The sequence below is a fragment of the Rhopalosiphum maidis genome, chromosome 4, assembly GCF_003676215.2.
Source record: "Rhopalosiphum maidis isolate BTI-1 chromosome 4, ASM367621v3, whole genome shotgun sequence".
Taxonomy (NCBI): domain Eukaryota; kingdom Metazoa; phylum Arthropoda; class Insecta; order Hemiptera; family Aphididae; genus Rhopalosiphum; species Rhopalosiphum maidis.
Window position 1 is genome coordinate 48136245 of NC_040880.1, and position 60948 is coordinate 48197192.

Genomic DNA, 60948 nt, shown 5'->3' on the forward strand with positions numbered 1-60948 from the left:
AAAATGTGTTGGTGGCAATTTTCCGAATATGTTCATCCATGAATACCGGTGAGGTTCTATATAAACTATGGCGTTTCACCGTACTAAAAACAGTTTACGAGTTTACTACCAAACGTTATAGCGTTTGATTTTTTCACGTCTATCTCGCTACAACCTCCCGATTATCGATGGTTTAGATAGAATGATTTTAGTTTAGACGTTTGCAAGTGCGGTATATTTTTAATGTAGATAGTGCTGTAGTACGACAACATTTCAACAACAATTAGTCTTGACTAGCCTCCATCCGAACACTTCAACACATTACCTCTAAGAAACGCGTCACTTGTTTGTCGTGGATTGTATGCTGAACCGTTCGTAAAGGTAAGGTATTTATTGTTATACATATTATTGATATATCAATCACCTACGTATATGTTATTCACAACCCACAAGTGCCAAATTCCTTGTAAGAATAACGTCAATTGGATATACGCATCAAAGACAAAAATAGTACTACACTATCTATGTTGTTCAAATGTATACATATATTTAAGCTAATCGTTACACTATCAACGTGCATATTATATTCTGTATTTATGTAGGTAGGTATAGAATTAATATGCAGATAACCGTATGACACTACCTATATATTATAAAATATAGTATACAAATATATATAGAACCCTACGCGTTTACTATTTATTGTAATACATTGGGATATTTGTATTATATAGTAAAGTAGATAGATATATAAATATATACACTTACTGACGATAGGTATTATATAATGAGTGAGTAGGTACATGCCCTGCTCATGGGACCGCGGCGTGGGGCTACTGTAGCAGCTCTGTCGTCACCGAGGATTACACGCGAAACGAACCGACGGTCCGTGAACCGGCGGCATTTTGTCATCTGCCCCGAATTATTATAACATAACATTATTTTATTATACGCACATACATACATTATAAGCACATAATATAATACATATACCATTCTAAGACGCATTTATATATATAAACATATACATTATATAAACTATTAGACGTGCGTGCGCTATTATATTATCGTACAATATCGCGGTTTAAATGGCGCTGCGGTCTGTCCGTATTATTTGTTGTGTGCCACCACAGTAAATGTTTGCTTATCGAACATAAAGGACACATTGAATTTTCAATTTTTTTTTACATTTTACAAACCCCCTCATCTCCCTTTGCTGTTTTCCACGCCAACAGTCCACCACACCAGTTTTTACACGAATTATACATGCTATGCGCGCACCCGTTTTTACGCGCGTCATATACTCTGATATACATTATATATGATATAGTGTACATCTCACGAATATATTTTTATAGATAATAATAAATGTATATTTATATATGTATATATATATATATTTTGTATATTATATAGGAACTCGGCTGTTATGCGACCGCTCAGCTCTTTTGCTAAACGTCCGCCCCTCGCGTCTTTTGTTGGCTGCCTACCTATTGTATTAATTTGTGTTTAAAAAACTAAACTAAATCCCAACGGTATACTATATATATATATATATATATATATTATCATTATTATACACTTTGAGTACCTATTTAATAATATATAATATTATATAGTGTTACATATTATGTATAATATGTATTCGTCATCCATTTATATATATGATTCGTTGCGTTAACAAACTACGGTTATTTTGTTAAGTAGTATTTAATAATATAAAGATATATATACTAAGTGCCTTATATAATATCTATTGAATAAGTTGGTAAATGATTACTTTTTTATAATTTTGACAATATTCGCATATTGAAAAATATAACATTTTATTGAAAGCTGTTAATACTACGTATGAAAGTTTAACATAATATAGGTAAACTAATGTAAAAATGTATAAGTAATGTTAACTATTATATCTATATTAAATATTTAATTTCTTAATAATTGTTTAGTTTATTCTAAATAATACCTATTTTAGGTACCATATATATTTATTTTGTATCGAGGACGATTATGGTATAACTATATAAATTATGTTGAGCAGATAAATAGTTAATATATAGTTAAATTTTTCCATAGTACCTATTTAACTTATTAACATTTGGTTTATTTTTATAAATATCATAATAATTACTGTAATCAATAACTTTTTATTACATTATTTATAGTTTATAATAATAAAAACAAAATTACATATAGTTTAATTAGTGTTTAGAAAGCGTATAATAAAGATAATATAATATGCTTTCAATCTTTTATACAGCGGTTATATACGTACAAAGTACATCACTAAAGTATATACTATACATAGTATCCATACACCATAAAAACAATTTAAGACTCACATCTCACAACAAATAAAAATTAAATAGATGTGTATATTTTTTTGTTGTTCCCAATTAAGGGATTTAAAAAAAAATCATCTTTCGAATGCTTTTTAGATACGTTTCATACACCAGTAGACTACTTACTATAGAAAGAGATGTTATACGATTAAACAGAAAACAAATAATTATTAAGAATTAAAAATTATAAAGCCAAATATTTTTGAGTATAATATTATTTTATTATGATATAAAAATCAATTTTTAATGTTATGTTTTTACTCAAATTCTTATCTGCTTTATATTTATTGTTTTATTTCGTCATTATTACAACTCACAACACATATTTTATATTAAATAATCTGTTTAATTCAACATATTCTTTTTTAAATATTTTTGTATACGCTCAATAATACTAGTCAATGTCAAATAGTTTTTGTGATTTTTATTGCACATTATTTTCACACATTTTTGTTTTTAAGGGCTATAAAATTACAATATCTTTATAAAACAATTTATTGCCACATTCAGCCAATTATTCGTGAAAATTTAATTGGTACATTATACAAGTACCTATATAACACACAAAAAATAATAGTTAAACAAATCATCACGTTCGGTAAAATATTATATATTTCTTTTTTGTACATGCCTTTATTAAATTAATAAATAGTTGCTTTACACTTAAAAAATAATCATAATCCATCTATTGAAACAGGTGTCTAATTTGCTAGTAAAATTAGTAAAATTCCAAAAATAATTTTTAATCATAAAAAAACAGTGAAGTCTCATTTGCTGTATAGTAAGTTTTATTGTAACATATCATCATTGTAATATGTGTGTAATAAAAATAATTTGAATACAATGATAAATTATTGGATATTTTTGTCAGTAACAATTTCTTAAAATATTTTATCTTTCATTTATATTTTTATATTTTATTTTGATATAAACATTAGAGAAAGTTAAATTAATGTTGAAAAAAAAATTGCTTGTTTATTAGGTATTTATTATTATATTATCATAAATTATCAAATTATATCTTAATATAGCATGTTACTATTAATTACTATTAATGAAAATCATTAGATTGTATATCAACACCGATGTACCGCAAAATTGTGAGAATAAGTTCATAGTATAAAATTAGCTTAAATATTTTGAATACTGTATTGTATATACGCTGTTACGTTAATTCAGGAGTTAAATCACTATACTATGTATGTTTACATAAAAAAAATGTATTTTATTGATATAAACATACTGGACATAATTATGAACTAAAATATGTATTGTAATAATCATAGAAGTGCAATATATTAAATTTTAAATTTATTTATACTTAAGACTCTCGGGACTGTTACATAGAAATTAAACGCTCATATGCATGCATATCATTGTGATATTAAAAAATTATTAATAATAATATTATACGAGTACATATGAGAAATAAATACAAACATTTAAAACTATCTATAAGTAAAAAAAAAAAATAGCATTGTCTTCTATAATATATAATATAATAACAATTAATAGATATTTGACAAAAAAAAATAAATAATAAATAATGCAAATAATATACACTTCGAACCGGTCATTTTAAGATATTATACAGCATTATACAAATAATAAGAGCAATATACTTGTTACTACTGCTGTGTATTGTGGTATTACTGCATGCAATAGTATATAATATAATATGTGTATACTATACACAATATTAACTATATTAATATTATGTACCTATACTGTACTCCCTGTACCTATACCTACTTATACAATTATAATATATCTGCATGGTGTACATTCGTAATGTTTATACTCGTATATGTAGTTGAAGTATTCAGAAAGAACGACCTTCAAGTTGAATATGTATCATTATAATAATTATTACAGGTAGGTACTTACGTATAATCGCATTGTCTTGTGTTGATGAAAAAATGTTCAACATATTTTTATACGATGAACATGCAGTATTAAAGTATCCTATAGAGAAGAATATTTAGGTATATATAATAGAACAGTATGTGTATATTATAATACCTATTATGTTTAGGTATCACATGTATACTAGTAATGTATAAATATATATTATTATATGATATAGTGATGGTAACCTGCATATTATTGTATACCTATGGTATAGATGTCACGGTATATAATACAATATATACGCGCATGTGTAGTCGGAGACTAAAGCTGGGAGAGATACTATCTGTTTTTCTTTTTCCTTTTTTTTTTTGATAATACCCGCGCACATTATATTATTATTATAATCTCAATGGCGGCAACCGTGGCGTTGCGGTTCTCGTTGTCGCACGTAACTGACACCACGACGACGGCGTTTCAGATATATATATATATATATATATATATATTGTTATCTCTGTCCGTCACTTGCACGCTACTGCTCACCTTTGCAGTTATTTATATATATATTATTTTTATAAACATATATATAGATAGAGATACTGAGAAAGACAGATAGACAGACAGAGTGATTGCGAGTGAAAGCGATAGAGGTACATCTCTACAACTGCACCGCCGATATACCGCTGCTACTGCTGCACCGAATTGCGCTGACGTGTATTGACACGTTTCCGGTTAAGTTGTCCCGCATCAAAGGCGCCGCCCCCGCGGATTGTGCACATATTTATGTCTGCCCGAGTAGGCTATACACACCTACTTATAAGTGAATATGTATATTGGATACACATGTATAGGTACATTTCGCAAAACACGTAGTTTCATGCATTATTATCAACAAAACGATCAGTCACCGTGAAAACAAACTCTCCGCTGCGTTGTTGGTTTTATTGTATTCATAGTTTATAATAACAATTTATAGGTAGTATTTATGTTTGAAACTATAGTTTAGATAATCATAAATATCTATTTACCTATGCATTATTATAATATTTTAATAAATTTTAATAATATGTATAGTATTGATATAATAACAATACATTAAATAGTGTTGTTTGGATTTTCCGTGAATAAATACATCGTAGGCATACTTGGATATTTTATACCTATATACCTAAATATAGTATAATATATATGTTACGAGCAAAGTAGGAAATCGGGCATCGTGGACAGTACCTTTGTTTATGTTTATGCTATATATTTATTCCTTATAAATTACATTGTTATGTATACGACATACGTACCTATACGTATGTCGTATAATACCATATGTGTAAAAGAAAAAGCAATTGTGCCATATTATTATAATAATAATATATATAATATAATATAATAAGGCACTGTAATGCAGCATGTTGGGCATTTGCATACACTAGGCCTCCTGCCCCCCTCGCCGGGATCCGTTAACGAAAAAAAAAATACATCCATTTGTTGGTACCAGTCGTTGAGCGGTTTTCAGACAAATGCGTGCTGCGCTGTGTTGTGCTGCGGCGTTATAATCACAGAGTGCATGTAAGGTATTTACAGAAATCCATTACGCCACGGCCGCCATTTTTTCTTAAGCGAGTAAAAAAATAAAAATCACGATTCACGACCCGTATGTGATGATGCCGGCCAATGGAGAACGCGCCTATGTATAAGACTAGTATATAAGTTTATATAAACGCGACGGTACATATATAGGTTTGTTGTATATTATTATTATTATATGATGTTATATATTATTGTAAAATGTGTTTTCACTATACAATCCATCGCTATGTAAAGAATCCATCAGAATGAAGGTGAAGGGGTGAACAGAGAGCTGCTGCAATGTTCGATAGATGCTTGAACATATATATATATATTGAATATGAATTAATATATGTATCGTGTAAATATTGTAAATGTATATAAACATAGTTTTCGGATCATAATAATATGATATAATAATATAATAATATATATAATATAATATATAATATATATAATATATGGCTATATATAGTATTATACATTTATTTAAGATCGTACGTTATCTACTTTCATTAGACATAATAATACATGATTTGTAGATATATAGTTATAGAAGATAGTAAGATAACATATCACATAATTGTGCTATATGTATTAGGTATACATTATTATTTATACATCTATATATATTGGTTGCATAAAATATTAATTTTTTGATGTTATTTTACTTGCCTTTTAGAATACCGATGCTCTCAATAAAATATTGATCTTACATCTTATTATTTAATTCCTAATATTATTGTGTGTTGTTGTTGTATAAATTTCGTTTATAGATATACTTAATATTATAATTTATAGTTAAATTCAGTTTATTAAATCTTAAGAACTTAAAGTATGTATGTAATTTTTTTTTAAATATTATGAATGGTGATAAATATTATTATGTACAATTTGAAGATATGAAATTGTAAAAATAAATACTGAAAGTCATTATACAACTGCACTTATAAATAATTTTTAATTTTATAGGTTTCTATAGTTTTTATTATTATTATTCACGATCATATTTAGGATAATTCACTGAGCGTACTCACTTCGTTTCCCTCGCACTTTTGTCCTTTTATTAAATTTATCAAAATTCTGATTTTATTTTATTTTTTTATAAGGAACTTTTTAAATACTTAAGTTTTACACCATTTAAGGAGTGTTTTATGGTGATACAAAATTATTTTTTAAAAGAGAACTAACCTTTTTTACTTTAAATTTTTAGATTTTGAAAATGTTGATGTTTTTACCTAATAATAGTATCAAAATCAAAATTTGAACGAGCAGTTTTTGAGTTTTTAAAATCGAAAATTTATCGAATTTATCGATAAATACTAAGTTTAATAATTACTTATAATTAAAACTAGGATTTCTATACAGTAAAAAATTGTATAATATGCATTTTATTTACCAAAATATGCAAGAACAATTTTTTTTTAAATATTAGTTAATATTAATACACGCTATTATTAAATTATGTTTTTTTAAATTTTCAAATTTGAACGGCGATTAAATCGAAGATTTATATTGGCTGAAACTTCTTTCCACATCACGCAATGTTGCAGTTAGAGCACATTTAAATTATGTGATTTGTCCTGGATTTAAAATAATATTAACATCTTTTTCTTCCGTTTTATATTCACTGTTTATATTATAAACCTAATGTTAAACATTTTTAGTTTAGATTTGGTAATATATTTATGATACGTAATTCGACAAATAAACCAATAATTATAGACGTTCATATATAAATATGTGTATGAATATATATAAATAAATACTATTTAAAATTAACAATATTTTCAAAAATATATGTATATATATATATTATTATATGCAATTATATAATGCATTATATTCAAAATATATATATAAAAAAAAAAAAATAATTGTTCTATTTAATTGAGAATGGGCTAAATCGTGAACATATCTGACAGCCAATCAATTTGGACGTAAAGAAAAAACATGCAAATGCATAGAAATCCTAGCCTTACTTTTAATCCTTCAAAAATATTTTAAAAAATATGTAATATTTAATGTACCTATAGTGCTGATACCTAATTATACTTCGATAATTTTATAAAGTTATAAAATAATAATAATAATAAAATAGGTAAAATTAAGTAGTGATATTTCTATAATTTTAAAACCAATAAACTCCATTTTTTTAAATCATATTATGATTATAATAAATTACACAATGTTAAATAACTAACTCAAAAACTACTCGTTTGAATTGAAATTTATTTAGATATACACAATTTAAAAAAAATTAATCTACTGAAAAATGTATAGGAAAAAATATGATTCTTATTTGAGTAAGATAAATTACTACTGTCACAAAAGTCAGGACATAATACTTAAATTTTTAATGTAGCTTTTACTCTAGACAAAAGAACGCAATCCCAAATATATGAACAAAATACAAATTCACAATGTAAATTTTGAAATAAATAACTGTTTATGTAGTGCTGCAATTAATATAATAGAATATACAAAATAATTTGGAGTTACTATATTGACCTGCAATATCGCCAGTATTTTAAATAGACATACATGTAAAGAACATAATAATTAAACCTCAAAATTACATTATTTTTTATTTTACATTATATTAACATTAACAAGAGAAAATTCCTGAATGGTCAAGTACTGCATATGATTTTTCCATAACACTAAACTGTTTTGATGCTTAACAAATAGTAAGATATTGAGATTTGAGAGCTCATAGAAAAGCATAATTAATACAATTTTAAACAAACCCAAAACATATATTCTTCCAACTATTATAATTAACTAGGATTCGAAAATTCAAAGTTTTCACTGTATAATATAATTACTTTGAAAAAATGCATTATATTTATTTACATATTTATTGAATTTAATCAAATTTAAATTAATATTATATTATTATATTAATTAATAGATACTCGTCAAAATAATAATTTGTATATTTAAATTATTAAAATGTTAAATTAAAGCTAATATTTTACATAAATATATTTAAATTTATTAAATTCCACCTAAAATTATTAATTGTAAATCTTATAATAAATATTAAAAATCTATTGAAATATGGTTAACTCGTAATCTGAGGAGGATAGTGGTTAGGTTAACAGAGTTTATAGGTATCTATATACTCTTAACGTTTTCTGCTAATAGCTAACAAGCAAAATCATACTACAAACACAATTAATATTACTTATTATACTATAAATACAAATCAATATCAACATGAAATAAATTAATAACTTAACCAAATTACCTATAATTTATATAGCAAGTAATATGAATTTGATTGTGTGATTATTGCTATTTGTATTCTATATTATATTTATATTATTTTATTATTATATCTAGTGATTCTCAGCTCAAATATAAAAGTTTTTTTTTTTTTTATACGGTTTAGATTTATCATTGCTTTCAAATTTAATATCATAACATTCATAATAATACATCACTATACCATTGCGCTGAGGGGAACTAAGCGAAACGAGTGTTCTTAGGCTGGTCTGTATTTTCAGTCTGTTATTTTGTATTTACAGTAAGAAAACAGTTTTTAATTTTACTGTTTGAACTTTGAAGTATACGCGTATGCCTTAAGTAATAATAATAATTTAAATAAATAAAATTATAAATATCAACTAGTTTAGATGATGGCTAACTCAAAAGATGGGGTAATAAGTCACTTAGTAATAATTAATAAATATAATTATAACTATAACTGTCCTATAGAATAATTTTATTATTATAGATATTATCCAGTAAAACGAAAAACCTAATTTTTATTTAATTGAGTTTATATTTGGTAGAATATATGTACTTTCTATACGCACTGCAGAATTTAAACCAAATAATATTAATTAATGTGTTTTATTTTGTAACTTTAAGTTGAAACATATAATTTTATTTAAGTAAATTATGTATATATAATAATATTATCTTTCTGTAGTCTCTACTCTAATAGTTATTTATTTTACTCAGTTAATTGTTGTAAAGTTATATTGATTTTTTTTTTAATTAACCATTATTATTTTTATTATTTTAAATAAACAATAATAAATTTAACATAGTAAAAATATTCAAATACATATATTTAAATATTCGAACTCATTTTGAAGTAGTAATCTAGTAAACGTAGTTAATGACTTAAAGTATAATGTTTTTCGAAGTAAACATAAAAATAAGGGCAGGTAGGTCGTTTTACTATAGTTATATATGCATTAGAATCATTAGATGCATATACATAGTAAATATTTCTGACTTTATTATTGAGATAGCCACTGTAATGGTGTGTTAAATCAGAATTCAAAGATAAATCGCATTGTACCTATATTGTCCTAATTTTTCAACTTTTTAGCAGAGTATAACAATTTTTATCAATATATTTATATAAAAACAAAAGTGGCTCATCTGTCATACTTATTAATAACTCAAAGATAACCAAATTATTTTGAAAATTATAATATGTCTAAAAAAATGCTGATAATAGAAATGTATTCGAAATTTTAAAATTTGAGGTTAAAATCAATTTTGTCAAAATAAAGACAAAAGAAGATATAAGAATTTTTTCTACTATATACAAAGTGTCGTCAACCAAACTGCAGTTCAGTGATTTGAATGACGGTCTTGCAGTACTCTATATAGTAAACAGGTAACATAAAGAATCTCATATCTAGAGGTATAAATATATGTATACTGTATATCTATTATACGCATATATTATTACAATTAAGACTACTATTGAACCAGTGTTAAACCCGGTCCAATATGACTATGAATAATAACACTGATAAAGTTATAATATACCTACATATATCATATATGATATATAGAATAATATAATTATAGTCGTATATATAATATTTTCGACCTAAATATTATACTTTACCTGCTCAGGTATTATATACTTTATTAATAAAGGTTCAAGTTGTGAATGTGATGGTGATTATAGTTGTACTAGGAGCATAATGAAAACAGACTTCACGTATATTGTCAAGAATAAAGGGAAAAAAGGGTTGACCAGGTGTTTTCATTGCCGGAAGTTTCGATTGTCCACGTCACGTATTAATATTATAATGTTTATATTGGAGTTATAATATACCTATATATTATATTGTATCCTTATACTCACCAGTGTTTGCAGTGATGGTGGCGGTAGTAGTGGTGGTGGTGGCGGCGCCTCGATCTTGTCACACGTCGTCGTCGATTTTTATGTCCCCGACCAGGCAGGCACCGAATTTTGTGTCGCGTATTTTATTTACCTGATTCATGCAGACAGTTTTTACCCATTTTTGGCGCCAGTCTGGACACACGTACAATATACATATATATATATATATATAGGTATATGTGTGTGTGTTCCAATACGTGCGGACAACGATGCGTGGTGAGAGAAATACATATACTCGTAGAAAGAGAGAGCAAACGCAGGAGACGAAAAAGAAATAAAATAAGACGAAGAAGAAAACATAACACGCGTGTAACATACCTAAGCTGCAATACCCGACCAACGTGGTGTGTCGAGTTCAGTCGGTCGTAAGATACGTTACGCGATACAAGTGTAAAAAAAGAAAAATATACATTATACGCATTATATATACCTCATATTATTATTATAACTAAACAGTATACTCGTATAATTTTTAACTATACAAATTCATTCATATCAGTATGATATACTCACATCGAGCAATATAAATAAATATATAAACATAATTTATACGTGGATTACCATCGACTTTAACTACATCAAGCAACGTCAAGTTTCGATATGCCTCCGTATTACTGTACGTCAGACGATGACAGTGAGTACTTATATTATCTTATTACATAAATATATAATTACACTCGTATATTTCTATCGTATTTTAAGTTTTTACTTATACATATAATATTATACCTATCATACGATTACAATATGTATGCGCTGCAGCTATATACAAGTGTGATGTACATCATTGTACATACCAGGGGTGTATTTAGAAATTTTTTTTGGGAGGGTCTGAGGTATTTTTAATTATATTGAACTTCTACAATTTACATATGATAGGACATAATAAACACACTTAATAAATATTTCCTGGATTTCGGGAGGGGCTGAAGCCCCCTCAGCCCCCTATAAATACGTCCCTGGTACATGCAATGTTAACTCGTTATTTTAGGGAATCGTACTATATGATGCAAAAGTAACTCTTGAACCTCGTGCATTATTGACATAGGTATATTATAATATAATATTAAATTATGATCTATGCAGTATTATATAAATTAGTTTTTTTTATTTTCATATTGGTAATTTCACTGTATAGATTATAAATAAATTATTTTTAAATAAAAACAATATATATATATATATATATATATATTTATATAGGTATTTTGCATAACTATACGAATTCATAAACTTATAAATTTGGTTTTGAATGTATATAGGTATATATTGTATAACACATTATCACGAATCACGGTTTTAAATCGTCACAACGCATTTATCCTACACAAAGTCAAAGTGTCACAAAATAATAGCTGACAAGTATAAAACTATATATTATCTAATAATGTTTATTTTATCAATATTAAAATATGTTTTTTTTTTCAATTTATAATAACAATAATCATATTGCTGTATATTGAATGCCTACTTTACAGTTTATAATAATATATAGTAAACTCGCATTAAAAATTAATGAAATCATGAAATAAAAAAATGCCATTATATATTATGGACTTTAAGTAATTACATATAAAAATTGTACACCTAGTATAAACATATTATTTAATATGTAGATTCATTGTTATTACATTATATAGAATACCTATAATAGGTACTTATATATATATATATATATGCAGTATAGCTATAATACATGTAAGGGAATTTTTATTTTTATTATACGACTTGACAAACGGTGGTGAAGATGGCGGCGTCTTAGTCTTAAGCAGGCGTCCATGAGGCGCCATAATATATGCCCCTGCGAGTGACAACGTATACCATGGTCGATATGGTAGTGTATTATATTATAATATTATAACCTTGAATATCGTATACGTTTTTGATTTTTTTCTAAAAAGGGTGTGAGAGCTATATATATATATGTATACATGATATCAACTTTAGTCATAATCCATGTATTACTTAAACTCAAAATATTCTGAATTGACAAATATCTTAACAAATTCTGTGAAAATAATAAATTATATTATATAGCCTTATACCTATTATATCTACTTGTGAACTGATTTTCGCTGTATGAGTAGGTAAGTAACCAATAGCTATACCGCTACAGTTGAATATATTTTTATGTCGTATAGATATAATATTATTAGATCTAAATAATTGTATATGTTATTTTGATTATTATATGATGATAAAAATAAATGACATTTGTCAAATTTTATATACTCATAAAATTATATTTATGTATTATATTTAATTGATTTTGACTTGAACGAATATACAACTATATTATATTACACATTATAAATGTATAATTCACTTCATTTGCCTGTAACATAATACCGTACGCACGTGTGCTTAAACTATCCATTCAGTAGTAGGTAAAGCATTTTCGGGTGAACTTTTTTATAAGATAATCTTAACTGCTTATATTTTTCTTAAAATAATATTCCCTTTTCAAACACTTGCAAACAACTATAATATTATAATGAACTCATAATTGTTATAAACGAGGATTATCCTTATAAAGCGTATAGATATATACAATCTATTAAAACTTATAGTTTAAAACTTCATAGTACCAATATATACATATACCTATTCATAAATGTACCACTATTCTAGATCTATACATATAACTATATATAACATATAGATGGTGCACTAAACGTTTTCAGTTATTACATTCGCATAGTGTAGTCACTGCACTGTTGTAATATCAAACTTATGTTATGAAATAATAGATTGGTATACTTATAATCTAATAATCTATTTATATATTATATAAGATAAAGGTATATTTTATAGGGGTATATATCGTATACGTATATATATTATAGTCTGTTGAAATTATATTGAAATATGTTGATTTAAATCTCATGATTGGTTTTCAGAAATTCTCCAATCTTATCTGCTACTTGCATTTATATTAAAATCTTTTCGAACAAATTATATCCATCACTATTTGTCGTATACATTTGAATTACATGGTCTGTTTCCACTATGGTTTTTACTTTTCAAACCTTTCTATATGTATAATTATACCTAATCAAACAATTTAACAAGTATCATATTTTCATGTATCATTTAGTCCTGTAAAAAATAATTTTTAAAAGCATTTAAGTAAAAATACAGATAATGATTTTAAAATATTTAACATACTATACATTATTTGAACAATCGAAAAAAAAGTAATTTGAGTGTATATTCGCAGATACTTCAAAAAAGTATTAATTGATATTTTATTCAATATTATTTCTACTTAAAGTCTAAAAGTGTAAATTTAATAAAATGTATATTATATATCGATATAGTAGTGGGAATACATGTATATATAAATTATATATATCCTACATAATATGTATATAATAAGTAAATACCTAAATATTTTTGCCGATAATCTGCAGTTATACGTTAAATATTAAGCGAATTTCTCAGTAGTTCATCACAAGTTTTATAATACCAATAATAATTATATATATTATATACTTTATAGACATATTTTAGTACCAAATGTACTACACTTATTATATATATATATATATATTATAGCATGTATAAAATGTATAATATGACCCATGCATTATTTATTATTTTTTTAATTATAATTAATGTATTATAAATATATATTATACATAAGAAATAATAATATTGATAAGTATAGGATAATGTAAACAACAAATTTTAAAATAATTTATCAATATTTACATATTTTTTTTTATAAAATGTAATATATAATGTAAATTATTGTATTGATAAATACTAACTGCAGGTTTATTTATATTATAATAAATATATAATCATTATATAGCTATAGGCGTACCTCTATTATGAGATACAATATGAAAAAACATTCTTTGGGAAATTATATTTATTTGATTCACTTTTTATATGTGTAATGTATATGTATAGGTACCATCTATACCTATTATTCTATATATTTTTAAAAATCCGTAGATTGCAATATTTTTATTATATAATCCAATATGGAAAATACAAATAAATACTATTATGTTATATTTCTTTTCGTATCTCGCAATTTTATTGTTTATTAAAAACAATTTTTTAAACAAGTACCTAAACATGGATTTATATTTTAAAGATGGCTATAAATCTATTTATTGACACACAGTGCAGGATGTGAGTGAAAGTATAATCAGCATTTTCAAAGAACTGAACAGTTACAGTACGTACGTACGTTTTCATTACAATTAATTTATTCGCGAACTCGTTATATATTTTATATTCATGTTTAAATATTCTATTTTAAAATCCACATGATATAGCTATACGCTTTAAGCCTCGTATAAAAGTTGTAACTATTCTTTGGAAGAAGTTTATTTTTTTAAGCTCACAAATGTAAAGGTTTATACTGTTCTATGTATATATACATATTATAAATTCAAGCACACAGTAGCTGTGCAGTGTGAAAATTTACGACGTAAAACGTATATTATAATATGTACCTACTTTTATACATATTATATAAATACCTATATACGTATACATATTGTATCACGCACGCGCAAGCCATCCAAAAAAAAATATTGCGTTCATATTATGTACCAATTTCAGTATTCGTATTTAGATATTATGTACCTACTTACAAGTTTTACGAAAACCCGTTTTTTTCTTCCCTCACATATTCATACATACTCGCATATGAAACACGGTTCGTACGAACCATGAATACATTTTTTAAATCGCATACCTTGCTACTTTTATACCTCATGTCTTTTCTGTAGGTTCTGTCGTCATGAAGTTTATTATTTCAAAATTACTACCCTAAATACTGCAGATCCAGATAGAGTTATACATGTATTTTGTACCTATACAGGTATACCACTATAATCTATATATATGTATATAGTTACATACCGCGCTGAAAAAAAGTAATAACACAGAAAAGTTACTCGTGGGATTCGCTACTGTAGAATCTCTTTCTTTGATTACACTTTCAAAGGAGTATAGGTTTACTTGTTTTTCTGTCTTACACAAAGCTATTTTGAACTGCAGCACTCAAACAAACGAATATATAACAACATTCTATACATGATATATGTATACATATATATATACCTACAAAGATATCTATATCTATTCTATAGATATAAACATATATATAATATATACACATATATAGTTATGTTGTGTACTATTAAACAAATATCATACGTATAATATATACATATATATGTGTGTATGATGTGAATTGTAAAAAAATATGATCTGTATTATTATAATTATTGCAGGTATATGTACACAATATTCGAATATTTCTAAAGAAATTTTTATTTTCTATATCCCTAATCATTTTTTTTTTTTTTTTGTAATTAAACGTATCATGAAGACAAAATTATCTATATAGATATAATATTTATGCTTGATTTTATTTCATAGCTAAATAACATTGTATAAGTTTACGATTGATAATACTTTTCTATGTACAATTATAATAATATATAATGTAAACTGTTGCTCTAAAGTTATAAAAATTCGTAAATCTCATTAACATCTAGGTATAATAACTAATAAGCACACTATAACTATAATAGGTTTTACAGTTTAATTATTTATAATTGTAGATTTAAGTTTAGGTAGATATATTTTTTTTAAATGTATTAATCGTTTCACAGTTTTTTTGTTAAGATCTGTTGAAATATCCAATTATTATGGGTATAATATAATAGAAGTGCTAGTATTTGTAAAGTTTTAATAGGGAAGTGAGATTTACTTAACTGATTATTTCATAAAAAACTAATCAATAATCACATGCAAAATATATAATATATCTAATGCACATTATGATATATGTTGGTTATTGTCAATATATCAGCTATGAATAAATAGGTATTGGTAAATTATTGAAGAAAATGCATATTTAATTTCAAAATATACAAAAATATTATTTAACTATTATTTTTTTTAATCGTAAATGAATAAATACGTGTTACTATTTAATTTGGTAATATGAAACGAGCTCATTTTAATCTGTATAGGATTAATTTCTTAAGAAATCTGCATTCAATAAAATTATGTACCTACCTATATTTACATAAAAATCCACGTGTTATATGTTATTATCAAATTGAGTATATGTATACCTATACAATTATAGATAATATGATGTTATATTATTTATTATTGTAGGTATACCTATATTTTTGTTGAGTCTTTAGAAAATTAACAAAATAATAAGGGATCTAAAGTATTTTATTCTAAACAACATTTATTACGTAATATACCTACGTTGGGTATTTTTGTTATAATTTTTCACTAAGAATTATTTCGCAAAAGACAAAAACGGTAAATATAATAGGTATTATGTAGGTATATTATTTTGTCGGTAACATGAGCGCGTCGTATGCGAAATTTCATACGGGTACCAACAATACCATGGTGTACCTGATATGACAGCGACGCCGCGTACGACGGCCGACGCACAGCGACGGCGACGGTCGAATCGATAACTGCACACTGACGGACGGACGGAAGTGCGCGCGCGCATACGCACACACCACCACCACCACTGTCGTAGACCGGAGCCTGACCGGCCATTTTACAGCGTTTGTCACCAATAGTCAGCGTCGGTGGGCGCGGTCTCAGCCGGCGGCCAGACGGAGGCGGCCGGCGACACCGGTCAGTCCGACAGTACAGTGTGTAGTGCGGTGTCGCCGGGACGCGCGTCCGTCCCCGAGTCAACGCAAAATATAAATTTAAAATTAAATAAATAATTCATTGTGCCTATTAAAACGACGAACAGTTAATATTTTTTTTAACTGCGAAGACGACGCGTATATTATATTATTGTGTGTATAGTGCCCTCGCTGATTCCGTTGGCTGTAATTTTTTCCGTTTCATAATACACGTCGTTATGAAATATAGTCAAAACCATTGCAGCAGTTAATAGCTGCAGTAATCGTTACACGAATACTTAACCATAGGTATTTATTACCTATAAATATCATACAATATACTATTTTTCTGTACTGTCCGCGACCATCCGCAACATTATAATACGATCTATATAGATAGATAAAGATGTATTTTTTCACCGATAAAAAAAAAAATTAAATTCGTTTGTATAGTTTGCACACGGCCCAAGTTCGTTGCCGACGGCGGTGATTGTTTTATGGTTGAACGAGCATCCACCACCGTGAGTTCGACAACGTCAAGCGCGTGGGCGCCGGGACACGCGTGGTCCCAGTATTGCAGCCCGTCTGCTGGTTCCACGCTGGCCGCCCTGATGCCGTCCGCCCTGCACAGGGGCCCCCTGCGAATATCGCCCGTCAAGTCCGAGCCATATGACATGGCCGCTGACATACCACCGTCTATAAGTAAGTCAAAAATTCATTTCATAATATGTAAGCTATAAGTAAATACATACATATATATATTTACAAATACCCGTGCACCTATATTTATTATTTGTAATCGAATAAGTTGTATATATATATTATATACATATAGATATTGTTTATATATAATAGTTACGTATAGTATAAGTATATGCACTTTTAATTTAAATCTGGTATAAAAAGTTTAAACAGGTATAGGTACTATAAAATTTAGGTATACGGTGTGAACGATTATATTGAAATATAGGTATATTTTATATATAAACAATATTATTATTGATAACAGATTTAAGTAAAAAAATTTAAGCAAATGTAGGTAGTATATATATTATGTATATAATGTGTAAAGATATGTTACATGTAGGAATAAATGTACATATAATATATTCTATACATCTACTGCACCATGTTCGTGCTTAAAAATACAATAAGTATAGGTATCATACATTTAAATCTCAACTTCAGGTCTATATAACTAGCTACATCTATAATAGGAAGCTATACTAAAAAATAACGTAATTTTTCATCAACTGTATAATATCTAATAAGTTATTTAAATTACATGAATAAATAACATTACACGCTGATACATACTACACATATTAAAATATACTTGTTATATATATATTATAACACAAGATGTAATATTTTTCTATGAAATTTAGTGGTTTAATTAACTTTCTAAGCACACTATAACGTTAGTAAAATTTCTGAATTTAGCATAGATTTTAATTCATCATAACAAGGATACCGGAACGATATTTTTACCGTGGGGCAAAAATATAACTATTATTATTCCTATAATTATATTCCAGGAGTGATCATACAAATGAATAAGTATAATTTACGTTTTTTTTCTAAAAAAAATTAAGATATCTATGTCAAAATTAATATTTAAATTTATTGTAAGATTATATAACAAAATAAATATATTTTCAAATACTGTAGGTCAATATCGCATGACAATAAAGTAACATGAATGATACTTATATATATATAAATAAATGTGTATAATAAATACTATATTATAATATTATCATTTGGGTTTTATGATGTGTATAATAGGTACATAACTAAAAATAAATTTTAAGATATACTATTTAAAATTATTTAATATTCATTGCCTTTTTTAGGTATTTATATTAAGCTTGTACTTTTTTCTATAGTGGGTCATATAGGTTTTCCTACATAAAAGAATTTATATATACAATTAGCTTTTATTCCGCATTTTTTTAATTTTTTTACTTTTGGAGCATTTGTGGACTGAAAATTTAAATATAATATAGTATAAATTCAAAAACTAACGTTATTATTAAGGTGTTATATTTTTTACTTAATTATGTATAAATATTCATGTTTTTTTTTGTAAAAAAATTATTTTTTTACGATGATAATATAGGTACTGTCCAGAATTGCTTTTTGGTGGATTAAATATATGTTTAAAAATCTTTAATTTATTTTCTTAATATTATGGCTTTTTTTAAGTTATTAAATTGTATTTTTATTTTTCATAGAATTCGATTCTGAGCCTTATTAGTATTCCAAATTAAAACTAACTATTCTCATAAAATTTGATATTGACAACATATACATTATAGTCATTATACTGTATATAACTACTTCAATATATAGCTATAAATTATAATAATAATAATTGTAAATTGTATCTTATAGTAATCTTTAATTTGTAATAAGATTTTTTACTAAAATTTATTTTATTTATAGGTACATCTTAACTAATTTATATTTATAGTATTATTCGATAAAAACAAATAAAAAATAATATTTTACATATAATTAATATGTTTGTTTTTATTTTATAGATTATAAAATAAGTATACAAATAGGTTATAATAGATATAGTGTATTCGGATTTTATAAACTAAATAAATATAAATAAATGCATTCATTAGCTAAATTCACACTTGATTGTTGTATCAATGTTAAAGCAATGTTTTATTGCAGGAACATGTAACATCGCAATGCAAGTTGCATATACTTATTTATCTATAGAGGTAAAAAAAACATTGATGCAACGCTATAAATTCTCTTTTTTTGTTAACAAGCTCCAAAAAAATGCTCTTAGAATAATACATTTTTTTCAGCGTTATACAATATATTATAGATTATAGGTATAAGTAATAGAATTATTATTTAAAAATTATTTCATAAAAATAATGGCTTGACCAATGTTAAATTGATAAAAATTTTATCTGTATGCTCTTATAATCGACTGATTGTCGTAAAACTATATCTGGCCAGTATGATAAATCCAAATCCAAATCCAAGTTATTTTATTTTAAAACGAAATTACAACACGTTATAGTATAGAGATAGAAAATAATACATTTTTTTGTAATGAAATCTGATGCGATTTTTCATTTATATCATATTTATAAATTATTAATATCTATATATGTATTAAAAAAATACTCTTAAACAATGGAAAATTCTCCAAAAGTTTTAAAATTTGACATGTACGTGTATCATATTTATAAATGCATTAAATTTGAAGCCCTGATATTCTATAATAATAACCCACAGTATTTATGTATACATTTATTTTTATAGCGTAAAAATGTACTGAATGAACACAAACAGCAAAAATAAATTAGAAAAATTGATAAGTACTTATACCTACTTATTAAGTATAATATATATTAAGTTAAATTGGTTAATTTAAATAAAATATATTATAATATTATATACTTCTAAATTTAATATAAATTTGAATAATAATCTTATAGTTGATAATCATTATATATATCATAGTATAATTATAAATAATATTATGTAATAATCAAAACAATCATTGTTTTTGTTTTATTTATTATTATTTAATTATCATCAGTTTTATATGTTTGTATAGGTATTTGCGTTAATTTTATTACTATTTTTTTTTTTATGAGTTACCAACATTATATTATTAAAAATACCTAGAGAGTTTTACAGTATTCTGTATATACCGATTTAATCCTTAAAATATACGTTTTTAACATTTAACATTTTTCTTACCTATTGAAATTTGAGTAACACTATAAGATAGATAATGATCAACTGGATTTTATTGACTTACTCAGACCTCTAAATCTGTTCATAAAATTTATAGCGGTTTCAATAAATTAATATTATATATTTTGTGCTTGTTGCATACTCTATTACTTTATCGATTACTTTATTGGTTAGTTTTGCCTAATGTTTAAACTGTGGATAATATTTTTTATGTACCACCTAAACACTCATAGTTTTTTGAGATCAAAGTTGCATATTGAGGTTTATATACCAATTATTATAGTCATATAAGTTATAATTTTTGCGGATCATTTTATCAAATGCATGTTTTTCTTCTACTATATAATATATGCTGAAAATCTTCATTCCGATATTTTCTGATCCTTTAAATTAAAAAAAAAAAATGTATTATTTTATTTTATTTACATGTAAACACGTACTTTTTTGTTTTTGAACTGGTCTCCAAGTAAACATATATAAAATATTCGTTTTATACATATAACTATACTATACTATATAGAAAGAAAGCTATTGAAACATCTAAAACTATACTTGCGATCTTGTTTGCTAACCAATATAGTTTAATTTTTCTCTTTATTTTTTAATAAAATAGTAGTTATATTATAGGCTAAATAATATTTTTATAGAAATATTACAACTTATTTTATTTTACGTATGCTATAGAATTCACCCATCATGACTAATACAGTAATAACATATATTCAATCTTGGCAATAATTCAGAATCTTAATATAATTATTTTCTTTTATTTTGTGACTATAATAACTAAAAATAATTTTTATAACAAGTGTTGTCATTAAACAAATATTAGAACCCTAGCTGTGGCAATATGCATTGGCTACCTAGAAATAGTTTCATTGCGAATACGCAACTATGAGTGATACCTATGATGACAAATAAATAAAATATGTAAAAGTGTTTTTCTTGTACTTATATTAAATAGGTATAGTCCCGTATATAGAGTGTACAGGATATATATAAAAGCTGATAAAATGATTTAATTTAATAGGTACTACATTTGCCAGGGGTGATGATTGATATATTAAAAACTATATAAATAATTACATTTAATCCAGTTTTAAATGTTACTTTTATTAATAAATTAAACTGAAAATTAGATATGGGTACAGATATATATTGGGAGATAGCTAACTTATAGGTAGGTTTATATTTTATTTGTCTGTATCTATATGTAATATCATTAACTTTAATACTGACTGCAACATAATTTAATAAATACTATGTATATTCAATTTAATTAGTATAATCTATGAACCATCATTAAGTGGTCCATATAATATAGATTCTTTATAAAAATAAATGTAGTACCTACCTATGTATAATGTATTTAATGTATTTATTCTGTTTTGTAATAAAAAAAAACTTTAAAAATATAAATTAAATGTTAAATCTTACTATTATTTACTAAATAAATATATTTGTGTAAAAATTTAAATTGTACTAATTTTGTCTAGTGATTAATTTAATTGAAACAAAGTCCACCATACTATACACGCCATATACATAACTATAGATATTACAATTTTAAATATAATCTTATATATTAGTAATTTCCCTATTATCTAGAAATTTGTTTTACTTTAATTTTAATATTTAAACATTCAATGAAAACTATATTATTTTTCTAAAATAACAAATAAATTGTTTTACACATTATATTTTTAATTAAATTAAATATAAATAGGTAATATATGTAGATTAGTATATTTATATTACATTCTTCTTTATAACAAACCCAATCTTTATACATGCATTTGTATTCTATATATTGCATACAAATTGTTAGAGTTGTCTTAAAAATATGGGTACTAATGCACTATACTAACTATATATAGTTAAATACCATGTAAAGTAATTATTTATTACATATGTATAATTTTGATCAAAAATATATATAATATTATGTACTTATATTACCTATATTGTATATACATACATAGCTAACGTTATAGCCATATATTAGTACGCGGATCCTAAAGAAAATACAATAATTAGATTGAATGTATCGTTTAACAACAGAATAATATAAGCTTTTATGTAGTCGTTTAGCACGTATATAATGACTGACAGTTGACATTTCCGTCAAAGTCCCATTGAATGATAATAATAATAATAAAAATCGTCTCATAAGTAACTCATAAAATAAGAATAAAAAGAAAAACAAGGGGCAATAAAATAATATTACAAGTTTAACGTCATCGCATTATTTTCAATTCCTGTATATTATAGGTTGGTATATATGTATATTATATATATATAATATATGTTTATATGTATGTATATTACTCCACATTATAGGACAGTGTGGGACGAATGGTCTTGTATTCCGGTGCGTGGTGTTATTTTTTTTTTTAATACGATGAATAAAAAAGTATAAAGAAAAACTAGTTTCGGCACCGTCTTTGTAATTCTTCTGCAGGCTCCGTCGATCTCTCACTCTCTCTTATTTTCAGCTTTTCTCTCTCCCTATAGCACGGCCAACTGTCTAAGTCTCCTCTTCTTTACACATAATATATAGGTATAGATAGTGTACGTATAAAATTGTTTTTCGTTTCGCTGTTTCCCTATATATACTTATTATACATATGCACACACACACACACACACACACTCAAACACGACACTATCAACAGAACACGCTGTGTATATTAAAATTAGCGCGGCATCGATCGTTTATTGGATTAATTATGTGCGCCCGGCACACATTAAAACCATAGCAGTCGTAGCCGCCGCCGTTGCTACGCCATGCACGCTGCCGCCGTCGTAGTCTTGTCTTTTTTTTTAATGACCGTCTCATTGTTTTATCGTCTGTCGGCCGCGTGGACCGTCAACACGTTTTATATTATTATATATTCGAAAAAAAACTACACCACCACCGCTGCCGTCTAAGAAAGAGGCATTATACATAATATATACCTGTAGTATTTTTATAATATAATATACCTGAGGATAAAAAGAAAAAACCGAAATAATAAAAACCCATAAAAATAAGACTGCACCCATTTGCCGGCGGCGGCAAAGACGCCACGCATATATAGGTCCTATATATTCTTTCAATGCGTCGTCGCCCTTCTAACTTTACTGCAAACATCAATGATGATGATTCAGTTTTGAAATTTAAATGTTTAAATCACCGTATATAGAATTCACTCTCAGTTTTAAGTACTGTATAGTGTATGTATAAGTACATAATAATATGTTTACATAGTTATTTATATTTATTTATATGGCTTATACCAAATTGATTTCCAAGCTTATCTCGCACTACACGCAGAATTAATTCCCATATGGTGATAGTATAAATCACATAATCTCGCCTTTCATTCATCAGTATAATCTGAATTGGTTCTTATACTTGATTTTAAGCAATTATTCACTACATTCGAGTATACTTTGCTCAACGTACATCGGCTAATTTTATAGGAATAACTTTCGTGGGCATTATGAAGATAAATATTATAGCCCTTTTCTCTTATACATAGCAGATGATGCCTAAGATAGATTAAAATTAGAATATAAATCCGTATACCATATTAAGTATTACAATTTTATACTTACACCAAAAAGATATAAAATCCTTTAACTATATTTTTCCAATTTCCATTATAAACTAATATTTAAATAAACGTTAATTATAGCTATAAAAAAACAGATTAAAATATTTGAAAAAAAGAAAATAATATACAAAGTTTTTGATTTTAAATTATTGCAGTAATGACATAATATACCTATTTATAATTTTAATTTGGGGTAATTTTTCTCCTATGAAACGGTTTATTTATAAAAGCTGATAGTATAATTAAAGAAAAAATAGAGGGCATATTATAATATATGACCCTATATATATATACATAATATATATATAGGTATATATTATTATGTATATACATTTCTTGGTAATTTTATTTTTTTTGTTGTTAAATTATTATTCAAGCGCATATTTAATGAAACACGGTGATATGTAAAACGCATATTATGTGCGCACAGTGCATAATATATATATACGGTATAATTGTAAAAAAATTGTCGTTCTTTGCGGCGGTGCCGCGCACACGGTGGCCGCGCAGTGCCATGAATTTTCTCGTGACTGACGCCTGTTGTGTCGGCGTTAATGAGCTGTGTTAAATACATATATAGCGTGTGACGTTGGATCGCAGCTCGACACAATTATACATTTCTAATTTATCGTTTGCCCATTTATACTATCACCGGATAAATTTTACTTTCGAGTAGATCAATAATAATAGTTATTATTAAATACACCTTAGCCCTTATAGGTATATTATATATATTATATTATAAATTATCGTCCGTATATAATTTTATATAGTGTATTATATAAGCACCGATGATGGTGACTTAAAAATTCGCGTTTTGCGTTATCCGTTGTTTATTCATATAATGCGTATATTTTTATACAATAGGTACATATTCTATACGTATATAATATATAATGTATAGTAAACATTGTATACTGTATATTATATAAATATGTATACGTTGTATAATATTCCATGTGCTGCAGTTATCATTTATGCTGACAATGAGTAAGATACCGCTTCATTGTCCACATGTTGTATCTATACTTATTTGACATTACCTATATTATTATTATTATTAAGTGTAGCCGCTTCCAACCAGTTATCGCATATTTACATTATATAGATACCTAGTGCAACAATACTTTAATATATAATACGGTTTAGTTAATCGTAACATAAAACTATAATATAGACAGTACACCTATAATAATAAAGTTAGCTAAAAGTAGAAGAATATAGTAATAATTTTTTAGTTTAGTAGATTTTTAAAGAATATTGTATGATTATTACCGTATTTTCTATTATGTTAGATTGCGAAGATATATATATTGTAGATGGAAATTTATTGTGTAGAATTTAGATTTAAAAACTTAATACTATTAAGCAAAATTGATCGATCATCTTTATATTTCAATTGCGCATGTGTTATAATATAGAATTTATTTATTGTTATCTATATAGCGTATTTAACAATTGTTTCATACAAATTTAATTATATTATGATTACATTATTCAAAGTATAACCATAGTATATATAATATATTATATACCACAATTTGAATTATAATGACAAATATATCAGGTATTAATTATTATTCTTTACTTGTTTAAAAATAAATCGAATTATATGTAATTAAATATACCAGCATACAAGCTCTATAAATACTCGTATTTAAACATGAAGAAAATCTCAATAAATAATTATTTAATATATATATATATATATATATATATATATATACAAATCGGACTAAAAGGGTTGGCTGAATAGTTACCCTTGCCTGATATGATGTACACGGGGAATAGCGTGTGTAGTTGTACGCAGACTCTTGAGGGGGAGGGATTTAAGTACTACAGAACATACATCAAACGGGAACTCCCTACTCCATCGGAATAATATAATATTGATCGTAAACTAACCGTCATTTATATAGGCATATATGTAAACGTACAATAAAATATATTATAATATGTACCACGGGTTGACTTTTTGATAGTTGTTATTATAGTTATGGCTCGTACCAATGCGTTTATGCATTGCAGATATATATATACATATATATACACTTACCTATGCGTGTATAAAAAAACGTGTCCGTCGATGAATGATTCTTATCAAAAAAAAAAAAAAAATGTACAATATTAATCGATGTTATCATTGTCGACTGGTGAGTTTTTGTGCGAATATTATCTTCCCCTTTCCTCTTGCTACTCTATACCTTATCTCCACCCATCAGACATTTACCTATTTTAATTTATTTATTATTAGACATTTTATTATATTTTTTATTGCGTATTATCCTATTTTGGTCTCTTTGTTTCGCGTACCTACATAATATGCGTATATACACGTCGTACAACTGGTGATCTAAACATGTTATAAGAACGTCGAACCCGTCTCAACGGCAGTGGTGACGACGGCGGTTTGGGACGCTACGGCGACGATGTCTAATTAAGCACAGCTCTAAAGACGGGATAGTGGTAGCATCTGTGGCGGTGTCGGTGGGGGTAGGAGTGGGAATTAATTCGATCGCCGGCGCCGGCGTTATCGGAAACTGGATATTTCGTCTGTTGTCGGCGGCGGTTGCTCTCAGGAAACATTGTACATGTATGTATTCTTCCTATATTATATTATATACGTCGTCGACGACGACAATCGTTGTATATTTTTGAAATCACGTTTATATTATAATAATCATCTGCGAGCTTAAATACACATTTTTTTCTATACCCCCGATCGATGGCCGTAAGCCAAAAATCCGCGCCAATTGTCGTCTAAAAAAAAAGTAATAATAAAAATAAAAGATACACATGTATATTGTATTAGTATTTTTTATAATAATATATAGTTATAGGTACCGTCTTTTGCTTACGAAAAATTTATATTATTAGATCCATCACATACCTAACGATTTTGGTTATCTACCGTAAACGTGCACATGAAGCGCGTTTGCATTATGAATGGACAAGAGACCCGGTTTTTGTGTCGCGTGCCCGTATAATAATATAAATAAATAGTATGTATATCTGTAGATCGGGTAAAAAAATGTTTTACTCGGGTGTCGCCGTCGTCACTGCCGCGGCACTCTGCTGCTGCAGGCGCCACAAGTCCACCCACGTCCCCCCGCAATAATACTTCTACACATACACACACGCGCTTGTATATATATATATATAATATAAAGCCATCGAGGTATAATATGTATAATATATTCGAGATAGGAAACGGGTATTGCAGTCGTCTCGTCGTCGTGCGCATATACGCATATAAAACGATAATATTTTATATGCGTCAGTCTGGTTTAGGAAGTATATAGTATCGAACCTGCCCATGTATATAAATGTACCTATGTACAGGTATGTTAGCGTATATGTATATTATATATAATGTACGTCATGTAATAATAGATACTATTCAGATTCAATTCATGATTTGCCGCCCCTTTTTTATTTTGTATAACTTTTTTTCCTAATCACGATTGTCTATTTATACCTATTATATACACATACACCTTACACAATACACATATTATACATTTATATTATATACCTATACATATATAATACTATTATAATGGATATATAGTATTATTTACCCGATGACAAATTTCCACCGCGTTCACTGTTAATACAATATCGTACGCCCTGTCGTAATCACGTTATTATACTCCTTCAATATAATATAGGTTATACAACTTTATAAAGTAAATAATATATTATTTTGTAATCAAATCCTATTTCATTTGCTATAAAAAATCTAAAGGCGGTGGTATATAGAATATAGATAGTGTAAATATATTATATATAGTACCTACATATGTATACTGTTTATGTAATTGGTATACCAGGACAGTGTCCAATGATCTTGGAAACTGTTTGCATATTATCTGCATGGGACAATAACAGAATAGCTGATGACACTTCTATACATGTATCATGTAAAATATTTAATAACCTCATAAATTACATCATATTATACCTAATTTATCAGTCTCAAAATTAGCCTAATAACCTTTTCCAAACTTATTAAACATTCTGTATACAATAATAATTGTTGTTGTTTTTATTTTGTATTGAATGTATTAAAAGCATATATACATTCTTTGAATTAACTATAGATATTATATATATATATATTATATGTGGGTCGTTAACACGTCTTCGATATTTTTATTTACCGTCCTACGAATCGTATTATTTTAAATTTACATATTTAATACATAGAACATAATATTTATTCATTATAGATGCATATTACAAGTATATCAAAAATATATTAAATTCTATGTTTATAAAATATAAGTATTTATTATGTATAAACAAATTATATATACAGTTTGATTTTAATTTCCTAAAAATTATATTTTATAATATTATTATCAATTTATTTTACATATCATATAATATATAATAGGTATCTAGGTATATAATTTCCTGAACGGTTTGACGGTTCATATTGTTTTTTGTCTATCTAATATTGGTGTATATTATTTATGCGTGTATCATACCCTCTTTATATTTTTTCAGTATAAATATCATACATTTTTATAGCGTGAATAGTATTTAGCCTATGAATGTTTTGACAACTAATATTGCGTAGTCTGCATACCATTATTCTGTACTCTTAATACTTTTATTCTAAATAAAATTGAAAACTACATAATTATATACATATTTATTTTATATAATAAATTGATTTACTATAATAAATTTATAACTATATAGGTAAATATTATATCTAGTATCAATATAATATTGTATGTAAAACAAGTATATCTACATATATGGTAACTATAACTATATATAAGTGTATGCAACTTGTGCGATTCTAGTCGGCGGTCGCCAGTTGGCTATACTGTTCATTTTGTTTTATCTCCATAACAATTTAATAATATCTGTTTTACTGTATACTCTTTACAGTCCTTACGCTGTTATCTGTAGTGTTATTAATTCATACTGGCAATTAAAATTTAACTTTTTTAAGAAACAATACACCGTTAATAATGACATACCAAACGGCAAACTATGAGAAAAACATAAAATCTAACAACATAGTGTATCACCCAACATCATCAAGGCGTCAAAATGAGACGCTCCAGTTTAAAAACAATATTGGGTTTAAAAACCTATTTATAATAATTATATTTAATGTAGTACTTTCATCATATTGCTGAGTATTTCCGTCGTACAAAGTAATATGTAAGTATACTATGTATACTTATAAATTATAATTATAATTATAAATAGTAATTGAAAAAAATAAAATGTAACGAAATTTCACGTTTTGGTTTCATAATGTGGCTTAAAATATATCCGATGATGATAAACCTAACAATGAATAACTAAAAGGTTCAGTTATATATATGCTAAACAAGATTTTTTAGAGTATATTTATGTTTCTGTATGCATTTTCGTATAATATATCCGGATAATCATGACCTTTTGATATTTGTACACAGCACAAGCGTCGCTTTCAGCCTATAATAATATTTCGTATAAATAAAAATAAATATGGGTACATGGTATTATATACCATTATATAGTGAGCGAGGTAAGCGGAAACGTCAAAATTCTGACAAAATACGCGCCACCTAATCAATAACTCAGAACAAATATACCCCAAATCATTTTTTGGCTACTGCAGTAGCATGACGTTGACGATGAAAAGTTTACACATGAAATCGAACTACAAGGATATGTTTTCCATCTATTTGCGTGGCAAAATTTCGATCACAGCCAGAGGTCGTACATTTTATGTTTATTTAATATTATATATAGCTGAAAATAGATTATATAATATTATTATTTATAAATTTATAATACATACATAATTATGTACCGCAGTATCTGTGGACAAAATTCATCATTATTGCGGTAATTATAGATATCTACACGTTGTATTATAAATGTATTTTATTTTCAAACGATAAAAATTATTTTATACACATTCTACAGTCATTCATCACTATTTAAGAACCTATAATAATAATGTAGGGTAAAAGCTAAATACAAATAAGCTATTTAGACCTTACAGTACAATTAGAACTTTAAAAATTTTGTAGACAAAATTTAAAAAAACAAATTACTTTTTTATGTGTCAAAATAATTTAAGTACCTATAGTTAAATATTTTTTTATAATTAAGTGATATTATAGTTGTTAAATACAGTACCTACTATCAACTATACTATTATGGAATTAAGACAAAACACATATTATATTATTATTACATCACTTGTATAGGTATTATATACATAAATACTACCATTGGCCAAAAAACCAAACACTCCACTTGTATAATATTTATATATTCATAAAAATAATCGTGTATCTTGTAATTATATTATAATATTTAGATATATTGTATTACTGAAATATTATATTAATTGTTTAGGTACAATAAATATATTGCACGATCTCCGCAAAATACTCTTTTCGTGGTGATTTTTAAAATCTACATTCATAGAAACCCATTTTTGTTTTATTAAAATACAGTGAACTCAATTATATGCCTATAATGTAGTGACATAGCCATAATTTTGCTATTAAGATTAGGCAGGGGGTGATAATTCATTATACATAGCTATAGGAATGGCTTAATACGAATCTTCATAAGTTTAGTACTGATGCCACGGTAAATAAATAAAAGTTTAAACTTTAACAGCAACCTTTATATAAAATTAAATTTCAAAGTATATGTATACAATATCTTCACAGAATACCGAAAGTTATATAATGATACAAACGACAATAGGAATCGTTTCGTTGTTTTATAAATGTCATTAAGGTATTATTTAAGTATTAAATGTAATATGTATTAAACAAACTCCGTTTCCTTGTAGTGCACATCACGCAACTCTACAATAAGCATATAATTTCAATACACTTTTGCATACATTATATGTATATAATGTGATGTTCGGTAGTACGCAAAAAATCAATATTATGCGCATATTATGTTGGTATATATAATGTACAGAATCATATATGTAGGTATAATAGAAAATATTATACCTATATGTAACAGAAAATTATGTTGGTTTCAAGCGATTCCGATATAGAGAGGTTTTACAGTAGATATCTTATATACTCCAACTATAACTATAACTATATATAGGCTATATATTATATATATTTCATGCTCATTGTACGTGTCTAAGTATAACGTTATAGCTACATCATAGTTTATAAATACTTATCACATAACCACATATACACTGTACCTGTATAGTAATATATACATAGGTATATATGTATTTAACTTTTTTTAACCGTGCATAATTGTGTCATATATTCAATATTGTTTACTACATTTTTATCATGTGTATACACATATATAAGTATATTTATTTACATGAGGATTTAATTATATGGTAAATTAACTTACCCTAATCCAACTGGAGACTTACCATTTATTAGCTGAACCAAGGAATTAAGAAATAGGTTTAATAAATTAAGAACACGCACTTCATGTATTTAAAATACTTAAAAGAATATTTTTATTATTTGAAAATACAAAATACTATAGTAAATGTATATTACATTACTCATTGTTACACATTATACCACAGCCGGAAACATACGCAGGGAGAATGCAATTGTTGAGATCCGAACAATGTTTGGTGAAAACAGTTAGTGGATAACATATAATTTGTTTATATTAAGGACATAATACTATAATATAATCACAGATGTCTATATTATAATGACGTGTGAAACATTTATGTGACTATTTATACAATAAGATGATGTATATTAATATACATATAAGATATATATAAGATTCTAAAGATGACACTCGTCTTTTAGCCATTGCAGACCACAAATAATGGCCACTATTATAACATTAAACCATCACTAAACTTATTAAACTTATTATTACACGTTATATATTATATTATTATAGTCTCAAGGATGTATTCGATATATTAAATATCATGTACCATAATATATCTGTGTATTACCCATAATATACATTTGTTTCAGAATTTTTATATGAATACGGGTTTTGAACGGTATTTACACTTTTTTGTCGTTGTTTTTTTTTTATTATCGTACTTATTTTCACTTACCTATAGGTATTATATTACATAAATAATAATATTTACAATTTCAAATTTCGTTGAATATGTATAGTGTATACCTAGTATCTATTATAGCTTATATAGACTATCTAACAACGCTGGTTAGGATAGGTACACGTATAATTACGCGTGTGCTTATTTCAGATATATATATATATATATATATACAATATACAAGAGAATATCGTATTTTGTATAGCTATAATTATAAATTATCTATCTATTCAGATTGCTTATTTCTCGTTAAACAAAATTATTTAATATTATATTATTTACTTTTTAATAAATTCAAATGGTTCAGAAATCAATTATAGTTTATGTACATAGGTACATATAACATAATATAGGTACTTACGTATATTATTCAAAAGGTATATTACATCGCGGATATAATATTCATTTATTATTATCTTATATTAATAAATTAATATTATAGATGCAGAACAAAGCTATTTTTAAAACTGATGATGGGGTAGCTTGCGAAGTTGACCACCATGCGTCATAAATCATAAGACACCTAGGTATCCATATATATAATATTTTTGTAGTTATCAGATGACTGTACGCGTTGTGGTTATATCTCTGTGCAACTTCTGCGCCACTCCAGACCCCAGTCTAGTCCCTAATATGTAACTATATATAATTATATGAATGAAAAAAAAAACAAAAATATGTATACATATTCTAAGTAAGTGATATAATAACTGTGTTATTATGTCATTAGTATATCAATATATATATATATATATAACTTATATTTAGGTGTATTAAATAATACACAAATATATCGATACATTTAACATACAAGGTTTGAGCGTGGAATTTTATTGGATTCAATACGTTTTATTATATCTTATAAATTACCATTTACTACATGTTATATGCCTATTGGCTATATATTACCATAATTATTATTATTATTATAGAATAATATGCCTTGACGTCCGTCCATTCAGACCGTGATTACATTTTTATATATGTATATTTATTATTATTATCAGTGGGGAGGTCTATACCTATTACGTGTGTACCTATACATTTTTTTTATTATTATTATTTTGTTGGAAACACGTCGATCTCGTGTAAGTACAAACATGGCGGTGGCACATCAAAGAGACGTTATCTGTTACCGAACGGGTTCGAACGGACGCACACCGTTTCGGCTCCGCCCCCAAAGGGCTGTACCAATACGCGACCAATAGAACGACAACCGCAATGTTATATATATATATTTATACATTTTATACGTTTGTGTGTGCAAGATAGTGTACGGCGTATAATATAGTGCACATGTGTTGTATTTAATAACGAGACGTATACTGCATAGTTCTATTTTGCACATTGAGCGTGGTTAGCGACAACGACGAAAGTACGAGCTATATAACTATATTGTCTATATTAGTTGCTACTTGCTAATAATATATTCTTCTTAGATATAACTTCAAAAAACTTTAAATTATAATATACACAGTATTAAATAAATTCAGGTAATCACTAATAACTAATATACCTATAGGTAAATAGTGGAGGATTATAGATGTCTCATGGTACGTGTATAGTATAATAAAGTACATTACTTACCTATAACCTAGCTATATCAACGTCATTAGAAGAAAAAGTAATTTCACAAGTTAATGATTTCTATTCAAATATTTTAGCGTATAGTTCTATAATAGATAGGTATACTGTTAATAACTAATTTTATTTTAAATTATTATTTTTGAGGAATTGGCATGCAATTTTTCTTTAATTTACTCTATATAATAATTAATAATCTATATAAACTAAATAGTTAATAAACTAATAACACACTAAAAATTAACATACAATAATTTTGTTAATTACTAATATAAATAGGTTTCTGTCAGCCTATGCCTCCAATAGTAAAAACAAACACTTCAACCAATTAGGTGGGAGGCAAGCACCCTGGCTGATAAACAATTTATTGAAATATCTTTGCACATCATGGCATACACAGTAGATACACACATTGGTACACGCACGTGTTTATGTATATAATATATAAAATTAAAGTCATCCCACATAATATAACAATATAATGTATAAATATATTATTTATTTTTTATAATATACAAGTACCATGCATACATGTTAGTGCTAGATAATATTGTAATACATATATCCTATTATATCATATATATATAATATAGGTTATACGTATATGTAACTATATGATAGGAATTTAATGTATAGGATATATTTTATTGAAATGTGGATTAAAATTATTATGACAACGCATATACATAACATATATATAACTTACGATTTATCATAGGAAAGTATGGAGGGCTATATGAATCAAGAATATATGCAAAAGGAAAAAAAAATCTGGGATTGGTATTTTCGTGGAACGGTATATCAAAGAAATGATATAGTAGAGGAATTGTATTTGCAAGGATTAATATATTCTTGGAACGATATTTTTCTAAACATCTAAGGAAAATATAAAACAGTAAATTAAAACACAGAACCGTATTTTTCAGGAATGGTATAAATTAGGAAAATATTGCTCAGGACTATATAAATCGGAACGACATTTTTGAGTATATTATACACGTGGATCCGTATTAATCTAAAACCGTAGTTATCGAGAAAATAAAGCATAGGACTGGATGGGATAGGACAGTTATTTATAGGGAAATATTCACGAGGAATGGTATTAAAAAGAAATATTATTTTATAAGAAAAATACGGATGCCCGCGTCGCCACTCGCTCGCTGCGCTCACTCGGACAAAAAAAACGAAAATATTCCTCGACTTGCTATGCAACACCACCTCAAGTGGATCACTGGGTAACCACAGTATAACCATGCATATTACCCTACCACTCTTATCATTTTTCGGACAAGTGTTTATCACTTAATAATTCCATATAAGTAAATAAGGTTTAATTATATTTCAATCTCTTTCCGTATTTTTCTTATAAAATAATATTTCTTTTTAATACTATTCCTCGTGAATATTTCCCTATAAATAACTGTTCTATTCCATCCAGTCCTATGCTTTATTTTCTCGATAAATACGGTTTTAGATTAATTCGGATCCACGTGTATTATATACTCAAAAATGTCGTCCCGATTTATACAGTCCTGATCGATATTTTCCTAATTTATACCATTCCTAAAAATACGGTTCCATATGAAAATTGTCCTCGTTTATATGCGGCCCCATAGATTTGCCAATAATTATATTAATATTTATAATAATTTACTATATGAACAACGCAAAAATGTACTTTTATAATATTATTATGCTTCTTACGACAGAAGTGAGCTGTCATATAAAATGACGGAACAATAAATATTATTAATAATAATAAACGGATCTGGGTTCGTTGATATCACCGCAGCAAGTGCCTTATTTTTGTTATTTTACCTACACATAAAGTATGTTAACGTTTTCGGCATTATAATATCCTAAATATGTTGTTAAAAACGCAGTAAAAAAAAGCCACGAGATATCGCAAGCGACATACCTTTATTATACATGTATAATACGTGTTTAGGTAGTAATATGTATAATATGTGTGTTGGTTGTGGACAGCAGCAGTTTGTTTTATATTGAATTGCGCTGCAACGTAGCGAATACATATATTATACATATTTGCTTATCACATTAGGTATACCTAAGCTGTATAAATAATAAATATACTATTCATATGTATATATATGTATATAAGATTGCGCAAATTGACATAAGCCGCGTATAGATTTTATTTAAAATCAGGTGTCTTGTTGTTAAATTTTTCAGAACGGCGGCGGCTGAGTCTGTGCGTGGGCTGTGGCGGTGCGATCAACGACCAATACATACTGAAGGTCGCTCCGGACTTGGAGTGGCACGCAGCTTGCCTCAAGTGTGCTGAATGCCATCAGTTTTTGGATGAACATTGTACCTGTTTCGTGAGAGACGGGAAAACCTATTGTAAATTAGATTATGTCAGGTAATAACCATAATATATCGCTATATTATATATGCATTTTTTACCCTACACAAATAATATGAATAATAACTATAATAAATTAATATTGTAAATATATTATTACTTTTATACAACCATCACTTCGGATTTAAATAAAGTAAACATCTTTACGTAAGTTAACGTATATTATGTATGGAAATAAGAACCTGTCATTTTAGCTTTATGTACACACAATAAATCTCAGTTTCAAGCAATTATAATTATAAATAATAATATTCATTAAAAATACAATTTAATTCACTAATTAAAAATGTGCTAAAAGCCTATATAAATTGACGGCTGTGTCACGAATATATTATCTTATATATCTCATAATTATTTTCTTGTGACATGTAGTACATTATCTAATATTATATTATTGTAATGTGTATTAACTGAAGTTATAAATATTGATGAACTAGCCAACACATTATACATATAATATGTATATTATTTGCGGTGTCTACTCTATTAAATATATTATTATAGTATAATAGAGTATCATTACAAATCTGGACATCTGGTAGACATTAAAATTGTATGCAAGTCCCATTAATTTCATAACTCCAAACTTGGTTGACTTATATATAGCGGTTTACTTAAAATAATTGATGATTAGGTACATGAACAGTAATATTAATTAATAATTATAAACTTGTAACACATGACAATATTATATATTAATTATTATATTTTTCTTTTTGTAGTTTTATTAAAATTCATATTTTTGGAAATTTAAAGTAGGTACATCTAGGTATATTATCTTAAATACGATATAATTTCAGTTACTTATATTTTGTATCATTTAAAGGGTATCTAAAGTGACTCTGGGAGTATTCTGTGCTTTGTTTTACAATTCATTTCTATCTACCACAAACAAATTACCTTTCTCGATTGAATTAACGTATATTGAAACCGATAAATACACTATAATATATATAATGCTGTATTTTATGTTTGTTCATTTTTTCCTAGGTAAAATTGAAGCTTATAGCTAGTAAAATAGTTGACAAATATTATTACCTATAGTACATATAGTACTAAGTAATATACAAAATATATAACATACTGTATATTATATGCATCATATATATGTATATGTAGCGAGCGCGTTTTTTATTTTACGATAGACCGAATTCGGAGCCCGTATATTTTTTGCTAATTTCCGTGAGCATAGTCATTCGATATTTTTAATATATGATATATATATATATATATGCCACGTATTTTTTTTAATGATTACTATGTGCATTTTGTGACGGACGTCAAATGCATCTGCACGCCTCTTGTTTTTGAATGTCTGTCGATGTTTACATGGTACTCATACCCAATTCTCCCTTTGAGTAAATAAATCGGCTCTGGGGCCTTCCATGACAGATGACATTGTGTCAATATAGGCACACATATTCTATTATTTCCTGCAGCAAGGGTCATACGAATGCCGCCAAAGTTATGTGTATATATGCGGTGCATGTTTTTTTTAAATGTATGATGTGTAGTCGTATAGGGTAACGTCGACACTCGACATAATATTATAGTAATAATAATAATAATCATAATCATAATATAATATGCAGCAATCGAAAACCCTCATACACACATACTCCGCTATAGTCCTGATTATATTTACATCGATAAATCATTTAAGATAATTTGCAAAACATCAATTATTACTTTATACAGTGTAAAGTTACATTATTATATTACATATATAATACAATATATATACCTATTTAAATCTAAAATACTAAAACACTATGTTTTTTATGCATCATCATTCATTATCCCGCAGTATTATTTTATGTTTGAAACAGTAAATTTATGAGGAATATAATAATATAATATATATTTAAGTATTTTTGTCTTAATATTGATAGGTAAATATACTTATACTTCATTTATAATATTGAAATTGGTTAAAATAACAAACATATATTGATACCTAGTATAGTATCATTTTATTTTATAACTTTAGATGATTTATTAATCAATTAATAGTTATTAATTGATTAATAAATAAACTAAGTAAGTATTTATATACCTATAATTATATTAATTTAATAATCGTTTACCGTTAATCATGCTATATAGTTAAAACGATTACACTTTTTAATATTTGATAGAACTATACATTTTATATTTCAATCATTATTGATACTCAATATACCTTTTACAAATAGTATTAAAAAGAATCTAGCAATATTACAATCTAGTAAATTCTTATTATTTAAAATGTTATCTATTTAATGTATAATGAAGTAACTCTGGGTTACAGTTTTCATATTTTTAATATATAAATAATAATCTAAAAATCGTATGAAACATTTTTTTATTCTTGAAAATTATAACACGATCGATAAGACTATTGACATATACATTGGCGCAACTAAATTTAAAATGTATCTACAATAATACTATTTTAATAATCAATGGCATTTTAAAATTTTGATTAGGTTAAGTTTTTTTTATTTTTAGGTATAAATAGTAAAAAAAATCATTTTTCTAGTTCATATAACGTTATGTAACGATTTAATTTTAATTTTTAACACGACTGTTGGGTTGATGACTGATTTATCACATAAAAAAATACCGTACATTTATTATTGTTATAATAAGTACACAATACAGAGTATAGACCACTGGATTACGTAACTAATTCTTGGAAGGCAGTTAAACCTATATCTGGCTATTCAATATTTACAAACAATATCATAATCAAAAATATTATATTCCAATATCGTCTTTAAATAGCATTTAAAAATAATGATTAGTTATAAATTATTTATTTGATTTCATAAAAATATAACTTTGTACTACTATTAAATGTTTAGTTAAAATTTATTTCATCGTTTAATCTGCTTTACCGTTGATATATAAACTTAATAATTAGGCATATTTATATATTATATAACCTGTGGTATGCTGTGTATAATGTACAATGCACATGCAATTTTTATATTAAGCATACAGTACAGAGTACAGATTAATGGATTACGTAGCTAATACTGAGCTGGCTATCAAACCTATACCTGGCTATACAGTATTTGCATACAATATCATGATATAAAAAATGTAATTACAGTATATCTCAATATTTACTTTATATTTATCATTTGAAAACAATGATTGTATATAAATTATGGACTTGATTTCTTAAAAATATAACTTTGTATTTCTATTAAATGTCTAGTTATATTTTATTTCATAGTTAAATCTACTTTATTATTGACATTCAAATTTAATAATTAGGCATATTTGTATATATTACATAATCTGAGGTATGTTATGTATGATTTACAATGCACATATGATATAACTATTAATATATATAAATTTAATTTTTTTATTCAATTTAATATGTGTTATGATCTTTAAAATTAGTATTTCGGATTAATAATTTTTAATACATATAGATTTTAATGATAAACCAACTTATATTAATTATTATTAATTTAATTCATCTTGAAAAATTAACAATCACAGGGAAATCTACGACATTTTTTTCAATATTTTACAGTAAGAATTTAAACCAAAAAAGCTAATGTTCCACAGAATCTCTGGTTTGTAAAATATTTGGTCGCTCACATATTATTAATTAACAAGCAATCACTAAAAGGAATCTGTACTATCTGTTATAACAATCAGTATATCATATTATCATTTATACATGGCAACAATTGATCTAAATTTTAAGCTTGGTTATTTGCGAGATACAGTCGTCAGTCAGTATCTATATTTAATTTATTTGTAATAATGACGTTTATGAAATATGACTTCATTAATTAAATATTAATAAATGTACATGGTTAAATAAAATTATCTTTTAGGTCTAATATATATTAAGGCATGGTTAGAAAAATGAGTTCAGGGAAAGAAGATAATTATTAATTATACAAAATAATTGTTTGATTATACACTGTACCTATACATCAAATTTATGTGTAGAATCACATTTTCTGATTTTGATGTTGAACACTATAGAGAAGAGAAAAGAAATATTTGCATATGGATGTTAAATGACATAAAACGACTATGATATATATGATGTTTTTTCTTAGTATGAAAAATGTTTATCTTATTCATGCATTTTTGCCAAATTTAAAGAAGAAAGATTTAATTTATAACACGATAACAATACTCATTCTCTATTTTCTCAAAATGGAAAATTATTAGTTATTTTTTACAAGCCGATAATTACCAAGCACCGATATTATTTTTATATTATTCAAATTATGTACATAATATGTATACCTCAGCTCATTGTTTGTATGAAATCACTAAATTGGTTAGATTAGATGTTTTTAATTTGTATTTATTCCTTATGATGTTGTTAATTTAACAATAATCAATATTATTATAATTATTACAATATTACATAATACAGTCATAAAATTTTATTTTAATAGTAGATCAATTATTACGTAAGAAATAATCAAGAAAAATATTATTTTAGCTAATAGCCATCATTAATTGCATACAGTAAGTAAACAAGTAATAAATTACTATCAAAGATTTAATATTCAAAACTTAATATAAAGTAATCATTGTTAGTTTTGTGTATGAGTTATTATATAAATATAAAGTATTTTAAATAATAACAAGTAATCATACCTTAGTTTGATATGAAAAGTAAGAAATAGACTTAAATTTTAATTTATTGGCATAATGAATTGGGTGAAAAATTGAAGTATAATAATAATAATAAGCATGGTTATATTAATTTCAAAAAATTGTTAACAGTAATTTTTTCAACTAAAAAATAAGTAAAAACAGAAGATGCTCAATTAGTTTTAAATATAAATTTAGGTATGTAAAATAAATCATGCTCCAAAATATTATATTTTGGTATCAATAATTATTATACAGGCCATAAAATATTTCATGAATTTTATATAATATATAATAAATAATAATATTTACCTTTTATTCACTGTAGGTATGCTCAATACGTTTAACTAATAAAAGATACATTTTGGTTCTAAAGTATATTTTTTTTCTAAGCTACTAACTGTATAGATTAAAGATCATTTTCAAACTTATAGTTTTGTCTTTTCTGCTGTCTAGATGAAAATTATTCAACATCTACAGTACTTTTTCCATTTTTGTAAGATGCGTTAATCGCCAAAACGATTGAATGCAATGTATTTTGTATCACAATAGTAAATGATGATGCTTGATATTCGGCACCCAATCGTTTGATTCTCATATTATGATAAATGTTTGAATTTGAATAACCTGTTTCGTATTCTTATAAATTATGCATTCATACTACAGGTGCATCATCGTGACACAAACGCGGTTTTTATATTTTTTTATTTGATCGGGTCACTCATAAAGAATTATACCTAGGTATATAACGATATATTATCTTATTATTATTTTAATAACGAATAAACGGTGCTAAATGCTAAAAGGATACGCATTAACAAAATTATTAGTTATACTGCATTCCGTCACGGTGTTTCTATTTCCTAGGTCTTTGTATACTTCCGTATAATATGTAGTGTACATGTACCTATGTATTATTAAATATTATTATACGAACAAACCCGAACTACGCTACTGCGTTACACTTTATGAGACTATATGGCGCTATATTTCGGAGTGCGTTTGTATACAGTATAATATAGAATCCATTAATCCTGACATAGCGGTAATGTGGTAAGTACTTACATAATATATAGGATCGTGTAAAACGATTTATTTTTTTCGCACTCGTACGCGCGTGTTTGTTTATCGAGTCAACCGTAAATATAGTAGTCGCGATCACGGTGTACGTATATAATACTATAATATAACCCACCTTTAGATGATCCGCATGACATTGGTTTTACTTAAGCCCAGTAGCGGCGGCGGCGACACACGTGTTTTCGGTTTCCAAAACAGTACACTTATTAAATGTACGTGTAGTGTTTATCGTTTTTTTTTTGTCCTATACGATCTATTTATGCACGTGTATATGTATATTAAACACAGAATTCTAAAACGCTAATTGTGGATTGACATGTTGTTTATGTAATATTTTTTTTAAATATTATATAAATCTTGTTGGGTGGCCGAAAAGAGATCCGATATGTCTCGGCTTCCGCGTGTTTCTCGTCGTATGTATGCTCTACGTACTTGTCAATACTACAAGCGCGTCGTACCACGTTAGACCTTTTTTTTTTTATCAAAGACAACCTGTCTACTGTTTTTTTTTTAAATATCTGTCACACGAAGTGATGACGGCGACTGGCGAGTCATGCAAAAGATTATTATAATAAATTTATAAATCTGCCTGTAACACTGGCGCGTATACGCATTATATATCTTTAAAGATTGATTTTGGTTTTCAAACATGTATTATGTCAACTAATAGATATAAATTAAAATGATTCGACGCAGAAGAGCATACAAAGAACTGGTTACAAGTAACAATCATAAACAAGAAGAAAATATAAGTTTAAAATTTTAATATTTGTGTTATTGCATTATTATATACGTGCGCAATTAAGTCGTATAGTATATATATAAATATATGATTGGATTTCTATAATTGCAATTCTACAACTTTATATCAAATTTTTCAAGTTTAAATACATGAACTGGTGTATTCTGTAGTGCAGTTATATTTTAACACTTATAAACTTTGTAACACTTCGTATAGTGTATAAATTATAAAATAATACTATACGATATACTGCAATTGATGAACAAAAATATCTGTTTTATAATAAACCCTATTATATTATATACCTATCTAAAACCTAAGTCTCATATCATATAATTTAAGTGAACATATTTATTTTGTGTTTCTTAAAACTTAAAATTTTTAACGCATCGATCATGTTTTACTATACTCAATTATTATACCTATAACAAATCGTGGAACTCTATTGACGATTTGCCGACTGATGTTTCAAGATGTCGGTTTGTTCGTTAATCAAGTTAATTTCAAATTTGTCAATCACAATTGGATTACATGATTATTATTTATCTACAGTTGAAATGTGTCGGCGAGTACTATCTTTGTCAAAAACAACCATAATAATGTTATACGTCCATGACAAGCGTTTATATTATAAGTTATTATGTATATATATCCGTGTTTTTTATATATTGGGCTTCGAAAATTAAATTTTTTTTCTCATCTCTTCATCGTGATAATGATTTTATTTTTGTTTCAGATTATTTGGCACCAAATGTGATAAGTGCAACCTGAGCTTCGACCGGACCGAACTCGTGATGAGGGCCAAGACTAAAGTTTATCACATGGAGTGCTTCAGGTGCAACGCGTGCAGCAGGCAGCTCATACCCGGTGACGAGTTCGCGTTGCGCAACGACACGCTGCTCTGCAAACAGGACCACGACCATCATCCAGGCGTGAACGGTGGTGGTGGCGGTGGTGGTGGCGGTGGTGGTGGCGGCGGCGGTGGTGGCGCCAAGAGTAAAATAGCTGCTCAGCTCCAGCAGAGCAACGAAAACAACAACAACAATACTGCACTGGCCGACCACAACACTAGCAGCACCAACTCATTGCACCACAACGAAGGGTCGAATTCCGGTAGGTACTTACACATGCATTTAAACTGGGATTTCGTTAAATTTTCGCCAGTTTGTTATTATAATCATATTTTTGGTAGATATAATCGATTTTACAGAGAAATGGGAATTGTAGATATCTGTATATATTAAACATTGTATAGTCGAATCGAATAATTGAGAATCAAAATTGAAATCCTAAACGCAGTCGTCAAAAACATTATGATTTAATAACACGCTAAAGCCGCGTTACGTAGGTACATATGGATTTTTAATCATACGACCCCGCGAGCGACAACGATGCATACCGCACAGTGTGTACCCAATGCCGGGGCATCAGAGTTACGTCTTTATATAACGCCGCCCTTAGGTTTTATATTGTGTAATAATATATATATATAAATTGTATAATACAGTATTAATACATATATTGAGCTGGGTAGCTAAATGTATAGGTATATGGATATACCGGTAAGAGGCGGTAATAACCTACGTGGCGTAAACATACTTTGGTGAAAGTGTAAAGGGTGGAATATATACCAATGAGCAGCGGTGAGTGTTGATCGCGGGGAAAATATATATATAAATGTATATGCTAGACGACTCATTAGCCTAATGGAAATACCGTACCGTACGTGCGTCACTGCAGGACATCGTCCACCCCAATCACAGCGATTTATATGAATGTATATAATATACCGTTTCATGTGCTGTTGGCGCAATAAACACATATCCGCCTCGTTCCCTGCTCCTTCCGTATATCGTTTATATATATAATATTATTTTTATACATCGTGCGTAGTCTGATAATCGAAATGTCTCTCTCCCCGTTCTTGTTAGAAGCATGCTACCAAACCAGAAAACACACACTATATTTTTTTAACAATTTTATTATCCAAAATAAACGAATGATATTTATATATATATAAAAATAATATACAATACATTATAAAAATAAATTATATTTATATATATACAATATATTTTTATAATAATAAGATGAAGATTTTAGAGGTATTATGCACTACTTACACTGTATAACTAAAGTAGATGGACAGAATAGGTATTTGTGATTTGGAAATTTTAATAAAAATAACTATTTCATGAACTTTAATAAATTTTATTAGTTTAGTAATTTTTAAGAGTATGATTTTATTGAGTGAGTGTAAGTTATTACTATACAGAACAATAAATAGTGATCGCCTATAAAAATTTTTTAAGTTAACAATTATAGACCACTAGCTTATATATAATTTTTTTAAATATATGTACATATGTAACCAGAAAGATGTACAAAAAACCTACATAGAGTATATTTTTTTTGGAACACTTTATTTTATACACCATCGATCTGTATATATTTTAGTAAATTAATTTAAATTTTAAGGTTATGACTTTAAAATATAGAAATAAACTTTTTTGCTTCACAAATAACAACCTATTTTAAGTATTATGATTTGAGATAATACTAGCAATTCAAATACGTCTTTATCGCGTTTAAATATAAACACGCGTGGTCATCATTCTTCCCATTAACTAAAAGGTTTGAACTTCTATCATCTTATATCACATGTATATATTATATATGATGATCAACGTGTTTTCATACAACTATATGATGGTATAACCATAAAGGTTCGGACTTCTGTGTAATGCCCCACAACTGATATATGTATTGCGATTTGCGACGGTTAATATGAGCGATAAGTCGTTTTTGTATAATAATATTACGATATTAGTTATATATTTGTATGTATTTTTTATGTATGAATGCGCGTTCAAGCAGTATACATGTACAGCACTATCGATTACGCGTCAACGGGAACTTGACAAAAAAAAAAAAAACAAACACTATATATAGTGTTGTATGTGCTCTATAGAAAGCGGGGGAAATACGTCGAGCTGCTTGCCGGGGGAGGTAAGTTTAATCACGTTAAAAGCGTTTTCGGATGGTTCTTAAGGGGTGGCGGACAGAAGTCGTTTTTGTATCCACCGCCACGCCAACAACCCCCTTCACACCCCTCGACACCATCCTCATGATCCCCGTATGTTTCTCCGGTCCTGTGGCGGCCAACACACGCGTGGGCCTGCTAAACGAACCCTATTTACGCCAAACAAACCCTATTCAACTCCGTGTCCCGGACAATATTCACCGCGATGCGTTTATGGCCGTTAACTTCGCTTTTCTACGCTATACACGCACACACAAACAGAGTATTATATAGATTCCAATGTGTGCGCTGCATGTAATGAAATTATATACATATATATATATGTATAGTAAATCGAGTTAACTTCGCCTAGACGTGCTGCAGAATATTATACACGACGTGTATGGTGTTTTCGAGCTTACAATAATAATGAGCATTATCGGGTTGTGACTCGGACGCGCAACGGGGTGCAGATAAACGATCGAAACGCAAAAATAAAAATATTAAAATCACTTTCGGGACGACGCGTTTAGCGTGTCTTCTGTATATAATATTATTATCATATTATAATAATGTCCAAGTGTATACAACACGCTACTGCATCTTTATTACCACGGCGTGGCGCGTCGATAATCGATCAATTTATTAATCAGATCCATCACAGTAATATTTATAATGTTTCAATAGTATTCGAATTATTTGAATAATTTTCTTATGAATTTTTTTGTGTTTATATATTTAGATATACACAAAATTTTAAATATAATATATAATGATATTCTTTTAGAGTATTGTCATTTAATTTCTTTCGCTGAAAAAATAAATTCTACCTACATAATAATAATAAAACTGAGGCATTTCATATGAATATATTGTACCTATACACTATTCACACACATTTATATATTTATATGCATAAATATTATATATTTATTTTGAGACATTTTAAGACTAATAAATTATAATATTCCGCAATCAATGATTTTTAATATACGTTCATATTTAGGTATACTAAATTATTTACGTAATACTGTTACCGCAATATTATCCTCAAACATACACGATGAAGTGCTTAGATTCTTATAATCATTACAATTTCTCAGAACATACCGATATTTTTACATGTATAAATACTGTTTATCTGATATAAATGACCTTGAAGTGTAAACCTTCGACAACAATATTGTGATAATATATAGGTGCATACTATAATATATAATATATACAGTACGGTCCGTGGTGTTTTCCGTTTCACTGAGTTCCCTCTGTTTTTATGGCACGACGAATGACAAACCATCCTGTATATGTGCATATATTAATAAGCAAAAGCAATGAAACTGAGTTAGATTCGAGTGTGCTTGCATGTTTATTTAATCTTTCATGACACTCAATGCAATTTGATATGATAATCTGCTTATAATATATACTACGAGTATATACACGTTCACCGTAAAAAAGTGACAACGTACGGTTAAATAAAAAACGTCAAATATGACGTTAACATATTATAAGACGTATAATGTACTTATAAATATGTACCTATACATTATTAATAATAATAAATAATTATTTATTGTAAATTCGGTAATCCTCATTTATTATTGATTAACCTTTCCAAAAAAAAAACCAAGCCGTACACGTATTATATTTAAAACAAAATTGAGTTCTGATTTCTTGTGTATAAACATCGAAAGTATGTTATAATATTGTAATAACACTCTACATTACTTGTAGTAGGTTTGATTGTAGTTTATTATATAGTTCAAGCTATTCTTGTGGCCATCGTAATAAATCTTGCTAGTTAATTATTTTTCTTATAAGCTCGGAGTTGGGCGACTTTAAGTACACGAAACGTTGTAAATATATATTATATACAATATACATAAAATACATAATAATAATTATAGTAATAATATACCACTATACATAATATAGATGTATTCAAAGCTGAGAGGCGAGCATCAGAGTTAACGAGAAAGAATATTAGGCCCCTTTTGCTGGTGTGCTCATTAAAGTCCGGCCCATTAACGGCGGCAGAGCCATTAGAATAATGTTAATTACCGAGTTGTTTACGAGAGAAACTAAATGTGTAAGAGGGGGGGGGGCGAAAACAGCCAGCGCCACTATTGATTTTGCTCCACTACATTCTGAAGCTTTTTTGTTTTTCTTCCACGTTTAATTGTTGTTTTTTTGAGGCTGCAGGTATAAAATTATACCATGGCGCACTTGATTTCATTATAAAACTTTATCTGAGAGCAGGTATAGACGAGTGGGATGATTTGAACGTCGGTTATTTTTTTAGTAAAGTTATTTTTTCAGATTTTTTTTTTCTTTACTTTGTCATAATATTTAAGACCCAAACACGTTCGTCGTTTTCATACTATATCATTATTATAAGCACATATGTAGTAATGGCGTATAGAATCGAACGTTGTGCGGCGACGGCGGTGACGACGTGGAGGGCGAACGCACGCAAGGCAATAATAACAATAATAAAATCGTCACGTGTCTGCCGATGCCAACGGTTGCGGAACGTCGGTTTTCGAACACAAACGGTTCCGGACCCGGCACACCGCGCACACTCGATACAACCCTCAATTTGCCTTTCCCCCCCCCCCGTTATGTCCTACCCCGCCACCACGTCCTCGCACGCTTGAAAACCGCACTCTGACCCATGGAAGAAATTGAAAAACGTACCACAACCGTATTATATAGATACACGTATAATAATAATATATTACTCGGCTTGGTCCCCGGGGAAGAATTTTTTTCACTCCCGCGCATAACAGCGAGGGGAAGGTATGAACCTCCACCGACGCTGTCTCTAGGGATGTGATACAAAAAATTGACGTCTCCGACGCACTAAGGCACGCGCGTGGCTTATAATGTGGTTAAAACGCGATAATTTTCAGTTTGCGCTGACGAAAATACATGTAATATTTATAATATTACATATAATATGTATACCACAGGGCGCGGTCGGTTGACGTTTCAATCATCCCCGCCGCATCACGTGCTACCAGCGCTGGCTATATCGTATTATATCTTCCTCGTCATCGTAATATTGTATTACATTGGCTATACTATATAATATAATATAATAATAATAATAATAATAGTATCGCGTTCGGTCATCGACTCCTGCACGCAGACGGTGACGCGCGTACGGTGAATTTCTATTTTACATTTTTTCGGTGCACAATATAGTGAGAATGGACAATAATTATTTCATTGTGTCCTTACGGTACAAATTTTATAATATAATTTAATATTACTATAATCAGTAATCACTAATAACTAGTCGTATAAATAATCTACATCATAAATATTTATTATTTATTGATTTGAAAAAATATAATCCCGAAGATGCTTGTATAGACGCCCATGCATACCTACATAATACTAATTAAATTTAAATAATTACTAATATATTTAAAAAACGCACACTCATGCGCATATAGTATAAGTGTATATACACCTAGTGTACATATACCTATATTATAAACGGTTTACGTTAATATCGAGGTCGCGTTAGTGCACGCGCACTCGCGCATCATCTAGACAATCGGTTTTTCGTCAGTAGTGTAAATGTATATAGCATATACGTATATAAGGTATAGGTACATATTATTATTTGAGTTACGCCACAAATACACCTGCCTGTTCTTCAGGTAGCGGTAGGCCCGCACTGTTTTTATCTTATACCGCACCGAACAAATATTACGTTTAAAAGTAAACATCGAATATTGAAAAGTCGTATGTATATATAATATATAAAGCCGTGTAAGTAACTTGCGCGTAATGCATAAGAAAACGCGGGAAAATTATCCACAGATATAATAATATGTACGTGTTTTTATAGAGAAAGTTCTAAAACGTGGGGAAAAATTTAAGTCCCTCGAGATTGTCTAGACGCTGCAGCTTTGCCGTCGTGTCGTTGCGTCTTGAAATAAGTATATAAATAAGCCATAAAATACTAAGATAAAATGCAGGATGAAGGGGTTATGTGTAAAATATTTATTTTACTTGACGTGCAAAAAAAATTATGTATAAAACATTGAGCCGCATGCCCGCATACCTATATTTAAAGGTTTAAAAAACAAAAATTCCCACAGATCGCATCAGTCTCTTAAAGAATAAAACTCTTTTGCAACAGGTGTATTGTGTACGTATACATATACATGGTTACAGGTAAACCTTTATAAATATATTCATATACGCATATTCACGTGTGTGTGTGTGTGTGTCCCTACATTTTATCTCTGCAGGCTAATCCTTTGGATTCTTTTTATCTTTGACATCATAAGGATACGCGTGAACAAACAAGCAAGTGAAGCTTTTAAAAACTCTCATGTACTCAGTTTTTGTTGAAAAGTACATGGGAAATACAGAATATATTAAGATATAGAACCAAAACGTATATTATTTTTTATAATATATAACTTATATAACATAATATATATATTCTATTCAATATCATTATCATGACTTAACGAATTTAAATAGGTATACAATATTTTTTCATATTTTTACGATTTTATACTTATCTATAATTAGTATGGATACCTATATAATATTAAATATTTTTTTTATTTCTACATGTATAAATAATTTATCTGATTTATAAACATTAAACAATAATTAAATATATTTTTATAATAAGTATAGTAATAACAATTTGTAATTTTAAGATGTAGTATTATAATGATAGATTAATAACCTAACTAAATTGAATTTTTTTTTTTTGGTTTTTGTAAAATCACCTTTAGTTTTGTTTTGCATATTATAAATTTTTTGTGCATGTTAAATTAATTTTGACACTAGTTTTAAATTGTCCTAATTATTATGAGTAACAATAACACATCAAGTATGTTCGGTGCAATGACCGTTTCAGATTACAATTGAATTTTGCAGAGTGATAAATATTAAAATCAAAACCCTTCTATTCAAATTTCATCGAACAAATAGTTTTTTTTTTATTTGCGTATATGCTAACGCCGCATAATATTATATACACACGTACCGTTATATTCCCTCTTCGTCGACAGTTCACGCAGTTGTTGTATAGTCGTACGCGTGTTGCGACATAATATGACGTATACTGCAAACGATATACATACACCTATATATATATATATATATAAAGTGAGTGTACAACTGTACAAGTACAACTGCAGTGGAGTGGTGTATTATTCGACAGCGGTGGAAATCCAAAACGAATATTATTTTCGCAGCTGTTGTGGGCGATTTTTTTCCACTACCAGAGTCCTGAATACGCTCTACAACGATAACGACGACAACGACGATGACGGGGAACGGATAGGGTTATCATATATAAGGAGCGGGAAGGACACACACACACACACACGCATACATATAAGCATTGAAAGCAAGGGGCCATGGGAACTGGACCACTTGTGTGGTCTTCCCCGAGCTGTGTTTACTCTTCAGCAGCACCCTGCAGGATTTTTATTCACTCCCGAAAATCCCACTAAACGAAATCTCGGCACCCATCGTCGTGTATATATATAATAATATATAACGCCGGCTGCAAAAAACCATCCATTAACAGTATTTTGCTGTCTGCGCCGTATAAAATATATTTAATTATGTTATGATAATCATTAAGTATATTACAATAATTATATAGTGTTTGATTTTGATCTGCAACAATTATTCGCATCATGCAACCTATGTCAAAAGTCTAATATAAAGAATATATTAACAGTAATTATATAGTATATAATTTAAATATTACAATATCATTACCATTTACCTATCGCATCGGGAACGCTCCTTTAAATTAATTGAATAATTAAATAAATATACACAGCCATGTATTGTAAACTCAATTATAAGTATTTATAACGGCCATTTATTGGTTTCAGACTCGTCAGAATCGGGTTCGAACAAGTGTTCGGGCCGCACCGGATCGGATGGTCCGGGTAACAGCCGGCTGGGATCGGCGGGCAAAGGCTCGTCGGACGGCAAACCGACCCGCGTCCGGACGGTGCTCAACGAGAAGCAGCTGCACACGTTGCGAACGTGCTACTCAGCTAACCCGCGGCCGGACGCCCTCATGAAGGAACAACTAGTCGAGATGACCGGACTTAGCCCGCGGGTCATACGTGTGTGGTTCCAAAATAAACGGTGCAAAGACAAGAAACGCGCCATTGCACTCAAACAGCAAATACAGCAAGACAAAGTACGTATACAATTTTACGTATATTTAGTGATTGATACTGCGCCGTTCTCTGCTGCAGCGTATAATACTATATGATAATTATGTACATAACGATGATAATTTTGTATCACTAGCATAATATAATTATTATTCAAAAATAACTAATAATAATAACGTGCGAATAAAACGTATATGATCGGAAAAATTATTCAAAATGTGTGTTTTTATTGTATGAAAAATAAATAGCGTGGCATTAATCGCATTTTCGCCCGTATAATAATAATTTTTTCAACAATCGCCCCTCGACGACGTAAATACGTATTCGATGTACCTATATAATATATATTATAATATATTATGCGGTGCACAGAGCAGAGTGCGTAAAAACACCCGAGCGGTCGTTTGACAATATATTTTGTACATTTATAATACGAGCAGTATTATAAGCTTTCTATTTTTGAACGGATTAAACTTCGAATGGACGGACACAATCGGTGACCGTATTTAAGGGTTTATTAAAATTTTAAGACTATTGTGAACAAACAAACGTGTGTGTGTGTGTGTGTGTTAAATAAAAAAATAATATATATAATACGTATACACTCACACACACACACACACACACATATATATATATATATTTATGTATATTCTCGAGTTTCCATTTAGCGGGCTTATAACCGGTTATGTGCGTGTTCCGTGACGGCTGCCTTCCGATTACAATGTCGCCATCGTGTCGCCCGTTTGGCGCCGCCACCGCAGCCGCATCAACCGCCGCGGAAGATATCGCCGAAGTCGATAGATAAATGCGTGTTTCCATGCTCGACGTGACGGTATTTCCCATGAACGGTGACGCCGCCGCCGCCTTTGGTCCGCAGTCGCGCGTTGTTGTCTTTACATAATATTATTTCTTTTTTTTTTCCCGTTATCTCCACGACGCAAACGACAATATACCTCCCCGTTCGTTCCTTCTTCGGAGCCCGACACTGCGGTTGCAGTACATTATTTTAATAATACGACGGTCTGGATAGAAGTGGTTCTGTGTACCTACACCGCAGACGAGAACGCGACAGGGTTAATTAAATACGGATATTATAGAACGCGCGAGACCATTAGACACGAACACGTAGACCTATTATAATATATTCAATAATCGATGTAAGTATACATATATATGTATACTTACACGTTCATACATTATAATATTTTATCTACGTTGAAAATACGACCCATTGTACTTATATAAGCGGCGGCTGTGGCGTACGTTATACTGTTATAGTCCACACAGAACGACCACCAATGGCTTGAAACGATTTCATACACAATTCGTGTATGAACAATAGGGCAACAGAAAAGCACCTACATATAGTACCTACTACATATACCATACACAGTGACACGCGCGTTTTTATAATTGTATAACGCCGAATGCATTTTCCAATCGTGCACACATTATATATAATCATATAACATACTATATGACGCGTATGTAGCTGAATAATACACAATGAAATCGATTTTTGAAGCCCAACGTGTACGCGCACATTACTATTGTATTCGGCGTGATATAGGCTTGTATATCACTATTATCGATTTTTTATTTTTTTTTATAATTTACAATCGATAAATCTATACAGCGGATAAATCATAACGCAATGCTCACTGTGTATATAATACATTTAGTGTTCATGTATTTCCTCGTATGACTATATATTATAATATTATACAGTCATAGAAACATTAACCTATTCGTTTTTGTAAGGCCTTCGTTAAAAACGATAATGTTGAATTATTCAAATTGGTGTTTTTATATAACACGCGCATTTATTAAATCTATGCATACTTCAAATCGACGTTTGACGGGTCTTTCTTAAAATACCTACACACAAGCGCGTGCGCTCTCGGTAAAGTCGAACCGAGTATTATTTTTTGAACCTTCAATTTTGGATAGGCGGTTTGTTGACGGACTGCCAACGACTTGGGCGGTGGTTTTTTTCTCTTCAATCATTGCCGCTCGGCTGTCATGTTATTATAACTTTTTTCTCTCCCCCTTTCCATTTCTTGCCTATAGTTCAAAAAACGTAGACGACACCGCCTTCGGACTCCTAAATAAACGTAAATACACGCGAGAAAGCCAAAATACACACACACAAACACACACTTATATACATAAGATTTTTTTCAATATTTTTTAACTCAATCGAATTCTGTTGACTGCAAAATCTTTGTTGTGGTCGAAAACTTATCTTTCATTTTCATGCCATGATTATTGCTGCATGGACGTTAGAACAATAACTATACTTACAGCCATATAGGTATTGCATATTTTATCTTAAAATTCGATAACTCTTCTTCTGTATAGACATATATATATATAAACATATATTGAATTTACGTTATTCACATATTATTGTTCATAACTTATAAAAATTAAAAAAGTTTAGATTTTAGGACAGGTACTAACCTTGCATCTAGTCGTATAAATTTTTATTATTATACATACGTCTGCGTGTCACTGACTATACATGATTGCCGATCATTATTAACACATCGGAATTGAAACGCATTGTTTCAGGACGGTAGAAAAATGGGCTATGGTAGCATGCAGGGTATACCAATGGTGGCGTCGAGCCCAGTGCGGCACGACAGTCCGCTGGGCATGAACCAGATCGATGTGCAAAGCTTCCAGCCACCGTGGAAGGCGCTGTCTGAGTTTGCGTTACACTCAGACCTCGACCGGGTGGACACAAGCCAACCGCATTTCCAGCAGCTTGTCAATCAGGTAAAAATTATATCAAATAATTTACAGTTTATATCCAGACGATAAATTGTTTTCACGTCACACGTAAAAATGATGTTTTTATTTATTCATACCTTTTTATATTACTATTTTCTAAATAATTTTTTCAAAACATGGTTTTATAAAAACCAACAATACTGTAAATGTAGATTTATTGGTAAAAGGGGCGTGGGAGTGATGGAACATGACCTTTATTTTCAATAATATTTTCCGATTTTATAAAATTAATATTTTTAGTAAAAGCTTAAAAATGTAATATTCTTGATTTTATTCATAAAGAATACATTTTTATTATCCATATAATATTATATTCTGCAAACGAATATAGGCAGAACCAGCGTACTCTGTATAGGTTATACTTTTTACCACTTTCCATAGGATATTAATGTATTATATACAGACATAATATAGACAGTTATATATAAATCAAATTGTCGATTTCATAGGGTGCGCCATCACAAATCAGATTTTTCAACTATACTTAATGTTGAATATTATAATATATATACGCCACTAATTATCACTATTTATAAATTTATTTATGGCCAACAATCAAGACAAACGTTGTAGTACTATTTGACCGTATAGCTGCTGTTGCTATAGTGCATCCAGCCATGCATAGCAGGCGTGCTTTAAAAATATTAACATTATTATTTTATGAGGTCACCAGCCGAAGGTTTTATTTCGGCCGAAACCAGCCGCTGTCGAGGAATCGTGTGTTTTTTTTTTAATTTTTAATTTTACCATCATTACTGCCCCGTATAGGTACCTATACACACGCGCGTACGCTGTATATTGCATAGGTATAGTAACACGGCTATGCGTGATGTCTTGACAAGGATAATCCTGGTGATATTATTGGAAAGTAACAGCAACAGTGTGTGTACACATGACTGTGCTGTCGACTTAGTGCGGGATTACATTGCCCCTGAATGTGTAATTACCGCACGTGATGTGTCCGCAGCACCGGTGTAGTTGTACCTATATAATATACGTAATAATAAAATATAGTGAGTGGTCCGAGCCGGTCACCGCCGCCATCTATATATATATATAACCCGTGTGTTGTTGATGTGTTTGTGTATGTATGTGTGCGCGTACAGACAACCTTGTCCCGTCGTATAATATTATATATATATATATGTGTATTTTTTTCCTATCGCATACGCATAATAAATAATAATGTGTATAATACGTACCTAAATATCTACAGGTATATTGTACATATATATATATGCGTATACAGGAGTAGTACGACGTATATATTTTACTCGACCGAATGTAATTCGTGCATTTCTTATCGATAATTATTTTAATTTTTTTTTGGTTTTTGAAACTACGCGTTCATCCACGCAGCTGTATTAGAATATTTTAGTATAATTTACACATGTGATAATTTATTATGTATTATGCATACTATAATAATATAATACATGTTCGAATTTTCTCAATAGCACGTGCGTTTCGCAGGCATCCGTCTATGACGAAATCACAACAAATATAAAAACAATATTATAATATAAGTACGGCGAATAAACGTGTTTTATATTATTCTACTAGTTTCACGCCTATAAATATTTGTACGATTGAAATATTATTAATATATTACAAAGTTTATTATACTATATTTTCTACCTGCAGCATTAGTTTTACTTAACCATTACCGCGGTTGTGTTCGCAGATGCACGGTTACGACATTCATGGACCTCCGCCACCTATGACCAGGTTGGACATAGACCCGGGTCCCGTGGATATGATGCATCCGGATTCAACTGACTCGTTCGTCACGTACCTAGAGAGCGACGACAGCCTTCACAATGACACGTCGAGTCCCTAAAGCCACCGCCGACACGTCTTCGTCACTATCACGGGTGAGTACAATATATAACTTAATATTATAATAACTTACTATGTTATATTTTTAGTCCTTAGACATCACACCTTTTTAGTAGCTATTACATCTGCAATAAGATATTTCAACTTACGAGTTTTCCTTAAAAACTATCTATTCAAAGTTGCACTTTTTCCCTTGTAACATGGTGTCCCCGCGGTGTTTGCCCTCACCCATAAGATTGCACACTCTTATTATATATTTATATTATGCGCATAACTATTATTTTACTAATATTGTCTCGTTTCATTTTGTGTTCCAGATCCGCATGATTACCCGTTACTACTTTTCTTGGCATACCTATTATATATTATCTTTAATTTGTTTCCTTCTATATTTGTTATACGTATTTTCTTCGTCCTCTCGTCATGTTTACCTATCCCGCTCCCCAATAACTACGTTTTTTTATAAACGCGTGGTAAATCCATCGCCATTATAATAATTATAATAATAATGTTAATGTTTAATAAACAATAATAATAATAATGATAATTATAATATTGTAAAAATAATTTATATAATATTATGAATATATAAGAATGGAGTGTATGTATTTATATATATATATATATATATATTATACTTATTTATATATATATATATATATTATATGTATTATATATCTTTATAAACCAAATAACCTAAGAAAACGACGAGCAGCCGAAAAATCTCCGGAAATCAGCAGCGGTCGTTGCGGGAGGCTGTATTGTCGCCGCCGCGTGTTTCATTATTGTGTGTAATATTTGTTGTACGTTTCGTGTAAATATAATATTATAATGAAAGAAATTCATTAGATTTTTATTAATCAAAATGTTTATTTGTTTTTTTTTGTTTTTGTTCATTTTTTTTTTTAAATGTCACTAATCTTGTTAGTGTGATTGGCTAATTTGTTTATACTTAAACCGATTAAAAACATATTATGAACATGAATTATTTCGGCGATCAGTATTCATTTATTTGACATAAATGCATTGCATTATTATTTTTACCCACTGATATATACATTATTATTACTATTACCACATAGGTAACTCACGAAACTTGAGAAAACTGTCGACTCGCCCGGCAACTGCAGCATATTTCATATTCTATATACAATATATACCACATTAATAAAATATAATAATCGCGCAATTGTTTATATTTATGGACAAATTAATTTACACTTGTATAGGTATAATAATAATAATAATTACCCGTTTTGGTGCAACGTACATTATAATATCGTATATCAAAAAACTGTAATAAATAATAATGTTACTGTAGTTATTCCGCGATGTGCGCGTTAATGATTTGTTTTTATACCTTATAGGTATATAATGCAATATAAATATATTATATTACGATATTTATTATTATTGTCCACAATTGACCTTTAAATATTGTTTTATAACATTTTGATTTTCAATTGTCATAATTCACATACCCGCCAAGACGCCGAGTAATTCAATGAAACTATTTACTTTAAATACAAACATGGCGAATGTCGTTGTAGAAGTCTGGTTCATCGTTTCGCTGCAGGTGTAAAAATATTTTCTTGGTAGTAACCTAACCTAGTAATCAACAAAATGTACCTACGTTAAACCAGCGGTGCGCGTCCACGCGCACACATACAATACTTCACTGTAATATTATAGGCACACGGGTCCTAATATTATTCGGCGGGCAGGTAAACAGTTTGTTTGTAGTCGGACGAAATAAGTAGGACATGCTGAACCCGCGGTGCGTTCCAATTGTCATAGTTGTGTTTGCGGATTGTTTCTATAGTTATATGTATATCCGTAGATATTAAATAAACGGATATGGCGTGTGACTAAATGCAAAGTTAACGCTCTGAAGTCGAAATATAGTGGCAGACCGAAACGAACGTTGTCAGTCTAATCATAACTGGAAATTTTCGGAGTGGCATCCTGAAACGGCCATTATTGAATGCGCTGAATGCGTCGATCAAATTTCTCACGTAGCCCGAAAACGTTCCAGTTCATTTAAGTTACCCGTCTTGAATCACGAGGTGGTTTTTATTAATTTGGCTTACACGCATTTCTAAAAATTTCAAGTTTGAATGAGTATACTAATTAGTAATTTTATATATTTTTATGTATTATCTATGTATATTTCAACTTCACGGTTTTTTGAAAATACTGAAAATTAAAAACACGTATAACTACTTGTCTATATCCTATATGGCACTACTTCGCACATAAATTCACTATCCTACTCACCACTCACGCTTATTGACATGCATTAATCGTCGTAATCGTGCTCTGTTATTATATTGAAGTCAAAACAAAATGCGGCTTCCCCATCATTGTTGTCGATGTGAACATAACAACATCAGCGGAAATAAATGATAATACACGATTTACACATAATCGTTGTCTTTTTTAATGTCCACATTAGGGCAGCGTTTAGGTATACTGAAATAATGCAAATAAATTACCTATATATAAATATATATATATATATTGTATTGTTTTCTGCGCTGCTCGAATCGTTTTTGGACTCGTACACCCGTGACGTGTAGACATAGAACTATTTACTTACAATATACGTTTCTAAAATGCAAACTAAAATCGTTCTGAGTGAAAAATCGATCGCAAGTAACATTATAGTCACCGTGGAAATTTTCGCTACATAGTATTGCAGAGAATAATGGCCGTACACCAACTATGCTTTTACACAACCCTAATTGACGCGTGCGAACATAAATTCGTTTAGTTTTAGGTAAGTGCCCACTATATATAGCAGATTATAAAGAAATAAAAATTGGGACTGTGACCGCCGAAGGTCCCGACTATTTTTTTTTTTTAGACTCTATCGTTTTCCACCCGACAATATCGTATACATACTCGTATAATAATAATAATAATTTCTCACTCGGTCGTTCCTCCCGGTTGGGCGCGGCGGGACGTGTACGGCGCACATTCCGGACATCTACGAGGGTGTGTGAAGCGGTGAATACTGCAGAGCACCGTATATATATATAGTTGTATATTTTATGTGTATATATACCTTGAAGAAATAAACGACCCGAATAGAGTACCTATATAGTGCGTCGTAAAACGCGTACGAGGAAAGTGCCGGCAAGAGAGCACCATGGCCGTGCGGCAGTCCATGTACAATATATAATATGTATATACCTACGGTGGGCAAGAAAAGTTTTAAAAACGCCGACGCCCTCTCCTGCTACCGCTACCGCTGCTACTGCTGCTGCTGTTGCTGCTGCTGCTGCTGCTGCTCTGCTGACGCCTCTGCCGTAGCGTGTATAGCGGTTATGGGTCTTGATTTCGCCGAACCGTGTGCGTGTATATATATATATATATATATATATTACACCGTGGTCATATAGAGGGTCCAAATGCGAACGAATAATATACGCGTTTGTGCGAGTGTATAGATATTTATATATAATACGCACGTGATATGCGTGTGTGAGTATATATACTTGTACATATACATATATATATATATATGTATATATTTACGTGTGTATATGTATGTATACAGTTATACAGTGTGCGTGCGGTGTGGTGTGGTACCGCGCCCGATTACCCCCTAAAAGGGTCATGAAAAATGTATTTTCCGAGGGCGTACTCGGAAAAACTCCACCCCGCCGCGTCCGCCCACGACCACTCCGCTCCTTACCCTCCGACTGGGGACGCCGCCCGGTATATTATATGATTGATGGACATCGTTT

At 28.6% G+C, this 60948-nt stretch overlaps 1 protein-coding gene across 3 annotated transcripts; it reads left to right on the top strand.

The window, feature by feature from the left end:
- Nucleotides 1–11278: 11278 nt before the first annotated feature.
- On the top strand, nucleotides 11279–57772 carry LOC113556423 (insulin gene enhancer protein isl-1). 3 transcript variants are annotated; one of them, XM_026961351.1, is made up of 8 exons: nucleotides 11279–11536; nucleotides 17997–18245; nucleotides 36693–36906; nucleotides 44091–44467; nucleotides 52265–52581; nucleotides 55136–55342; nucleotides 57042–57231; nucleotides 57514–57772. In XM_026961351.1, the coding sequence occupies exons 1-7, from the start codon at nucleotides 11503–11505 to the stop codon at nucleotides 57195–57197; spliced, it is 1554 nt and encodes a 517-aa protein (XP_026817152.1). In that variant the 5' UTR covers nucleotides 11279–11502; the 3' UTR covers nucleotides 57198–57231; nucleotides 57514–57772. The 3 variants fall into 3 exon arrangements, with proteins under 3 accessions (XP_026817152.1, XP_026817153.1, XP_026817154.1); XM_026961352.1 differs by having other exon boundaries at nucleotides 36717–36906; XM_026961353.1 differs by lacking the exon at nucleotides 11279–11536 and adding an exon at nucleotides 17559–17852.
- Nucleotides 57773–60948: the final 3176 nt, after the last annotated feature.

Coding starts and splice junctions, on each gene's coding strand:
- LOC113556423 (XM_026961351.1), top strand. CDS start 11,503: ATGCCTCCGTATTACTGTACGTCAGACGATGACA. Junction 36,907..44,090: donor TGTAAATTAGATTATGTCAG/GTAATAACCATA, acceptor TTTTTGTTTCAG/ATTATTTGGCACCAAATGTG. Junction 44,468..52,264: donor CAACGAAGGGTCGAATTCCG/GTAGGTACTTAC, acceptor TATTGGTTTCAG/ACTCGTCAGAATCGGGTTCG.